Source organism: Electrophorus electricus, chromosome 13 (assembly GCF_013358815.1).
Source record: "Electrophorus electricus isolate fEleEle1 chromosome 13, fEleEle1.pri, whole genome shotgun sequence".
Lineage (NCBI taxonomy): Eukaryota > Metazoa > Chordata > Actinopteri > Gymnotiformes > Gymnotidae > Electrophorus > Electrophorus electricus.
Genome location: NC_049547.1, coordinates 18,929,681 through 18,998,579, shown reverse-complemented (window position 1 = coordinate 18,998,579; position 68,899 = coordinate 18,929,681). Strand labels below are relative to the sequence as shown.

The window sequence follows — 68,899 nt, the reverse complement described above, 5'->3', positions numbered from 1 at the left end:
AGACGGTATCTGCGGGAGAGTCCTCAATGCCTGTGCAGACCAGCTAGCCCTGGTATTCACCAACATCTTAAATCTCTCCCTGATGCTCGGTATCGTCCCATCCAGCTTCATGCGATCCACCATCGTCCCCGTCCCAAAGAAACCTCGACCCTCCAGCCTCAATGACTACCGCCCTGTTGCCCTCACATCAGTCATGACGAAGTGCTTTGAAAAGCTAGTCAGAGACTTCATCACCTCTTCACTGCCAGCCTCCATGGATCCACTGCAATTTGCATACGCCACTGATGATGCAATTGCACATCTGCTCCACACCACACTGAGCCACCTGAACAAAGGGAGGGGTAATTATGTTAAAATGCTGTTTGTCGACTACAGTTCAGCATTTAACGCTATCATCCCCTCCCTACTCACTACTAGGTTGGAAGATCAAGGACTACATACATCCCTGTGCGACTGGATCTCCAACTTCCTAACAGACAGACCACAATCAGTACGGGTGGGCAACTGTGTCTCCTCCACCCTCACCCTCAGCACTGGAGCTCCTCAGGGTTGTGTCCTAAGCCCCCTGCTCTACTCACTGTACACCTATGACTGCGGAGCCACTTCCAGCTCCACCATCATTATCAAGTTTGCTGACGATACCGTCGTCATGGGCCTGATCTCGGACAACAATGAGAGGGCCTACCTGGAGGAGATTAAACACCTGGAAAACTGGTGCCAGGGAAATAATCTCCTCCTAAACATCAGCAAGACAAAGAAGCTGATTGTGGACTGCAGCAAGAAGCAGGAGCGGCACTACCCACCTCTGAGGATCAATGGAACCACGGTGGAGAGAGTAGGCAGTTTCAGGTACCTTGGAGTTCACATCTTGCAGGACCTGTCCTGGTCCCGCCACACCAACTCCCTGGCACAGAAGGCTCGTCAGCATCTTTACCAACTCAGACGCCTAAGAGACTGCCATCCAAGGTACTGCGGAACTTCTACACCTGCACTATCGAGAGCATCCTCACGGGGAACATCACAGTCTGGTTTGGGAACAGCAAGACAGACAAGCACTCCAGAGGCTGGTGCATTCAGCAGAGCGCATCACTCATACAGAACTTCCTGATCTGCAGACCATCTATTACAAGCGGTGCCAGACCAAGGCCAGAAGGATTGTGAAGGACCCCACCCATCCCAACAATAGGCTCTTCTCTCTGTTGAGGTCAGGTAAGCGCTTTCGCTCCCTGAAGACCAATACAGAGAGACTAAAGAGGAGCTTCTTCCCACAGGCCATTCAGGCCCTGAATCAGTTTATCAGCAACTGATAAACTGTGGGGACCACCACCACCATGTGACTGTAAATCTGTAAATTTGTAAACTGGTATTGTACATTGTGTAGGGTTAGGGTTAGGGTTAGGGTGGCAGCCATCCTTTCAGTGTTCCTCTGACCCCATCTAGAGCACCCTTTCCATGACCTGCTTCAAAGATGCCCCATGTTGTGCTGTGTAAACATTTTTTTTTGCATAGCTCTGTACAGATCAAGTAAACATTCTTTTTGTCTATATTGGGTTATTATACACATCAGGATACTGGACCTTCACCATATTCAAGATGGGGTTTCAGTGTGCTCAAAATTCTGCAGAATCAAGTCTTCACTTTGCAGTTCAGTAATGCTCATTTTTTGGGGGACTGGAATGATGGTAGATATTTTGAAGCATGTGGGTACCAGTGATTTGGTGATAATGTTTGTGAAAATTGGTGATAGCTGGTGGATAGTGAGATTAAATCAAGCCCAGGGCCTTTGCTTTCCTTCTGTCTGCTGAAAAGCCTATTAACATCCTGCTCCTTGATCGTGAGATAAGAAGAGGTGGCAGAGAAAAACTGACTGTCCTTTGAACATCTGAATCTTCAGTAGACAGTCATTGGTGAGCTGGCAGTCAATCTAGCCATGGTGTTTCGCCCCACCAAGGCTGCTCAGCTTCATCCTAACTGCAACTTTGCCATCAACCTGGAAGAAGGAGTTGTCGTCCCCCACCCCCCGCCCTGAAGGCGATAGCTGTCCCACCGTACTACCTAAAGGAGATAGATGTCCTCCCACACTGCCTGAAGGAAATAGTTGTCCCCCTGTATTGCCTAAAGGAGATAGCCATCATCCTGCTCTCCCTGAAGGAGTGACCTGTCCCCATTACTGCCTGAAAAACCTTAGGGATTAAGATTGGGATGTCAATGAAGTTCAACTGTATAGCGAGGCATTTTTTTAACTACTTCCCATCTTAGGTAAAGGTGTAGATCTGGTAGTCCATGGGCATTGAGAGCCTAATAGAAAATTTATAGTTAATTAACACCTTGAACAATTTGTGCAGTAAGCTAAGATGTTACACTCGCTTCTACGTGCCCATGAGCTTGCCTACTATCTAACCCAGCCAGGTTTTTGACACTGCTGCTGGGAAGACAGGTGCAGCAGGAAAAAACTCCTAGTAGGGAGTTGGTCCTTTTTCTCACTGCTTTGGATGAACAGTTTAAAGGTGTGCTGAGAGACGGGGGAAGTTGCCCTCTCCCTTCCAGATGCTGGTGTGTGTAAATGAGACTCAGGCTGATTCTATGAATAAACCTTTTTTTTTTTACCCTTGCCTCTGAGTCATTTCATAGCACAATTGCTGCAATCAATATTTTGTTATTGTTATTGTTACTTATTGAACTGACTTAAATTCGGACGACTCTGTAATCAACATCTGGAGAAGGCTGTGTTGTGCTCTCAATCAGTTTATCTACATCTCATCTACTGGACCTGACAAACTCATCTGTATCTTCTCATATTATCTCAATCTTTCATCTCATACATCCACAAATCAAGCATCTGAAATGTGTTTCACAAATCCTGTCCACATATCCCACAGATCTCCTTGGCGCTATCATCATAGATGTCCCAATCTCCGTAACCTCACTTACTCACAACGTTTGGCACCATCACAGATCCTGGTGGCAGGAGCGCTCTGGAATTGCCAATGTGCTGTCCAGAAGACTGACTTCATCTCAGCACTTGCATCCCTACACTTCCTGGCTCTAACAGAAACATGGATTACCCCTGAGAACTCAGCGACTCCAGCTGCCCTGTCCTCTGCCTTTTCATTCACACATTCTCCGGGGTGTTTCGGCAGGGGTGGTGGCACAGGTTTACTATTGTTTTGAGAGTGGCGTTTCACACCACTTTCCTTCTCTACTCTTTCCATCTCCTCTTTTGAATTTCATGCCATTACAGTGTCTTTCCTCACCAAACTTCTAATAATTGTCATCTACCGCCCTCCAGGTTCCCTAGATCACTTTCTTGATGAGCTCGACACCCTCCTGAGTCAATCCCCAATTGAAGGAAATCCACTCATTCTCCTTGGAGACTTCAACTTTCCATCAGACAAGCTGCACTCCTCCTGCATCCTTCCGCTGTTGACAGCATTCGACCTCTCCCTCAACCACTTTCCTTCACCTCACAAAGCGGGAAATGTTTTAGACCTGATCGTCACCAGTACCAACACAACATCGGACATCGCAGTCACCCCCTCTACCTCTCGGACCATCACTTTCAATCCTTCTCTCTCTCCCTTCCTTCTCTTTCCATCCAGTCCTCCCCAACGTCTTCCTCTTCCTCCATCACAGTCTGCACTCCATAACTCCCTCTTCTCTTACTTTTACTATTTTGTCTACCCTTCCTCACCCTGACTCTCCGTCTTCTCTCTCTTTGGATACAGTTACAAATTCTTTCATTTCTACACTCTCCTCATTAATGAATCTTCTGTGCCCTCTCTCCTCTAGACCTGCTAACACCTCCCCACCTGCCCCCTGGCTAACAGAAACACTTTGCTGCCACAGGAGAGAACTAAGGACTTCAGAGAGGTGGTGGAGGAAATCTCACCAAGATTCAGACCTCAGCTCATACCAATCTTTCCTTTCCAAGTTCTCACAGGAAGTAACATCTGCAAAGTCATCCTACTACAGAGAAAAATTGGAATCATCAGCATCCGATCCACGCAAGGTCTTCACTATTTTTTCTCCTCTCCTTAATCCTCCCCCTCCCCCTCCTTCCTCATCTCTTACTCCTGAGGATTTCACCACCTTCTTTGAGAAGGTTGCAGCAATCTGCCAGTCCTTTTCTGCTGTTCCCACTCCTCCAACCAATGTGCATTCCCCAACATCCAACTCTGACTTCTTTTTCTCCTCTCTCCTCAGACAAAATTGTTCAACTCCTGACTTCCAACAATCTGAGTACATGTCCACTGGATTCAATTCATTCCACTCTGTTAAGGACAATCGCAAGAGATCTGCTTCCTTTCATCTCTGTCATCCTCAACAACTTCTTATCTTCTGGATACATGCCAACTGCATTCAAAACTGCCAGAGTGGTACCAATCCTCAAGAAGGCCACACTTGACAGCTCCAATGTTACCAACTACAGACTGGTATCACTTCTCTCTTTCCTCTCAAAAGCCCTTGAACAAGCAGTTTATATTCAATTGTCTCTTTTTTTCACCCAGAACCAGTTGCATGATCTCAATCAGTCTGGCTACAAACCAACACATTCTACAGAAACAGCCTTCATAGCGGTGACTGAGAAATGTCATGCCGCTAAAGCTGCCAAACTGTCATCTCTTCTAGACCTTTCAGCAGCCTTTGACACAGTGAACCACAACATTCTTCTCTCTGTTCTTTTCAGGCTCTGTTCTTTACTGGCTGTGCTTGGAGATGGTTTCAGTTCTATCTGGATCGATGGTCCTATCAGGTGACATGGAGAGGATCCACATCCAAACCGTGTAGACTCTCCACTGTTGTTCCACAAGGCTCAGTATTGGGCCCCCTTCTCTTCTCTTTGTATACTCGTTCTCTTGGTGATGTAATATCTTCTCATGGTTTCTCCTACCACTGCTATGCCGATGATACTCAATTATTTCTTTCTTTTCCACCCTCTGACACGCAGGTCTCCAGATTTATCTTGGCATGCTTGACTGACATCGCGTCATGGATGACAACCCACCACTTGAAGCGTAACCCCAATAAAACTGAGCTTCTGTTCATCCCAGGTACTCCCAACCCTTACCATGACCTCATTGTTTCCTTTGAGAACTCCCTGGTATCACCATCCAAAGCTATCCGTAGCCTGGACGTAACTTTGGACAACCAGTTGTCGTTCTCAACTCATGTTTCTAATCTAACCTGGTCTTGCAGATTCCTCCTTTGTAACATTGGATTTGGCCCTATCTCTCACAGGAAGCTACCCGGGTGCTTGTGCAGTCTCTTGTGATCTCAGTGCTAGACTACTGCAACTTGTTACTTGCTGGTCTTCCTCTAAGAACCATCAAACTTCTACAACTTGTCCAGAATGCAGCAGTAAGACTGGTCTTCAATCTTTCGAAGATCACACGTTACTCCTCTGCTGCACTCCCTTCATTGGTTCCCAGTAGCTGCATGCATCAGATTTAAAACCTTGATGCTTGCTTACAAAGCCAAAAATGGACCAGCCCCTTCATACATGAGCTCAATGTTCAAAGCCCGATCTGTACCTCGAGTACTTCCAACCTCGAATACGGCTCGGCTTGAAATACTTTGCTTCAGGACGACAAGCATTGATACTATTTTCTGTCCTGGCTCCAAGATGTTGGAATGAATTCCTACTTGCTGTCCGGACAGCAGAGTCCCTTGCAGTCTTCAAACGCAGACTGAAAACCCATCTATTTGCAAAATATTTATAGGACAACTGACCCTGCTCCTATATTGACTGACTAAATTAGTACTTATTGTAGGGTACTGTTTATGTTGTTTAACAAACTCTAGCACTTAATGTTTATTGCACTTATCATTGTTTAAGATAGACCTTATATATTTTGTACTTCTAGGTATCAGCATTGATCCCTGTATTTTACATTAATCTAGTTCATTGGTATGTTGGACAATGAGATAAGTGAGGAAAAAAGAAAGAAAAAGCAACCTGGACATTTCCTGCACAATCTAATCAGAGGTATAATGGATAACAAGAAAAAAAAATCTCCTTAGAACAATGCCATCATCCAAATATAATACTTGTTTAAGAATTACAGACAGGAATTGTTAGACCAGTTTAATTTATGGGTAAAAAGATGTGGCTTTCCAGCTAAGAGTAGTTTTTCAATGAGACAGAAGTATTGAAGTAGAAGTTGGCTGACCATGTTGGAAAAAGAAAGAAAAAAATTAACTGGAAAGTTTATGACATGTAGGCCACTCAGGCAATGGCATGTGAAACACGATCGCAATCAAGGGCAGGACTACAGACAGGCATAGGAGTTGGGGCAGACCAAGGGTCAGAAGCAAAGACAGAGGTAAGTATTTTCAGTACAACAGAGACAGGCACAGGCGCAAAAGACACCACAGGCATGGGTACGGGTAATGGAACAGGTAACGGAACACTGATGCCACAAGGCGGGGTAACATCTCACGATGGTAACAAAAACAGGTATGGATTTATGGACAGGAACATGGACAAAACCAGGAACAGGCAATCACGGAAACACAGGAGGCATACGGGGAACAGAAGACACAGGACAAAGGGGGACGGGCAAGGAACATGAAGCTTTTGAAACAGGAAGCAGGTCTGCAGATGCATAGGAGACTGGCGAAGAAAGGGCAGTGGCAGCCTTTTGAGGCACAGGAGAGCTTCGAGGAGCGACCACTGGGACAGGCCTGGCATGAGGCATGGGGACATGTGGAGTGGCTTCTTCCACTCCAGGAACAGGAGCTGGTGGATCCGGGGGCACGGCTGAGGTGGTCAACGCCAGGTCCGAGAGGTCCGGTGGCGCGACTAAGGCGCTCATTTGCAATCAGGATGGGTGGCGTCTCTCATGCAGGGAACAGGAACTGGATCAGGACGGGTGGCATCTCTCATGCTGGGAACAGGATCAGACTGGATGGCTTTTCCGGAGCATTTCCATAGCAATCGAGTAACTTCCATGTTTTCATCTTTTTCCATGGTTCCGTGTTTCCCCCCTTTTGTATCCAGCTGTTCCAAGTTTGTCCCTAATTGCATTTCTATGTAAACCCCATTCCTGCATCTCTTGTTTGTCGGTCATTCGTCAATCTTTGTCATTCATTGTCTCTGGTAAGATCTCGTTCGTCCACGTGCCGCGCTTTTACTTTTGTGCTAGCCCCTAGCTCCTGTTTGTCTCTTATTAGATGTCATTTGTTCTGGCTCGTATGTATTTTGTATATTCCTGTTTAATCTTGCATCTCGTTCCTCGCCCCTTGTTATATGTTTTCTCCCCATGCTCCCTGTTTAGTTACCCTCACTGTCCATCTTGCTTTCCTTGTTTAGTTCTCTGCTGTTTCCTCATCTGTAGTACTTTCTTTTTGTGTTTTTGTCTATTTTACTTCCCCGTGAGTATTCATGTCTTATTCCGCTTTCTTTTCTCATTCGGTTTTCTCCTGTTGCTTCATTTCAGTTTAGGATACTCCTCCCCTGTTGAGATATGCAAGCATTGTCTGGTGTTCCTTTCATGTTCTGTTACCTGTGTTTTCATCTTGGATATTGTTTGTTAATCATTCTGTGTATTCCCCATTAGTTCTAATTATAGTCCTCATCGTTATTCTTCGTTAGTCTTCCCTAAGTGTTCATATGTTAACCTGTCTGTTCTTTGTTTTGTTCTTTGCTGTTCTGTTTCTGTTATTAAACCTATTAGTTATTTATTCTATTTGATCAGTCCTGTTTATAATGACATCCTCAGTTAATTCCATTCCTCATCACATCCAAGGCACTGGAATTTTGAAAGTGTGTTCGCCCCTCACCTCTCCCACGTCACATCCTGTGTGTCTGTGACAGAACAGTTTTCAACCCCAATATAGCTGTATAGCTGATAATGGGTATAAAGCTATGTTTATGGACTTTAACCAAAAGATCTTAAAATCTGTACTCCCTAAATTTTATAAATATGTGCTACGACCTATTGGAACACACTGAATCATGTCTACGGTAACATCATAGAAGGATATAGAGTCTCATATACATACATATACATACATGTGTGTGTGTGTGTGTGTGTGTGTGTGTGTGTGCGTTCTTCTTGTTCTTCAATGGTCAGGACCACCACAGAGGCGGTATTATTTGGGAGGGAGCTCATTCTCAGCACTGACACCGACGTGGTGATGGTGTTAGTGTATGTTGTGCTTGTGAGAGTCGATCAAACAGCAGTACTGCTGAGTTTTTACACACTGTGTTCACTCACTGTCCACTCTGTTAGACACTCCTGGCTTGTTGGTCCACATTGTATTGTCAGAGACAATAATTCATCCATCACTGAACAGTTTGTATCGGTCATCCTGTTATTATTCATCAGTGGTCATGTGACACTGCCCACAGGACACTATTGGCTGGATATATAGCAGTGACACTGAGGTGTTTAAAAATTCCAGCAGCAGTGCTGTGTTTCATCTATAAAAACATGTAGAAATAAAAACCAAACAATATACTACATCATTAACACATAACTTTCCATTTGTGTCTGTTATTATATTTATCCTTTAGTTAGCTACGTCAATGAAATATGAGTATGGTGTTACGGTGCCTGCAGAGACAAGAGACTGCAACTCACGATCAGATTCTGGGTCAACAAGCTTGTAAGATATCTCTCGAAAAGAGCATGGTTTCTCACCCAAGACAGAAGAGAATGCAAACCTGTTGTCTTTGAGGTCCCAGCTCATTCCAAGACTAAGTTGCATGGGAAGGGAGTCTGCATCTAAGTCAAGGTCCTTCAAGTTTCTTGCAAAGTAGATAGAAGGAAATGCTTGCATGCCAGCTGTACAGTTTGATGCAATTTTGTGGAGTCTCAGATTAGAAGTGAAGAGCATACTTGAGCTCTTTCAAGTAAAGGCAGAGATGTGAGTCCATCATCAACATAGAAATCACTTTGTATGAAGTACATTGCATCTGTGCTAAACTCGTCTTGACATGCCGTAGATTTAAGTCCATATATTACAACAGCAGGAGAAGGGCAATTGCTAAATATATGGACATTCATCTTGTATTCGACAATGTCATTAGTACTGACATTATCTTGGAACAAAAGGAATCTGAGGAAGTTCCACTTGCTCACATCTGAAATGCATTAAGACTTCTAGTAAGCTGTTGTTTAAGTCCAGTCCTGTCAACAACACATCATTTAGGGAGATACCAAAATGTTTGGCACCGGAGTCAAGCACCTTTAATCTGATCTGGTTTGCATGGGTGATATACCCCAAATGTGGGTAGATACCAGCATTCTTCCCCATCCATCAAAGGAGGTGCTAAATCAGCATGATCCTGATCGAAGATTTTTTGCATGAATGCCACAAAGTGTTACCTCATCTCAGGCTTCCTTTTGAGTGTACGGCAGAGAGGTAAAGCAAATTACTCTCTTTTACTGGGGAGCCGTGGTATCAGTTTGTACAAAAGGGAAGAGGAGCTACCCAGTTGTTAGAATCATCTATGAACATCTCTTTGTCCATTAACTGAATGAACTGTCTATCCTCAATAGAGGCTGCAATCTTATGGTCATCATTTGTTTTCTCAAATTGAGCTTCCGAGTGAACACCCTTTATAGCTGTCTTTTGTGGTGAAATTCACTTTTAAACAGAGAATTTGAGCAAGGGTGGAAATTAGGATGGCCATTGATCAAAATGTTTGAGTTGTACATGTTAATAACTGCTGGCTTGTGGGTGGCACCTATTACAGCCCTGCCAAGATCAAGATTCTGATCATAAGAGGTGTTGTTTGGACCATTGTACTGGTCTCTTACCTTATGAACTTCAAGAATGTTACGCCATAAGAGAAGGAGAATCTGGGCATCAAGATCAAGTGGGGGAATGAGATGTGCAATGTATTCGAGGTGAGGATGGTGCATTGTGACCTCAGGAGATGGTATCTTAGATCTATCATCTAGAATGTGATCACATTCTATGAGTGTAAGCATGCTTATACTTCCATCTAAAGGCTGAGCAATAAAGTTCATAGCTCTTCTTTCGGCCATCTCTGTGATCCCAGCACATGTACGTAAAGTATAGGATGAGATGGTACTCTTGAGATCAAACCGGTCAAAGAACTCTGGCTTAGCAAGCGATCTATTCCTCTGATAATTGAGTATGATGTACTGAATAAAGAATTAAAATAATGGATACGGCACTTGTTTTTCTAATTTGTACTGGGTGCCATGATCTTGCAGCGCATATGGCAGTTTTTCAACTATAGGATTGATCCTCCTTGCAGTGTCCAAATAGGCAAGTGCAGATAAGTAACCCTCTAATTTTGCTGACTCTATTTCTATTAACAGGTCTCCTAACTCTCAAAGTCTCAAAGGATCCTTGTTTCTGGTTATGGGGAACTCCTCAAGCCTTTTGAAGAAGGATCTCACAATAATTTCTGGTGAACTATAACACTCTTCTAAATGCTGCCACGCCATGCTGAGTCCAGCAGTAGGAACACTAACATGAACAGCTCTCATCCTTCTAATATGCTTTGAAGACTGAGGACCTAGCCATTTGTTCAAAAGGTCAAGTTCCTGAGTGGAAGTCAGGTTTAGTCCTTCTAGAGTATTCAGAAATGATCATTTCCATGCCCAGTAGTTTTCGGGGTGATCATCAAACTTAATGAGACCAGATGTGACAAGCTCCCGGCGGACTAGTTATCTTGCAATATCACTAAACCCTATATGGTCTGGTGTTTACATATGATGCATGGCTATGACAGGTGTCTGTGGATGGTGTTGACCTACCTGGGTGGGAAAAGGATCGTATGATTAAGTAAATGGTTGGCGTGACACGGTGGGTTGGTAGGATCTGTTTGCCTTTGTATGGCTCTCTTTAAGTAGACTAGAGGCTGGAGTGGCTTTTGGGATGACTTTCAACAGCAGATATTTTGTCTGTGTTAAGTGGTACACAGTATCCACTTAACGTATTTAGTGGTACGTGATCTTTGTCTTCCGATGAAATTACAATGTGGAGTGACACTCAACATAGACACTTGTTCAAGTTCAAGTTCAAGTTCAAGTTCAAGTTTGGCTTATTTGTCACATACAGTCATACACAGTACAACTCGCAGTGAAATGATTGAGAGTGCTCTGTCCAAACTGAGGAAAAACAAAACAGGGGTGCATAGAGAAATATATATTCTATATATGTACAAAAATATATTAACAATGTATGTACAATATAAGTATATTATGTTTATATACACAATGTACAATGTATGTGGTTGTGTATGTATATGTACACAATGTACAGAATGTACAGATCTATTTGTAAAATGACATATTTACAGTTTTTACAGTTTTTATGTTACATGGTGGAATAGAATATCTATATATATACAGTTATGTTACATAGTGGTGGTGGTCCCCACAATTTCCCTGATTCAGGGCCTGAATGGCCTGTGGGAAGAAGCTCCTCTTCAGTCTCTCTGTCTTGGTCTTCAGGGAGCGAAAGCGCCTCCCTGACCTCAACAGAGAGAAGAGCCTATTGTTGGGATGGGTGGAGTCCTTCACAATCCTCATGGCCTTGGTCTGGCACCGCTTGTAGTAGATGGTCTGCAGGTCAGGAAGTTCCGTGTGAGTGATGCGCTCTGCTGAACGCACTACCCTTTGGAGTGCTTGTCTGTCCTGCTTGGTGCTATTCCCAAACCAGTCTGTGATGTTCCCCGTGAGGATGCTCTCAATAGTGCAGGTGTAGAAGTTCCGCAGTACCTTGGAGGGCAGTCTGAAGTCCCTTAGGTGTCTAAGGTGGTAAAGATGCTGACGAGCCTTCGTTGCCAGGGAGTTGGTATGGAGGGACCAGGATAGGTCCTGCGAGATGTGAACACCAAGGTACCTGAAACTACCTACTCTCTCCACCGTGGTTCCACTGATCCTCACAGGTTGGTAGTGCCGCTCCTGCTTCTTGCTGCAATCCACGATCAGATCCTTTGTCTTACTGATGTTTAGGAGGAGATTATTTTCCTGGCACCAGTTTTCCAGGTGTTTAATCTCCTCCAGGTAGACCCTCTCATCGTTATCCGAGATCAGGCCCATGACAATGGTGTCGTCAGCAAACTTGACAATGATGGTGGAGCTGGAAGTGGCTGTTTACTCGTAAGTGTACAGTGAGTAGAGCAGGGGGCTTAGGACACAACCCTGAGGAGCTCCAGTGCTGAGGGTGAGGGTGGATGAGGCACAGTTGCCCACCCGTACCGATTGTGGTCTGTCTGTTAGGAAGTTGGAGATCCAGTCGCACAGGGATGTATGCAGTCCTAGATCCTCCAACTTAGTAGTGAGTAGGGAGGGGATGATGGTGTTAAATGCTGAACTGTAGGCGACAAACAGCATTTTAATGTAATTTCCCCTCGCTTCATCCAGGTGGGTCAGTGTGGTGTGGAGTAGATGTGCAATTGCATCATCAGTGGAGCGGTTGTGGCGGTATGCAAACTGCAGTGGGTCCATGGAGGCTGGCAGTGAAGATGTGATGAAATCTCTGACAAGCTTCTCAAAGCACTTCATCACGACTGATGTGAGGGCAACAGGGTGGTAGTCATTGTGGTCGGAGGGTCGAGGTTTCTTCGGGACGGGGACGATGGTGGATCGTTTGAAGCTGGATGGGACGATACCGAGCGTCATGGAGAGAATGAAGATCTGCGCAGGCTTTGAGGACCCTCCCGCAGATACCATCTGGTCCCACTGCCTTCCTGGTGTTCACCCTTTTAAAGACTCTCTTCACGTCACTTTCCGTGATGATGAGAGGGCGCTGTTCAGGCTCTGCGCATGTACCGTTGGTTGCACCAATAATACCATTACCATTAGCACTAGCACTAGCATTAGCATTAGCACTAGCATTGGCGCTGCTAGCATTAACACTATTAGCATTAGCGTGGCTAGCATTAACCCTGCTAGATGTAGCCTCGAAGCGAGCAAAGAATGTATTCAGCTCGTTCGCCAGAGACTCATCCGCACTCATCAGTCCAGAGGGTGGGCTCCTGTAGTCCGTGATCGTCCGTAGTCCCTGCCACAGGGATCTAGAGCCACTCTGCTGGAACTTGTTCTCCTCTCTTTAGAATCATGACTGATGCCTGAGACATCTAGTCTTACTACTCTCACCTAAATCCAGCTCAGCCACAGCAGATTCAAGAATCTCAGCCTTTTCCAAGGCAGCGACAACTTTGTAGAGTAGTCAGTGCAGCTTCCATCTGTGCTTCCTGCACTTTCAACTAGGCCCTTTCTATCATGAGCTCTCTCTCTTAACATAAGTAGAACGAGCACGTGCTGCCTATGCACTGGCAGGAGCTTCGGCAGCTACCATACTTACTGACGACCTGCTGGAGCTCTTAGAAAGGCTTGTTATATCAAATCTAGTCTCAAAGGGTTTTTCTGTCGAATCATTAGGTTGAGTAACTTGCTGCATCTTCGTATTCTCACCACCGTCCCTCTCTGAGCAGCTATAACCTCTCACAGGTAGAAGCTGTGTAGGTCAATGATTAATTCTTGAAAGGACTACTGAGTTGACCTCGCTGTGATGATGCTTTTCACTATTCTGCCCCCTCCAGGTGTGCTGGCACGAATTGACAGATAGCGAAACAGTAAGATCTGGAAGGCTTGAATGAAGACAAGCACCGAACTAAAGTTTAACGTTCTTTACTACAGGTCTTGACCAACATGAGCTTGCAGTGTTTCTCTTTTTCTTTTGTGAAACTGAAATAACAAATATAAATGTATCCTTTACATCTCATACTACCATATGCAATACAATACACATTGATTGGTTTAAACAATACTAACTGACAAATGTCCACTGCATATATAGACACTGGACTGACAAGAAACTTTAACAAGGGATGACATAACAGTGTAAATGGGGAATGGTAAGCAGTTTGCAAGTACAATGTAATCACAAAATAATTATACAAAATATTAGTAGATAACACAGACAACATATCTCACAACAAAGTCTCTCCAAGGATCAATACAAAGGGATTGTAATGGATAAGGAACTGCTCTGATGCATGAGTTGCTTCCTATATGCTGTCTGGCTGTATTGAATTATGACTTCTAATCATATGGAATCACCCAATCACCCACCACTGCCAAGTTGCCACTATTGGGCCCCTGAGCAAGGCCCTTAACCCTCAATTGCTCAAGTTGTACTGTTATAATTGTAAGTTGCTTTGGATAAAAGTGTCATCTAAATGCTGTAAATGTAAAAAAATTAATGAAGCCTTCCTTCAGCTGTTAATGAATGCCACATGAGGCTGCCAACAATTATGAAGTACATGATCATGAGTCTAAATGTATGTATTTTGGGGAAATGGGTGTTGGCTTTTGAGAACAGTGACTACTGCACCAACGTAACAAATAAGACAATCTTGTCTTATCGCCATATTTATCAATCTAGCAATGCAACAAGAAGGAATATCAGCTGATAACAAATGTTAGCGAGCTAACCAACTGGCTAATGTTACTTCCCTAATCACTGTAAAAAATTGTTATTAACTTGAACATATGATCTTCTGTCAATTCAATTTAAATTGTTGTTTATATAAAATAATAATATCCAAAGATAGCGAGTGAGGCAAAATAACTCTTTTTTAAAGCCATATCCCTTGACTTTGTAGAAAAATGTTTTCCAACTATTGATAAACACAAGTTAGTACCTCAGCTTTTGATGTATTTATTTGTTTAACACTTTAATATTAGCTGGTCCTTTAATAGATCAGCTCTTTCACACAGGCTGCTTGAACAGAGCAGGAGACTGGGACCTTTACCTAAAGGAAAAGGCTTGCCATTTTTTTTCATTGACACTATATTTCAGTATTGACAAGTGTAATTTACATCTACACAAATATAACATAAAAGCAGGCTGTATAAAATCAGAGAATGAAAAGGTAAACTAACTTTAGAGCTCATTCTCAGAACTTAAGTGGCTTTAAAATGGCATTTGGTAGCCCCACATGAAAGACATTTAGACTCTGCTCCAGTAATGACACAGCTACTATGTGATTTATGCAATTTTTGTGAAACAGATTTGCCCTTTTAAAGACCTTCAGATCAATTGTATATAACACTTTTAAAGCTCACAAGAGCAGATATCATCCTGCCTCTTGTACAAAATTTAAGACCTCAGGTCATTTGTTGTGAGCAAGACAACACCAACCCTGTAGCAGAAGCTGAACATACTGAAATTGATTTTGATCTACTTTGTGATGGAGAGTGAATTCCCAGAACGTGATGCTGAGGATTTGATCAAGTGCCATCTAGCTTCATTGTTCCTCCACATGCAAACATGTTTCTAAAACATGTTTCTTAGACAGCTATTCAAGAGACTGGAAGAACTTGGTCAAATTAATCTTTTAGTTGAATATTCTTTAAATGTTCAATAGAAACATTTTACAACAGTTGCATTTCTGATATCTCTGTGCTTTGTGTCCAGAGACTAGGAGAAAGTGGAACTGGGACAATAAGTTTTGTATCCTCAGACAACCATGGAGAACATTCTTTAGGAGGGTTCTAGGAAAGTTTTAATACAGAGAAATGCTGTAGGTGTTGCTTAGCCAGTCGAGGGGACATACAAGGTCTTGAAGTAAAAAGTGATCATTTTCCTCTCAGGACTCAAGCGTATCTTGATAGATAACTGACTGAACTGAAAAATAATGCAAACCTAGCAAGTTTTGATGGTGTAAAGACTGACTGTGTGTTGAAAACCTGTCTAATTTTCAAACAGCAACAAGATTCTCTCCAGATTTTTTTACACTATCTGTTGGAGGGTGCAGTTGCACTGGAACTCAGTATTTGTTTGAATTCTTTGATTTCTAGCAAGTTCTTTGCTCTAGATGAACTGATCAGTGTCATTCAGACATCCCTTTCTAAATTTGTTGACAAACTCAACTGACCTCAGAAAATACCAAAATTATTTTCTGCCAGTGTGACAGTTGGAGGTGGGTCAATGGGCATGAAAACTGGACACTGCTTCAGTTGCTTCCCCTAATGATTGGCCATTTAGTGTCTGAACATGTATGGGGTATGTGGTATTTTCATGGAATTAAAGGACATAGATGAAATTTTATCCAGCTCAAAATTCACATATGAATCTGTTTTACCTGGAATGTAAAATTTCTAAACATAGGTACTTGCTTCAAGAAGTATTTCTACATTTCAAACTGAAACCCAAACACCATTTTTTGGAACATTATCCCAACCTTGTTCTGTGCTTTGGTCCCTTGCTAGATTTTTGAACCATCGCATTTAAAGGCAGGCAAAACTTTTTAAAAAGGTGGTATGAGATGCAAACACTTTCAAAAATATACCTCCAACTTTGGCCAGACAACATCAGCTTCTGCTTGCTACCAGCTTGAAATGTCAAGTATCTTCAAACCAGCTTTGGAAGTTATGAATATAGCAAATGTTTCTGTAAACGTTTTGGAGTTATTCATAAGATCAGCTGTTGAGAGGAAATACAAGAATGTATTTCCTATTGAAAGCCTCCCAGACACAGTGGTGGAGCTGATCAATGTACTAGCCAAAGAGCTGAACTTGGAAGGCATTTTGATTCTTCAGTTTGAAGGCCCAGATTTCCAAAATGAACTTTGCAATTTGACCAGTATATCTGACTTACCTGAAGGAAGAGCAACCCTAGAAGTAATACAGAAGAGAACTCCTGAGGCTTAATTTGATAGCCAGCTGTCTGACTGTTCTGGTGACGCAGCTAATGTGCACACCTCCTCAGAAAACCCATTACATAGCCATGTTCAAAAGTGGCTGCATCAATTTGTCATTCCCACTTTTTCTTCTAATATTGAACTGAAACTCAAGCAAGGCAATGAAGCATATTGAAATGGCTCCTTCTTGAACATCTCTAAGTATATGAAAGTTGACACTCTTGATAAGCTGGGCAGAATCTATTTATGCCATCAAATCATATCAGAATGCTAAGAATACAATATTGTGGCAAAAACACTAATAGAGATGCGCCCTTGCTTGAAAGAGCTTGGGTCTTCACGTGGATGGTATGGCTGGAAATTCAGCCTGAAGTTTAAAATGAGAACTTTTAGACAGAAGTTGCACATTGCTGGTTGTGCTCACAGTATACAGCCAGAAGAAGTCAGCATCAGGGAATAAAGTGAGACAGTGAAGAAAACCAATAAGTCAGAGGTACATTTTCTGCCAGACTTCCCTCAAGGAAAGTTCTGTCAGCCTTGATGTGGAGAGAAGTACTTTGGAGTGCAAGATAAAGAAAAGGACTGTGTACTTTCCATTGTCAATGCTCTTATGGACAGCTCATTTTTGTTGAGAAGGAAAGAATCGATTGAGGGTGAGCCTTTGGTCACAGATGAAAAGAGGAGATGGCCTGCTTTGTTTACAGAGCAACAGGCAATTTTTTTTTTCCTGTGGCAATATCAAATTGAAAATAGAAGTGCATTACAGAATAGATTAAGATTGCTGCATCATTTTGTTGAAAAACAAAAACTGACCCTGTTATTTCTAAAATATTCCCATTTTGTGCTTGATATTTTATTAGATTGCAGCAGAATTTCACTGTGTAGTATCCACAGACCTGAAGAAGACCTTTTTTTAAAGGGCTTGATGAACATGTCCAACGATTCTTGCAGTTATACTGTACAAAAGACCCTGGCATTAAAGCAATCAGTATCCTTTTGTAAGTTTCCTTTGTATAAGAATTTGCTGTTTGACATCTGTTTGAAATTAAATTCGTATGCAGAAAAAATTTCAGAAAAGAGGATAGTACACTGAATTGTTTGTTACAGAACTCAAACCAGTGTAGAAAAGTTGTTGTTATTGTTGTTCTTGGCCTTCCCTACAGTTTCAGAGAGCAGTGCTCCAAGTTCTTCGAGGTCTTTCAGGTATGTGTCCTCTTTGCTATTCTTTGTCTTAGTTAATGGCATTTTATTTTATTAGGTATTTACCTTGAGTATTAGTGTTTCCAGTGTAGTGGAAACAGGAGCGAAATCTACCATTGTTCTTACCAGGGAAATTATTGAAGTGATGGTGATTTTGGAAGAAGTTGTGCTTCAGGATCTGAGCTCATTAACGTACAGCCAAGTTGCTCTGCTCTTCAAACCTAGCACCATTTTAGTTTGGTTTTTCTCCATACAACCAAGATGGTAACCCTGTTGTCTTCTTACATTATGCAAACACGGTTACGGAAGTGTGCACAGATCTACGCACAAGCATTCAGTCTCCTCCAGTTACACAAATCTGCACTAAGTAGCCATTTAGTAGGTTTCAATGTAAATATTGATTTGTTGATGATGTTGTTTGTCTTAAAGCAGTTGTTAATAAATGTATAATTTGTTCTCACCAATTATTTATTCTCACTTGTATACACAACAATATAGTAGTGTTACATAGTTTATAGCACTTTTTATAAACTATAGCACCATTGTCACAAAGCAGCTTTACGTATGCCTTGGTCCAAGCCTCTAGAGAGCAAGCAAGAGGCAACAGTGGTGAGGGAAAAACTACCTGAGGCTGTGAGGAAGAAACCTCAAGAGGAACCAAGAGTCAGAAAGGGGAAGCCATCCTCCTGTGGTGGACAATGGAGAAGCATAATGATGTGAACGATATGAACAGGAAAAAAATAAATAAATAAAGAACATAGAAACACGATATAAGGAAAAGACAAAAGTGGATGAATGATTCTGACATTCAAATATCTGTCTGAAGGTAGCATGTAACATTAAAATGATATGGCTAGCATATGATGAGAGATGGTAGATAAGTCATTATTGATTACCCAGATGATTGGGAAGATAGGAAGTTGTCCAGTCTGGATCTGATGAGAGAGTCTGCCAGTGCCACTGGACCAACTCAGGTATTTTGAAAGTTTCTTTTATCAGGCATGCTGTAAGTAAGAGGATTACTCCTGGTTTAAGTTAAACCCTGTCTAGGGAACCACCTCAATATGCTAGCTGAAGACCTGTGCAAATGAATAAGCCTTGTTTTAAATATTGATTGCATGTCTGAATCATATACTGAAGCAGACAGGGCATTCCAAAGGAGGGGTGCCTTATGTGAGAATGCTTGTCTGCCTGCTGTGATGTTTCTAATTCGAGGAACAGACCAGTCAGCAGACCAGTACCCTGTAAATGAAAAAAAGTTGATTAGGTTCCATAAGTTCACTAAGATACAGAGGGGCCAAACTAGATAGGGATATATACATTAGAAGGAGTATATAGACAATACAGAATTTAACTGGTAGTAAGTGCAGAGCTGAAAGATTGGGAGTAATGTGATCAAGTTTTCTGGTTCTAATGAGAACTCTAGCTGCTGCAGTCCGAAACAGTTGAAGCTTATTTAATGATTTACTAGAACAGCCAGCTACATTACAGTAGTCCAGCCTAGAGGTTATGAAGGCATGGATAAGCATCTCAGCATCTCTTAGGGAGCGTATATTTTGCAGTTTGGCAATGCTGCAATGTTTGACAATGCATTTCTAACTATGTGACATATCTGTGCATCAAATGAGAGATCTGAATAAATGGTGACACATTTATTACATTTGTGAATGGACTAACTGAAACACTACCCAGATTGTTATTTGTGAACTTATTTTTTGATGCCTTAGGCTAAAGTAACAGGAGTAAAGTAATCAGTTTTGTTCAGATTAAGTAGGAGAAAGTTGTGTGTCATCCAGCACTTACCTTCTTTTATACATTCTTCTATTTTGTTGCGATTGGGGGTATTATTTGGATTGAACCGATACATAAAGCTGGTTATCATCAGTGTAGGAATGAAAACTAACGATATGTTTGTGAATTATGGTGCCAAGCGGTAGCATGTAAAGGGAGAAGCACAGAGGGCCATGATCTGACCCTTGTGAGACACCAAATTTAACCTTAGTAAGATCAGAGGATTCATTATTCACATCAACAAATTGAAAGTGGTCAGTCAGTTGTACTGAGATCACTTTTTCTAGGAATTTTTGCAATGAATGGGAGGTTTGATATAGGCCTATGGTTAAAAAATTAATTGGGATCGAGATTTGGTTTCTTGATCATAGGTTTAATGACTGCAAGTTTTGATCTAGGAACATATAAATATGTATGTGTGTGTGTGTGTGTGTGTGTGTGTGTGTGTGTGCAGGTGTGCGCACTTTGCTTGTGCAGCTGATGAATGACCTCTGAAACGTTTCTCTGGAAACTGTACTTTACTAATCTTTCTCTCTCTCTCTCTCTCTCTCTCTCTCTCTCTCTCTCTCTCTCTCTCTCTATATATATATATATATATATATATATATATATATATATATACATATATATATATATATATGCACATAGTTTGTATATTGTTTGATTTTCTTCTCTAGATATTATCCAGAATCATTTTAGTGTCATTTTGAGCTATTACGCAGTTGTCTGGCTTTTTTTTTTTTTTACACCAAATACACTTTGAATAAAGTATCACAATAAAAAGCACTGACTTTTTTTTCACTCCATAGAAAGTGAATAATTTGGTCTTGCATCACTCTTTGTAGACACGGCCAAATTTTAATGCCACACTATTCTTATCTCCTCCACATCCTCTCAAAATGTTGAGATTATTCTTCCCTTTTGTGATGCCTGTGCACAAACTAATTGAGAAGCAGTGAGGAACACCTCCTGGTAAAGTTTTCTGAAGGTTTTGCTGAATATGGCTGGTAAAAAACCCAGTCATGTATAAAATATTTACTTTATAATTATAGAGCCAATGAATGTTTTAATCCTCATAGTTAATATTTCCAATATCTATTTTTTTAACCTAAGACACTTAATAAAATGCAGCAAGTTAATAAAGCTAATTTAGTTCCAAAGGTAAGATGTCCTATATACTATCAAAGAGGCTACACTGCCTGCAATAGCTGCAAAATTTTAATTAATAACTTAATCCTGACACTACAATTGAAGCCTACCACAGAATATACTGATGCTTTTCTTTTGATAAGAGTTCCAGTGTCTTATCAATACTAGATAAGGCTGTTCCAGTGTCTTATCAATACTAGATAAGGCTGTTCCAGTGTCTTATCAATACTAGATAAGGCTGTTCCAGTGTCTTTTTTCAATGAACACAGAACTCCTGTTGTCACATAATTAGCATTCATATTTATTTATACATTTGACATTCATCCCTGTACACACAATTCACTTTGAGTTAACCACCAGCAGCTTCTGCATGTATGAATTCAGCCATTTCTGTCTCTCCATAGCTGTGAGAAGCTTACTTTTCTCCCTGAATGCTGCGTCATCCGCGACTACGATGTTTCTTTTTGCCTGGTTGTCCACTCTCTGAGTCCAGGCACCAGGCCATTCCTTCACCAGGTCCATTTCCGTCTGTGACTGGCTCAAGGGTGTCCACTCACCCAAGCCCAGCTGCCCATGTCCTGGGCCTAGCTCCGTCAAAATTCTGGAGCAGACAACATTTGAATACTCCAGTCACGAAGAGAGATGGACGGATAGAGCACCTCCCATCGTTCCTGTGGAGAGTCATCTTCACCAACCGGAGAGGTGTTTCTGTGGCCATGATCAAAGACATCATGGTTTTTTCTTCTTTCCATTTTTATAAGAATATGTTCTGGAGATGTTAGGGGAAGGCAAAGTGTGCTCACCTCTGCAGGGGCTGGGAGTGAGGCTGAGGGAGGGCAGAAGTCCCTACGGTTGTAAACATCAACACGACGAACAACAGTGCAGGGCGGGAACACAAGGTGAGCACCACCATCTGCAGAAAATGTGCATGCATGCCCACACACACCACACAACGCACACACACACACACACACACACACACACACCACAACACACATGCACATAAGAGAGAATAGACAGACACAATATGGATAGTAATAATATTGGACTAATCCAACAAATCTGAATTTGGCAGACATTAATATCCCCTAAAACAGCATCCACTATCACATAAAAATTCCTGTTATATTCAAGAGTGTATGAGTATACAAGAAAAATGTACTGGTAAATTACAAATGCTGGTTTAAATATGGTTTAAACATGGTTTAAATATGACTGACCACCAACACATTTATGATGTGATATAAAGAGATGAGTCAGTAAACATGCCCCGTATTTCCCAAAAGAATACAGACTTTAACTTAAAAAAGTTACTTTTATTTTCGATGACTGTGCTACTCCAGCCTGCTTCTACATATAGAACCCACTGCTTTCTTCAAACCACCTATAAAAATAATTTTTAAAATAGCTGTTGTGCATATGTAGCAAGTAAAACAAGTATCACACTCACCTTTCTGGTGCAGGTTCTCAGTCTGCTGATGTCTGCTGATGTGATGCCGCTTGCCACCTCCAGACGTTGGTGTTGAAGAAAAACCTGAACCTGGTTTGTGGAGTCCAAGTTGGTAAGCAGCTCTTCCATGCAATACGATGGCAGGTACAGATGCTTGTCTGATTGCAGTTCGTTGTCCGCTTGTTTGATCAACCGAGCTGTTGCAGACCTTCGGGTCTTAACCTTAGGTGCAGGTACAAGGAGGGCTGTAGTTTACTTTCCAGGTGCTGCAGTGAATGTGCTGGGTCTTACGGTACAAGGATCTATATATACAGCTTTCGTCTCTCTGAATGTGCATAAGATGGAGGAACGATGAAAGGCCATGTTTCACACGCCCCTAGATGTCCTGCTTGGCTGGATTCTTAAAATACATAGCAGAATCAGAGAAAAGAGGCCCTGTTTTGACGTCACAGAACTTAATGATGTCTCCAAAAAAAAAAAAAAAAAAAAGTAGTGGAAGTGGAAACGCGCCCACATGAAAGTCAGATGATCAAAACTAGATGATCCTACCTGCTGCTGCTATGCAGAACTGATGTTCATCAGCCCAGACTAACTCAATCCTACAACTTTCCAATGATCGTTGAAAGGGTGTAACCTGTAACTTCATGTATGATCTGAATAGGAGGTTGGTAACAAGGAACAAGGATCCAGTTTGGATTGGGGTTTTATTGTGTCTTCTAGCAGCCTACAAACACTGGGATTCCAGGCCATGGAAGATGTTAGTCTCGTTAAATTATTAGGTCTTTTCAGGCTCCTGTTAGATGCACTGAATCACTCACAAAACATTTGTGTTAAACTCACGTAGCTTTAGGCATGTATTTACATGGCAGAGTCAGTGGTGGCTCATACATAGATGCCTAATAGAAATTATATGTTTTTCACATATGGATTTTATCATGTTGTGTTAAAACGTAGGAAAGCTGCCAAGTTCAGCCAAGCTGGAGCACTGTGCTCCTCCCCACCCCCCAAAAACCCACTAACACTTGTTTGATTGTCGAGGTTTACTCTGTAGTGTGATTGGATGCTCATGATGTGTGTTAAAAATCACACTGATTAAGCACCACTGTAAGGAGCAGAAAAGTGTGACAGTGGGACTCATTGTTTTCTTGTTATATGCAGGATCCTTCCCCTTAAGCACAGGACACGAAGTCACAGCCCAGGATGGTCTCATTAGTGCATGCCAACTTCAGTTGGCCCTCATTTAAAATAATGGGCAGCGGTAGAATGCACAGGCATCAGGCATCAGGCAAGTGGGTCCGAACACTCATTAAGGGGCAAGGCAGAGGTGACGTGGTCCAACCAAGCCAGACACACACACGCCCGCACGGGATGGCTGGAACAAGGGAAAGGTGGGGAAAAAGGGCTATGAGACAGATGGTCACAGCCTACAAAGAGGCTGTGCGTTTGGTGCCCAAATGCCAGTTGTGATCTCTCAGAATTACCCTTTGCACAATCACGGCACTCATGCACAACTGTCCTACACATTCCTATGCAAGCATTCTCACTTCTTTTTTTCTCCATTTATCTCATATCCTTGTTTCTAGTTCAATAAATATTGCTGATGTAGAAATAATGAAAAACGTTGCCAAAGCCCAGCTTTAAGAGGTTAAGTACAGCCTCACTTTTATAAGAATGCATGGATTTTACTCATTAAAGTAGTGTGAAGCTTGAGGATAGGAAATCACACTATGCCGCTAAAGTCTGTATAAAAAAGCATTTGTTAACGGAGGTATGCAAGTTTCACTTTCTTTCATCGTATTAATGTGTACAGTTAACAGGAATATGCTTATGCTCCTCCAACTGCATAGCGGAGGCATTTCCCATAATTGCTTCATTCAGTACACAGGAAAATAAATGTGAGCCCATTGCATTCTGTAAGTTAGACACTCAGACATTCAGTCCTGTTCAGGGACAGAGAAAAATACTGTCTTCCATTCATATATCTCTCATTGTCCCAGCAATAGAAATATTTTGTCTTGAAACCCAATAGTCATCACAAATCATAGATTTTACATCATGGATTTTACTGATTAGGAGGTGACTGGGTGTGTGGGGGCAGCGCAGTTGTGTGTGCTATTAGCATAGAGCGTAAAGCCGATATGGAATTGGTGACACTCAGCATGTGGTGTCTGTGGGTCTGGGTATGGCTTTATTCACCAGGGAGGCCAGTTTGGGTTTACATTTAAAGAGGTGCATCATGGAGGGGTTGTGTGGCTTGGGCATCAGACCTCACTGTTGGGCCTTTTGGAGGTGTCTTGGGCTTAATTCAGTGAAACACTGATGAATGGAGGTGCCAACCTGATGACTCCTGAGAAGAGTTCATGATGTTCTGGTTGCTGGTATGTGGGCTGGGCCCTATGTAAAGCTCTAATGGATCAGCACAGGATATTTCATACCTTATCCTGTGTGTAATTAATTACAATTAGTTACAATACAATACAATACAATAGTTCTATCAAACGACAGAATTATAACTGGAACGTTTAACTTACATACCCTCAGACTGACCTGATTTATTCAAGAATTTTTGTATTGGACAAGATCTTACATTTTGGTTTCTCATTGGTCAGTGTTGTACACAGAATTCTTCGTAAGCTAGCATTGATTCTTGTCTTTGAGCAAAATGCTTAACTGCAGGTTGCTCCTGGAATATAATAACATGGGACCCATGTCTCTGGTCCTCCACTGAAAGAAGTGGTCACCAGTTGCTCCAGGGGAGAAATAGAGGTAAAAAGTTAATTAATAGTAATAAATTCATTATAAAATAATTACATCAAATTAAATTCATTTCCAATAATCGGCTTGTTCCTTGCATGGAAATGTATTTTGACTCTTCTTCTGTGGTGACATTACAATATTAGTTGGAATGGTGGTTACACTGAAAATTCTGTTTGAATCTCTGGAGAATAAAAAATCAAAAGGCAAAGAACATTTTACCTCTTAAAACTACAATTACACAAGAACTTGTGTTTAACATTTTTTAACAAAATAAATAATTGACAGCATATTAAGAAATGATACTTTAATTGTATGCAACTTAAAGGCAATGGCTTTGGTTAAATTTACATTGTGACTATTACACTTCCTATTTTCCGAGTCACAGATACAAAAAATTCTGGTGATTTCAGTCACACATGCAAACATATTCATGTAATGTGTCAATTGCATGTATAACCCGGAATGTAATCCAAAAATCTTTGTTTAAGATATAAAAGATATAAAACAGTAGCAGACACAAAATGTATGTATATAATCTCCCTCCAGATATAGCCTTGTGGTGGTCTTAAAAGGATTTTCACTGAAGAATTATTATTCCATACCTGTGCTTAACCCTCCCCTTACAAAAAGCCTTACATAAGGTATGTCATAAAAACATTCAATATAAAAATGAGTATCAGAATATTATAAAGGTTATATTATCATTCAAGACTTATTAATCTTAGAGTTTTTATTAACTCTTCATTGCATAATTTGATCTCAAATATCTCACAAAAAATCAACCTATTGGAATCCAAAAGTCACGAGTCACGAGACAAGTATCAACTGTATTTATGATTTTGGATGAGCTGAAGAGTTAGAATATTAGAATATTTCTGTTTGAGGAAGCAGCTCCTTATGAGAGGAAGTTCTGTTAGTTGGAAGTAGTTGTTCATCAAAGAGAATGAGTGTGTTTACAAAGTCAAATATTTATGAGATTATGATTCTGCTCCTAGTGACAGTAAATTTGCTATGATTCTTAATCTCTAGAGTGGAAGGCCTTCAAGACTCCTATCCTCAATGGCAATGTGAGGATATTTTATAATGGTTTGCTAAGTTTGTTCCAGCTGGCTGTAGACCTTTGTGCAAACCATTTTCCCTTGCTGATCACAAATCCATCAGAACAAACCATCCTCCAAGGCAGCAGTTGGTTCAGGGGTAGACAATATCTGGCTGTCAGGTTCCTGTCCTGGCCAACGCCCATGGTGGTATACAAAGTAATATTCTTTGCGTGGCTCACTGTGGTGCAGACTGGATTTTATAGCAAGTGGGAATTCCTCAGGGGTCAGGGGTTGGTATTGTCCATCCACTAGCACACTCAGACAGAAGGAATCGGGGTCCAGCACCTCAAACTTCTCAGCACATTGTGTGCAAAAGTCCTGAGCAGTGGTACTGGAATGAATACCCAGTGTCTTGGTATTGGAACAAGCTTCCAGGAAAGAGACATTGATAAAATCCTGGAAAGAGTAGAGTGGTGTTCTGTGAAATCTGTGTCATTATCACATTTACTTTTATTTGTATTAGTGCAAATTATGTTGAAGTGACAAATAATGTTTGCTGCTTTATGTTTAATGTTTTAATAGGACCGAATCTATGTATGGCCAAGAACACACCGCGAACAGCCACTGTATAGAGCGTAATGATCTGTTTATTTGAACTTACTACGTTCTGCCAATTGTCATTTTTGCCTTGGTTGCTGCTTATACATACCACCTAATTCATACTTGTGTTGTACCTGGTGTCACTCCATCTGCTTTCCTCTAGCATTCTAAGTGTTTGGCACTGGCCTGACTTCTTTTGCAGAGTATGAAGGTGTAATGGGGGGTGTGTTCGGTGTTGGCTACTGCTGCACCCAAAATTATACATATGACACAAATGTTAGTTCTCTCTATGTAGACATATATTTCGGTATAGGGCATAGAGGTAAATGTGCTACTGCAGCCTACCTGTACAGAAGAGCGTGAGGCACGAGCCTTATTGAGGGTGCGGCGTCGCTCCCACCGGTGAATGGAGTCCTGGATTTCCAGACTCAGCTGCCTAGTAATGGCCTGCTTGTCATAGTTCTTTATGTGTTCCAGAGCTCCATACGTGGTGGTGAGGTAGTATGAGCCTGAGAACACATACAACACGCTGTTGAGAGTGTGCTAAAATACAACAGCGATGATGTTCCATGCTAAAATCTCCTGTTCAGTGAACACCAATAGGCTACTGTGGGCCAGGGTTCTAAAGATAAATTAAATACTTTTATGTATGTAAGCTAAATTAACCCAGGTACTTTTATGTATGTATGCAATTTGCATCACATTACATATATATATATATATATATATATATATATATATATATATATATATATATATATATATATATATATATATATATATATATGTGTGTGTGTGTGTGTGTGTGTGTGTGTGTGTGTGTGTGTGTGTGTGTGTGTGTGTGTGTGTGTATGTATGTGTGTGTGTGTATGATTGTGTGCTTACCCTCTCGCAGCTGTAGCCACGTGTGTGTGTGTGTATGTGTGTGTGTTTGTGTGTATGTATGTGTGTGTGTGTGTGTGTGTGCTTACCCTCTCCCAGCTGTAGCCGCGTGTGTGTGTGTGTATGTGTGTGTGTGTGTGTGTGTGTGTGTGTGTGTGTGTGTGTGTGTGTGTGTATGCTTACCCTCTCCTAGCTGTAGAGCAGGGTCCATCAGTTCCATCATATACTCCACATCCAGCACCAGGCTGATCATGTTGCACCGTGCCAGCACATACATCAGCACAGGCAGGAAGTCGTCTGCACCATGGGCCTTCCCTGCAGAGCACATCACATTACATATTACATTATGTCTTCTTTATGTATCACATATATTAACAATAAAAACACAGTACAGTAATATACGATATATGACTGTGTCTTTATAAACAGTATTAAACAGCACTAGAGGTGTCATTCAGTGCTGCTTCCCACATTTCCACTCCACACTTGATCTCTTCACTTACACACAAACAGAAAAACAGGGGAAAAAACTATTTGTGCAAGAAAATCACCTTATATCAAAGAAATAAGAACAGCATTGCTAACTCACAATAAGTCTAGCTAGAATCATTTTGCTATTCTCTTACCTGTAATTAAAGTTCATAACTAGGTCATAGATAAAGGCGCCCCTCCCCTTACCTGGGCAACCCACAGACATAGACTCATAGATCATCTTGCAGGTCTTGAGGAGCAGGTTGATCTTCTTCTGAGGTGAGTATTCCTGATGCAGGTTCCCCAGCTTCACCTGAATCTTCTCCATGACTGGTGTCTCTGGAACACTGGTGGTCACCCCCAAATCTGTGGTGGTGGTGCCTAAAACAACTTGTTGGTTCTCCTTCAGCCTCTTCAGAGTGCCCGCCCGGGAGTGGATGTCCTTCAGCCCGTTATATATCTGCTCCCTCAAAGGCTTCAGAACACACTTGCACAGTGCTGCCTCAATGATTATCTCTAAACAGGTTAGATATATATTCATTTTAACAACCAAATCAAATGATCTGACAGCAAAATCATCAAACTCCACTAAACCAAACCATGACAAACCAGCATTATTTCTTAACCAATTTATGAGGTAGCAGATTGGATTGTCAACACATCGGACTGTCAACTTTTTTTTCAGAAGCAAACTTACTGTTGACCAGTTTTATTTATTATTTAAAAATGTTTTCCATAAAGTGCAGCTCACGTGAGCTTACACACACATACTGCACCCACCCCACTCCCAATCACCTGATTATTCATTCCCTGCACCTGTGCCTATTTATTTTCCTTTGATCTCTCCCCTTTATAAAGCCCAGAGGTGCCTACATCCTGTGCTGCAGACTGCTTGCCTGTACTGGGTGAAGAAGCTCTTGTGCTTACTATGCCAAGTGACTTCATAGCCAGTGTTTTATTCTTGTTTAAATTTCTTTCAAGTTCGCCCACCGCTGTGTGGGTAAAGATCCTCTGCAATCACACTCGTGTCTTGCTCCCTCATTGTCGCCATCACAAGTATTACTACATACACTCAACCAAACTCGCATCTCGCTCCCTCACCTCCCCATGTACTCAGTAGCCCTGTATTACATATGCCTATCTTGTAGTGAACAACTACAGTGTACAGAATATATTCTGGTATGCACAATTTGTCATCCACTATCTTAACAACTGGTCTGTTTCTGACCACTGGAACATTTACATTTATAGCATTTAGCAGACAAAAAAAAAATTATTTCTGTCTTTCATATCTAAGTTTAATACAACCATACTTGTAAGATAGAGATGATACAGGATACTTTATACAAATGTATGGTGTAAAGGAACTGTAGACATAAATTACCCAGCTTCTCCTCTGAGTAGATTGTTGGCTCCTGTAAATTCTGTAGCTCTGTGCTCTGGATCAGGTAACTCTTGAGCTGGGTCATCATTTGTCTGATTTCTTGGAGCATCTCTGTACTAGAGGAGTGTCTTTGCATGGTTTCCAAAGTAAAGGCACGGTAATCCTGCACCAGGTTCCCAAAGTATGTGTTCCCATCACGAGCCAGCTCCACGATCCGTTTCTGCAGCTTGCAGTCTGCGCTCATGAAGCTTGTGAAGACAGTGGAGAAGCTGACCATAGAGAGACGCTGTTTGGCACGGTCCAGCATGATGGTGGGTGACCTCTTCACTAGGGCACCTGCTGTGGTAGTATCCATCTCCTCCTCTGTGCTACTGGTAGAATAGGAGTCATGGTCTGGCTGGGGAGCACCTCCCTCAGGGGAGAAGAGTGAGACATCTGGAACTCTGGCATGGCCTGCAGTGGTGCAGACGTAGGGGTGCGTAGACGTGGTGGTGCTGGCTTTCTGTGGAATCAGGGACGTGAGCTCTTGAGAAGTTCCCCCAAGGGTGCCGTTATCTTGCCTAAATGTGGATACAGCTTGAGAGAGTCGTTTCCTCCTAGGCGGTGGCACAGGAACACTAGGTTTCTCAACTTCAGTTCCTGGAGTCACAGTGGAACCTCCATTTGACATCTTGGAGGTATGTGCCGGTGCTTCTTCATCTACTCCCCTTGGCTGTTTAGGGGAATCTACAGGTCTTTCTGACTGTGCCATGCTGTTGTCGTCGAAGCAGATAAGAAATGCTCCAGACTCCTCCCCGTCTGCCTGTGCGAGTGCAGAGACACTGGCCCTGCTGTTGGGAGGCTCCTGCTGGGTTTCTTCTCCTGAGGCCTGGGTCTCTGAAAGCTTGCGTCGGAGTGGCACCGGGGGAATTCTGTGTGAAGGGACACGGCTAGCCTGCTTCCTAACTACGCTTGGGGGTGGTTGTGCTTCGGCTGGCTTGGCTGTCCCTGGCTCGACACTGGTCGCAGGAGTTTCCTCTGTCTCTGTGCACAGGCGCTGACTTCCTTCCTTATTTGTAATCATACAGAGTGAGCTCAGTGAGAGAATTGCAGGCTCCTTTGATGTAAGCTCCTCTTTGGTTGGTTTATGAGAAGCCTGCACCAGTGCTCCTTCAGACACATTGAGTGGCCGAGGAGGGAGTGGCGGTGGTCTCCTGTACTTGGGAGGAGTCTGAATAGGTGTGTTAAGGCTCTGGGTCCTGAGGATGGGTGCTGGGGGGCTGGATGGAAGAGTTTTGCAGTATTCCTCAATGAAGATAGGGTTGACATACCAAAGGCGGTCACTGCCAGCAGAAAGCTGAATCTCACAGGAGCTACTGTGGTCTGGTGCATCCTGAGTGCCTCTGCTGGCCACTGCTTTACTTGAGAAATCTGCAAAGTGACTGTTCAGCATTGAGCTCCAGAATTCTGTGGCAACAAACAAGCAACATCACCACTTAAGTTTACAAGGCACATGTCTGCCTCTCACACACTTTGCAGCTGCTAGCATGGCCTGAGGTATTTAATTTAATTTAATTTGATGTCCACAAATCTACATTATTACTCCTATTCAGTGTCTGTTTGTGGGAGTGTACACTTTCAGTGCAGTGCTGAGCAAGGTTTTACTGAGTGATGTCATGTGGCTATTTAAGGCGGAAGCCACAGACTTATATATGCATGTTTCCTAGCAATTGCCTAACTTAAACAGCTTGCATTTGCAGAAAATAACATAAACAGGAAAGTGTATGAGAACTAAAATGTAATTTAACACATGATGACATTCAAAGAAGTAAAATAAGTGCTCGCAAATGTAGAGCCAAGTTCATATATCAGCTATTACCTAAGCCAAGTGTGGAGATCACCTCCATGTCTTCATATTTAGTTGCCTGAATGATGGCCTCAGGTAACTTCAAGGTGAAGGGGAGAATGTCCCTGGATGAGATAAATATTACTGTGTATATGAAATATACTGTGACAACCATACAGTTAATACAGTGGACGGTAAGCTTACCGGCTAACACAGTAGAATGCAATGAGTTTAAAAATGTTGTCAAAGACCAGGACAGAGCCTTCCAGATACAGCACTGTGAAAAAAGGAGACAGGATTGTTTATGGTTAGGCACAGGATTCCTTGTCCCTGCTTCGTAGCAAGATTATTTCAGGTAACATTAACAGCAGAATACTACTACTAATAATTGTATATATATACACACACAGGATAGGATGTTGAATATCCTATGCTAATAGAACACCACTAGAGCTTCACATAGGAACCTGCTTATTCTCTTCAGTCCAACCACAACATCATGAGCTCCTCTCAGGGATCATCAGGTAGGCATTTCTCTTCGTCAGAGTTTCACTGAATTAAGCCCATGACAGGCTCAACAGTGAGGTCTGATGACCCAGCCTCACTTTAAACCAAGCTGCACCTCTTAAACACTATGCCACTAGCATACATTTACAGCATTTAGCTGATTTAGGTGACACTTTTATACAAAGCGAATTACAATTACGACTGAGTACAACTTGAGCAATTGAGGGTTAAGGGTCTTGCTCAGGGGCCCAGCAGTGGCAACCTGGCAGTGGTGGGACTTGAACTGCAAACCTTCTGATTATTAGTCAAGTGCCTTAACCAGTGAGGTACTGCCCACACCTGCACCTCTTAAGCACTATGTCACTAGAGAACATAGCCACACCTCTTAAACATGATGCCACTACCAAACACAACCATAACATTCATGGCCTTCCTAGAAACTAAGGCTGTACCCAGCCCCACTGGCACCCTTAACGCATGCTCAGTGCTACCAGTTCCACATAAATATTACTTAGTAATAATACATAATAATAAGTTGGATCTTTATAATGCCTTTCACAAAACCCAAGGTCGCTTTACAAAATGTAAATGTGACAAAATATACCAAAAAACAAAATGGACCAGACTAAGAATTAATCATACCAGACTAAGAATTAACCATAAAGAGCTAAGATTTAAAGGTGGAAAGAGAGGAGCAGGAATGAATAGATGTAGGAAGACTACTAATACTGCCTGTGAAAAATCTAAGTAAACTCAGTGAGAACTGAAGATTCACCCTTCAATGACTACAAAATGATTACAGTGAAAATATAGTTTATGTGTCTATGTAATGCTTTTTTTTTACTTAGACATTAGACTGACTATATTTAGGTAAAGTGTAACAAATTCCTGGATACAAACGTCACTAAATATGTACCATGTGCAAAATGGAGATAACCCTTGTCTCTCCAACACCTACACATGGAGACACACACAAACACATGCACGCATGCACACACAGTCGTGGTGGCTGGGGGCAGGAAGTCCAGTACTGAGCATCAGGAAACCTGTGGTCCCCTGCACCAAACGTATAACCCACCTCAGTCTTGTGCAGGCAGTATGCTCTATTGCTGTCTTTATGTACACATGCAACAGAATCATATTGGAAGTTGAACTCCTTTAATAGCATAACTTTCTTAATCACAGAGCTAAACTCACAGGCTTTTTCCTCTTTCACATGTAACTCCTGCACCTGTGGCTCCCCCTGCTGGTCTGGGATACGCACTGACAAAACCATCAGCTTCTGGTCAATGTTCCTCCTTACTATGAATATCTGTGTAAACATATTGAGGTCATCAGGCCTGTTTTATGCATGAATGTACATATTGTAAATTGAAGTTAGCTGTGCATGCACACAGTGCCTGCAAGTCTGTCCCACAGATCTGCTGGGTTGTTATGTATTCCTAAATTATAACATTTATAAATTATCATAATTATAATTATGATTAAAACTGATGAAAGTCTCACCCCTGGCATCTCCTTGTTGAGTATACGAATGGCTCTTTCCTGTGATATTCCAAGCTGCAGCCACACTGGACAAGTCTTGATTAGCTTCTCCAGGATGCTTATACTGGGAGGGGTAGGCTTCTCCTTGTGGTCAGCTGGGGCTGGTGTGATGATAGCACCTTTGGAGGCAAGTGGTGCTGGGGGTCTGGGAAGAGGTGGTGAGGAGGGTTTGGAGCTTGGACGTACAGGAGGCTTGTGCATACCTTGAGAGGAGCCCTTGGGGATGGCTGACGGCTGCTGTGCGGGGAGAGGTGGGTAGAAGGGTTTGGGTGGAGACATGGGTGGCGATCTGGAGTAGAGAGTTGGTAGAGAACCGGGCGCTGGAGTGATGCCTTTCCAGTCAGTAAAGAGAGGTGAATGGGGATGACGAGGGGAAGCAGAGTCACCTGAGATGTCAACCAATGGGAGCAAAGATGGAGAATTGGGTGGAGGAGAACAACTGAGGAGCAGGGGACTTGGGGAGGTGGCTGAGGTGTGTTTGGGGAGGACAGGAGATGCTGTGGTAGGATGTGAAGAGAGCATGGTGCATACTGAATAAAAGATACTGCAGATGAAACAGAAAGAGCTTAGGTGTGAAGATTTAGTGGAGCACAGAAGTCAACCTATACAGAGAAAAAAGATCATACATTATTTATAATCCATGAGTAAAGAGCACTAATGTAGGATGAGACTGAAAATAAACTGTGAGGTACTTGCAAAGACATCAAGAAGAGAAGCAGAAATTAAAACTTGAGATAATCAACATCACGTGTGGAAAATAAAGTCAATAAGATTTTCATGTTAATGGAAAATAAAGTTAATGGAAGCAGATTTCCTGGTCCTCTAATGTGTAAAAACTGCTGGTATTATTATTGTGGAAAAATAGTGTGTCACTGATCTGCTATGCCTTGATTATTCCCAGTGCATTGTGCAATACTAGAATGTTTCTGATACTGTTAGCCTGCTAACCAAGCTAAAGTACTCTCTCTAGTTTTACTTTCTTGGCATGCAAAACCTTTTCCTCCCTCGTCTGAATACACAACTATGGCTCCCAAGAATATCGTGTTGTACTATGTTGAAACACTTAAAGTGTTATTATATAGTGCAGGAAGGTAAGAGTAAATAAATCATGTGAATAATGAATAGCTAATACTTGTATCGAAGTGGTAGATGAACAATGTGAGACAGGTTATGCTCCTCTCAACAAAGGGAGAGAGCTGTGAAATATAAAAATAAAAAGGTTTTTTGGAGAACCATTATATTACATTACATCTGTATGTGTGTTTGTATAAGTGTCTGGAAACTTACCTGATAGATGCCCAAGAGTCCTTAGTTGCAACAGCTGTTTTCTTCATCGTTCTACTTTTCACATACCAAACATGTATTTTTGGGAGCCCTAGATTCTTTGTGTCTCAATTAATCCTTCACACAAAAATCCTGTGTGGGGCAAGAGAACCTGTCCATGGCCTCCCCTTGTGTACCCTGGTTTCTCTTAACAGATATCTCTCTTTTCCCATCAGAGAAATGGGATATGAAATGTCCAGAAGTAGTAGAAATGTCCAAGAACAAAATTTTAGAGAAAAGTCTTTCGACCTTCTCTCCGTCTTGACTTCCTGTCTCTCTATGAACAGCGGGGTTGTCAGGAAGGGGTTGTCCAGGGTGGTCAGCCAACTCTTAACATACACAGAGACATGCCCACACACACTTAAACTTCAGTCTCTCACTCATGTCTATCTCACTGTCTCAGTAAAATAAAGAGGAGCTTTTCAAGCACAAAAGCAGTGCAGAACTGAGTAAATATGTGAAACCATCAAAAGTATTTCTGAACAGAAACCTCCCCCACATTCGCCTAACATCTCAACCTAAGTAACACCAGATGCCAAGAAGACCCTGAAATGCTCTGTAAGGAATGCAGGACAACATATGGTTAGTCTTACTGCAAGAGCCCAACCCCAGTCTGTCCTTTTGTGCTCCAGCTCACTGCATTCATAATATTTACAAAGTGTGTCTGAACAGAGCACAGCCAGAGACAGCTGCATCACTGCTGATTCGATGACTAGGAGATGTGTTAGACCAGCAGGAACCATCTTGATGGTTCATTATTGTTTTTTACACTTTACACAGCTGTAACACAGCTGAATTTGTATTTGATGGCTCTTTTGCATGGGCTTTATACACATAACCTAAAGTGTGTATGCTTCCAACACAAAAGCTGTATATTTTTAGACAAACAAGGATAAAGTGTAAAGTCCATGATGTAAATATTTGACTTTACTTGGTGTGTACTTTTCCTTTTTAAGTTACTTTTTGGCATGTGAGCTTTCTTGTCCTTTTTGCTATGGACCTGTCTAAATTTTGTTAGAGTTGTGACTTTATTGTCTATAGAAATGCAGTTTTAGACACATTATGGAATATATATAAAGAGCATACAGGTTTATGTCACTTTAGTGAGGCAACACTCACTAGCAACTACACCCTGCCTGCAGATGTTTCCTGTTAGCAAGGTGTGACCTCCACACTCTACTGACTGTGAGGGGCAAATACGAAAACGACAAGCTTACTGATACACGGAAAACCCAATTATTAGTTGCTATAATCTGCTGCAAATTTAGCACAAAGTTATAGAGCCTAAAGCATTGACTGAATGTGGTAAAAAAATAAATAAATAAATAAATCAAAACCTTCCAGCTCCGTTTCATTACACATAGAAGGAAGTCCATATCTGGTCACAGTAGAAGTTTGAGAGCCAAGTGATGACTATCATGGAATCTGATAGGAAGGAAAGGAGGAGGGAGAGAGAGGGAGCATGACTCATTCTCCTCATACAGCATGGCTAGTCACACTCTCCCCCAGCAAAGACCATGACCAATCACACTCTCCACTCCCCCAGCAAAAACTGGCCACGTCAGCTGAACTCCACCCTAAATCGTTGCTATCCTCCCAACCAAAGGGAATCCATGTTGTGAATTGTCAGAGGAAAAAAGGGAAACATTTCTCAAGATGCCACTTCATCCACCCTCTATAGGCAGTGACAGCTCTCTGGATAAGCTATTAATGACAAGGTAGAGGCCAGATTCATAGAGCTCATTAATGACACAAAATGAATGTCATTGTAGATAACTGCTGTTCTGAACAGGTCCACTAGTCACAGACATGCAGATGAAAATTCTGGAGGAGTAAAATGATCTAAAATTAGTTTTCAGTGTTGAATCATCACAGGTGCCACATTGATCACAAGTTCAATTCACATCTCATTTTTTCTCTTTTTGGACTTGCATTACCAACTAAACTTTTTTAACAATTAGTCTTATTATTAGTCTTTTCTACATCTGATTGTAATGCAATTTCTTGTACCCAAGTTTAACAATAATTCACTTAAAGCTTCCTGTGAATGCAGTACAAGTCAAAGTTTAGACAGTCAGGACTCACATGGTCCCAATTAAAAGTAAAAGAAGGCACATCATCTCAATTTAAAGTAATTATATTGGCTTTATTAGAAACAAAATGGACATTTTATAGTTCTACACCTACTATTATGAACTATTCATTTTACATGAGAATAACCAAGAATTCTCCATATTTTATATTACATAAGCAAACATTTTGTTCACATCATACAAAACTTTTACTAATCAACATAGCTCATTTTTATAATGCAAACTGATTGCAATGGGGGAGAGAACAATACACTATTAATATATAATTATGGAAATCTTCTTCACAAGACATGGTTCCTTACCCTTTTATAAATATGAATACAGTCAACAGATGTAGGAAGATATTTTGAAAAAAAAAAAAAAAAGACCTATTATAAACTTTCTTAGAGGGGGTTAGAATAGACTTTTAACAGGCTATCAGGGTCAACACCCACAGACATGTGGAGATGCCATTGGTTCCTTTATGGAAAAAGAAGAGTAAGGGAACAACCAGCCATGAACCCAGGTGGAGAGAGCCTGTTAAAAATCACATCTCTATGTGTACAATATGCACAGACAAGACAACAGTAACAAGAGCTTCTCACACAACTAAACTACGTTATGTATCTCATTCATATTTCACATATAGAGGCAAAGTCCTGATTGTACAAGAGGTGTGTGTGTGTTCTATTTACAAAATAGCATCTAAACTAAGAAAAAGGCACAGCTGGCACACAGTATTTCTGAAGGTGGAATTGTTTAATCTTCAGAAGAGAGAGAGAGAGAGAGAGAGAGAGAGAGAGAGAGAGAGAGAGAGAGAGAGAGAGAGAGAGAAACTGCTCATCCATATCTGTAGAAGTTAACTCTCTACAGAAGCTTGTTGGCTCTCTGGTTGGCTTCATCAATACGAACTTTATTCATATCAGCCTGTGCACAAAAAAGGGAAAATGTTGGAAATTTTGGATTTTTTTTATGCAATTAATTTTAAATAGATCAAAGGAATGCCAAAGGGCTGTATTAACAAATGTCAAGTGCATGTGAAAAGGTCATACTTTTTCATTAATGCGGTCGATGGTCTTGTTCTGCTTGTCAATCTCATTGCCCATGTCCAGAGCCATGTTCTTCAAGTTCCCGATGACGCTTCCCACCTGGTCCAAGTTCTCCTCCATTTCTACCTCCCGATCGTCATTTGTTATCCTGACCAAACAAACAAATACAAACAAAACTACATAAAACTAAATAAAAGTTACACTGTGTAGCTGTTGAGAGAAAATAAACCTCAGTCTTATTATTTAGTAATACATCTGTTGAACCCTGATGAGCTGGTTAGACTAAATATGATGTCACCTCTGTGATACAATAGCCCTATTCAGACTGGATTAGTTTGACAGGGGATAAATGTAATGAAACATTTTACATGTCTCCTCAGTGATGAAACTAAAGCATGCAAACTACAATAAAACTGCTAGTACATTAGTTTAACATCTTTAAGGAACTCAACTTTATATCTTTAAGGAGCCATAAGTGGATTTCCTGAAATCCTATAAAGAGGTAGATTTCAGCTCAGTAATCAGATTAACACCAGACTCCTGTAGATGGGGAGTAGTCCCATTACTTGATTACTTGAAGTACACATGCATTAACTGCATTACTGACAAAATCTGCTTTCCCGCTGTTACTGGATTGGTGAGTGCATGCAAACACAGTTGTAGATCCTAGTTTTTCTCAAGATAAATGCTCTCCGAGGCAGTGTATGGAGTGGAAGATACCGTCCAGACATTAAATGCTTGACCATTTAATGATTCGGGATGGTCTGTGATGGATCCATGTGCTAGGAGACGAAATCCAGATAGTAGCAGTGGCCAAAAAAAGTTTTTTCCAACATAAGCAGACAATGTCGAAAATAATGGAGATTTGTACCTGGTAATAAAATCACAAAGAAGCACCTATAAAAGACTAAATGACCCGAGAACCTCATGAAAACTCGTCTGAATAGGTCTTAATACCACCTCCGAGCTCCTGTAGCTCACCTAGTACAGCTGACAGAGCATAGTGCTACTAACTCCAAGGTCACTAGTTTGATTCCCAGGGAGCACATGTACCATCATACTGATAAATATGTAAGCTTCTCTGGATAAGAGAGTCTGCAAAACAATGCAGGTACTTCTGCTTGTGTTACACTTTGCTGTAATAACTAATATTTAACAGTTATGCAACTTCTCCCAGTAAGTTCATGATGTAGCGCTATAAATTCTTATGCAAGTGTAAGTGCTAGGAAAAAAGGATGCATTAGGAAAAAAGCATGCATTAAGATACCAATGATAGAGAAGCACACCAATTGGGACTCTCTCACTTCAGCAGCTTTACAGCAGGCTCTTTACTTCTGAATGGCAGGAGGAGTAGTTGAGTAGCCAAAACAACCAAACAAGTGAACAACCAGGGTGTGCAAGACAATGGCTAAATCATTTGTACTACACAATAAAGTATGAAGTCCTATAAAGCAAAAAAAAAAAAAAAAGCATGTTACACACGTGCTGAGAACAATATGTCCCTCCCTAGTGACCTGCTGTCCTGCTAATCTGCTGCACAGAATATTAGCCAAAATATTAGTCCAGTAGGTCAGGAATGAGCTATAAAGTCAGTGATGCAAACAGATAAGCAGTAAAGTTGGTGAGAACATTGTGTGGACGGAGAAAACCTGACAACTAGAGGGTCCAAGGGCATAGGCTTCCCGGGATATTGTTACATGCTCATTTCTAGTTACTGTAGGTAGTGTTGTCTAACTGCAACCATGCCGGTTTCTAACTACACATGCGTCCTCCATCCACCTGATTCACCTGCAAGACTTCATGTGCCCTTAATTCACTCTGAAAATAACACACAATATCTAACACTGCTCAAGCTATCAAATGTACAACTGACTTGCCAAATTACAAAGCCACGTTAAAGAGTTTGTATTTATAAATTGCAGATCATTTAAGGTCAGAAACATTCACAGGAAGCTTTTAAAAATCCAGTTAGAGGATCTTGGTGTGCGAGTGGATGATATGAGAGTTCAGAAAAGACAGACAGGAATCAGATCATATAGAGCTTTGAAGGTTAGAGGAATAATTTTGTACTTTATCCAAGAGATGAGGGAGAGTCAGTGTAATTGCTGAAGGACACTTGGTAGATGTAAGAATTCTAGGTACTGCGTTTTGGATGAACTGGAGATGGTTGACAAATCTGACAGGGATGCCATAGAAGAATCACTACTACATTAATCAATATTCTAGAGTGATCATCACTGAGCAAGGGGCATACGCATGTAATATTACACAGATGATAAAATGCAGCGTCCTGACTTGCAGACCACAGGAGGTACTGGACCAACGCCAGCCATCCCAAAAATGGGTTATTCTCTCTGTTGAGGTCAGGGAAGCGCTTCTGCTCCCTGAAGGCAAACAAAGGATAAACAAGTCTTTCTGTTTTAACCTGTCTTCAGTGTTAGGGCTGTAGTGAACAGCACTGACAGCGCAAAGGGAAAGTCCAGAGAACCACAACATTCCAAGAGAAGATTTTATACTTCAATTATTCAGTTCGCTCAATGGCTTGGTTCAGATGTTAGGAAGTGAGACACAGACAAAGTGGGCTATTTGCACTATACATCTATATCACCTCTTGATGTAGGGACCAGAGGATGACACTGGAGCACCAGCCTGGCCATTGCGCTTGCTGGCTGGCTGGCTGGACACCACATGCCCCTCTCCTCCCTCTGTGCTGGCATTATCACTTCCAGTCCCCCATGTCCGCTTATACCGCCCATCATGCTCAATGGACCTCACTCTGAAAGGAAGGGAAAGGATTCTTTATCAATTTACTTTTGATTTTAAAAGTTTTTTTTTATTTTTATTTTGCTGTGCATGCTTATTATATTGTGTATTTTACTTCCGTCTTGAATTGACATCCTTTATTCACTTTTTTTAAATTTTCTTTTATTTCACATCACACACAATAAGAGTACCACATAGAAAGAACAGGCTACTTCTGGAACAGATTCTCTTCACTTCAGCCCAGTAATGTGTGGTATAAAAAGTGCACATGTGAGGTCCAGTTCTTACCTATCACAGGGACACACACATAAGCCACAACACTTCGACAGGTCAGTAAGGTTTTTGTCTGCCTGTTTCATGTCCTCATTGATCTGGTCCATTCCCCGTTCCACTTCCCGCAGTTGCTCTGAGCAAAAGATAACGATGAAGAAGGCAAGCATACCCAGAAAAGTGTAGTTCTCAACACATCTGCTTAAAAGATTTAAAGTTCTTAGAAAAGTGATTTGATAAAAGATACAAGCCACTCACCTCCAACACATCTGCTTAAAAGATTTAAAGTTCTTAGAAAAGTGATTTGATAAAAGATACAAGCCACTCACCTCCTTGCTGGTTGAGCATGTTCATGGTTTTGGCCCCCGTTTGCTCACTCTGAAAATGGAATTTGTGGGACACTTGTGAAAACATGACTACTTCCAATTCACTCTCATGATTTCAAACATAGGTAGATGATTACACTCATGTGTGTGCATGTCATGTTGATTACACTGCCCTTGGGCCACCAAGCCAACGAGTCTTGTGGCCACATTTAAGAGCGTGTGGCCAAAATGGTAAAAATATGTTTATATTTATGTTGTACTTACAATTAACATGCCTCAGCACCCAAAATAAATAAATAATAATAAAAAAAAATAGATAGATAGATAGATAGATAAATAAATCACGTTCCTTTGAAAAAGGAAATATTTATTTGAATACCTCACATTAATAAGAACATTGCCAGTGTCAAAACTGACAGCTAGCCAAGCTTGTGAGGTCATTATCTGAATCAACTGGCCATATGTTTGTTTGTTTTTTTTATTAGGCTCGCTGAAAGCACCAGCCACATTCCTGAATATTGTGTTTCCTGAACAAGTTACTCCCAGTAATGGCTGAGCTTGAGGTCTCTGACTCTTGTGAAAACTAATGACATATTCAACAGAACATCACATGCTTTTCAAAATCATACTCGGGCCACACAATTTATTTCTTCCACTCGACCTTCAAATTTTATTTATTTTTTGGAGACCAAAATACATTTATCATCATCATCATCAGCAGCAGCAGCACAGCCTATAAAGCTATATTTTTAATAATCTAGCCAACACAGTAGGCTACAAAAAAAGAAGTTATAGAAGTTGTCACTTAGCTAACACCACCCAGTGGAAAGTATTTGTTCGTTATAATTGTGTATATTTGTGAAGAAGTGAAAAGCAAAGTGGTCTGATGACGCTTTTCTTTTTTTTCTCCATTTGAAGAAGTTAAGCAGACACTCGGGCCAGAGGTTTTGAATGTTTAGTGGTCAAAATGTGAAATAACATGAACACATGCACCAGGCAATAGGAAATGTTGACCCCTGGTTACATCCAATTTTAAGTTACTGAGTAAAGAGAAAATCCAGGGATACAGTGACCAAGGCATCTGAATAATTTAGGTGCAATTTGTATCACCAGATTTTAGTGTTGCAAATGAACCTATGCTGCGCAAAGTTCTCACCTCCTCTGCCAGCTGCAGCATTCGTCTCGTGCTCTCCAGAGACTGTAAAAAACAACAACAAAAAAAAACATATGCCTCTGAACCATCATACAAGGACAAATATGCAGTTTTATAAACTCTAGCCTTAATAAAATAGCTGTTTCCCCATCACTTACAACTATGCAGAGCACAACCTTACTGATAAGTGGCACTAAAACTACCACTCATCTACAGCTTCTCACTGTGCTTAAACTCACACCAAAGTGACAATCATGTAGGCCTTCAAAACCAGAGTACAGTTATTTCTTCACAGTATAGTTCCTTCTTCAAAATCAGAGAAGAAACTAAATATAGTCCCTTGTTGGACTGTGCCCTTGTCGATCTATGCAATGAGCTGTTACACTGGTTATCAATATTTTTGATAACATGACTTATAATGTTATGTATTTTGTAAGGCATGATGGGTGCATTTTTATTAGTTTGTGGGGCAAAAAAAGTTAAACTAAAAACTAGCAATGCAACAATTAGCCCTACTCTGAGCAGCCTATTCATTTTACCTTCACTGAAACTAAGGTTGGGCAGTAAAGGCTTAAGTAGGTAGGATCTGTTTATGCAGCATCCCACAATGTAGCTCCTGTCGCTACCACTATACAAGTTGTTAATAAAGCTGAAACACACACACAATTAATTAATTATGCACTAAATAAATAATGGAAGTGACAACGTAAAAATAAAAGCTTGGTTTCACCAAACATACACTCAGTGTGTGGCCCCCAATAATATTGGTTAACTGTTAAAATGATTGAATTAAGAGTTAATTCATTTCAGGTCACTGCCGAATGACACAGATGTGTTCGCCAAAGATGTGCGCCTCATTTTTCAGACACATGTTGCAACATAACTCAGTAGTTACGGATATGTAACCAAACATATTTCATGAACAACGCTTACAAAATCACTAAGCTTAAAATGTTTTTAATATTGTGGCTCCAAGACATGACTGGTGTCATCACTCTTCCCCTATCAGGACAGTTACCATTGAATGACCACAACTATGGAAATAATAGAAAAACAGAGGAAGAGAACATTTTGCAAACTTTGAAGTGAATGACAGATTTAGGATAAAATCCAACCTCAAACTTGGCTGGCAGAGTTGCACAGGTAGCTATTGCTACTTCACAGGAGGTGAAAAGATATCACATTTCAATTCTGGTTTTAAATAAGCCCAGAGTAATGGAAAACCACAGTATTGAAAAAGACCACAGAATTGAAAAACTAAAGTGCCTGTGTTAGATGCTAAACAAGTGGTATGGATTTTGTTGAAATCTAGCTAATTTTCATTAGAAGTGGTTACATTATTAGTTTACCCCATGTTGCCTGAGCCGTTCTTCATGGGCTGAGGTCTTTCATGCTGTTAGTAGTACCCGACATGGTTTATTCACAGCAGAAAAAGCTCATCTCAGTCTTTCCAAAGGCACAGAAAGAGAGAAAAATGCAGGAAAGGGGAAAGCAGAAGGATAAGGTTAGAAAACCTCAGAATAGGCGCACTGTGAGATATATAATTCAACACCGGTAATGATTATGTAAGTACCAAATATCAACTACTGATCAACAGAATTCTTTTCTCCAGGAAGGAAGGAAGGAAGGAAGGAAGGAAACAACAAGGCTATGGTAGTAAGTAAGCATTCTCACAGGAAACTAAACAAGTATCCAGAGCTGACCATGAAACAGACAGATCAGTTCTAAACATCCTTTACAACATAGTAAGAGAGGAAAACCATACCTCATCAGTCAACTGGTTTGCCCTCATTGTCATATCTTCCACCGACATGTCTGCCATCTTGCTGCTGTCAGAACTGGCACTAAGCTCTACACTCTGGGGTCTGAGGATCAGAGCAGAGAAATCAAAGTTGATTGGATACACATGAGAAATAAATCAATTTAAATTAAAAAAAAAAAAGAACATAACATTCTTTTATAATCCAAGTACAAGTGTTAGATAACATTTTATATTTTAAATTATGATTAGTCCCCAGGTCTTCACAATTAGCCAAAAGGTTAGGGTTAAAGGTAGTGAGGAGGGATTCCTCCTATGGAATGTGACAGGAAAGAAACTAGGAGACAACAATCTTTCTGATACACTCCAAACACTTCAACACATTTGTGATTAGTATTATTTAGCCAAATTTCCTTCACTGTACACAGCAAAATAGGCTGATAAAGCATGTAATGAGAATTTTCTGAGGTGTCAGAGTGTGAAAGAGAGAGTGCGAATTTCACAGGCTTACCAATAAAGCCATGATTTACAATACTCAGTAAACACCTGAACTAATACAAGTAACAGTTTCATCATGAATTTCCAGAGCTATAGTACAACAGACGTACCCAAGTAAACCAAAAGAGCCGAAGAAAAAAGGATGACTAAGACTACAGTAGACATTTTGAGGGTCAGAAAACTGAATTCACTTGCTTTTAATATTTCTGTAGTAAAAACAACTTGCCTTAAATTTCATTAGATTTTCATTTTGGGCTCAATCAATTAGCTCTTTTTGGCACAGCTGTCTTTATGTGTGTTACAGAGCTAGCTCGTGATGGGCCATGCCATCTCAGAATGGGAACTACTGTGAAATTAAAGTGACGTACAACAGGGTTGAAAAATGGCTTACAAAGAACAATAGGAATAAACAGGAGGAAAAAAGATTAAAAATGTCCCAAATCAATAAAGTTACTATTTTTATATCTTCGCATTAACATTATGGCCTATACAACACTGCAAAAGAATGGAATACAATGGTTGTCCTTTAAGATAACTCCTTGCACAAAAAAGCATCAGTAGTGTTGCAACTGATAAAATGTGTACTTGATTAAATTTTTATTATGAGCTGTGCGAGCACATTGACCACACTCGAAAAAGTCAAATCAATTATTAAAATATCAATTGTCCATTGTTTTGGCACAAGGAAGGGCCTAAATTTATACATGTAAATAACAATAAATAAATAAAAAATAATAATAATAAAAATAAAAAATATTATGTATTATGCACCTCAAGTCAAAGGAAGTCTTCACTTTTCCTGTTGTTCAGCTAAATTCTGTTACTCTACCATTTTATATGCCCTACAGATGAAATGTATTTTATACATACAAATTGAGAATATTGCATTTATACTTTTGTTGAACACCAACTCAGTATTTTGCTAAAGCTTGAGTAAACATCATTTCAGAGGGAAAGTCAATAAAACCCACTTATGAAGCCTAGACACAACATCAATTCTCTCTGGATTTTGATGGCCTCAGTGGTATCGTCTCTGATCTACATTCCATCTCAAAATGCATCACAATTTACTCATTTCTTTATTACATCCACCTTCGTGCACACTAGCCTGTAGGGCATTTCACTGGACGTGACGACTCATAAGTAAGGAAATGCATTTCCAGTTTTTCTCAATAAACTGGTTTTCCAGCATCTTGTTTCTCTTCCACTCACACTGTCTAAGATTCTCTCACAAGAACACTGATTCATCAACACAGTGTAATGTCCTCTAAATGTAAAGGTTAATACAGATCAGTCAAATTAAGCAACTTGAAATCTGTAAAAGGTAACTATCGTAACATGACAGTCAAAAGTAGCTGCCAGTAAAATTACCCATTATGAAGTAGATTTTACAAATGCCTATAACAGCTCCTTAATGCTTTATCCTATCGAAATTTCATCCGTCGGAATGTCAAAAATAAAGCGAAAACAAAGGGTAACCTTTCAAAAGGAGCTACGTGCCTGACGCAGACAAGCACGTGACATGAAATGAGGACCATACAATAAATGTACTGCGTGACGTAGCTGCTCAGCTTAGCTAACCCACACCCAACACCACGAAAACTGCGGAAGGACTTGTTAGTCGACAAATATTATCGCATATTATCCAGTACGTGGATCCCATCACCCTGCTTTCTCGTACCCACTCTTCATACTCACTGATTACTCATCGTGTTCGCCGTCTTCTTTTTTTCTGACAAAAACAGTTGTTTATTGACAGTGTCAAATCAAATCAGGAACTTAACCTAGATAGGTGAGCTTATGTTAAACTTTTATGTGTGCATGCTAGCTAGCAACATAGCGTTGGCTAACGAATTCGTCAACTAGCTAGCTAGCTAGCTAGCCCACCAAGTTATCTAACCAAAGCTCCTCTTTATTTAGGGAAGCAACAGAATATAAACATTATTTCGTATTTTAGATGAAGATTGTCCGAGGTACTACACAGGCGTTCACAGACTCTGGATACTTACTTGGGAATGTTCAAACAAGATTTCCCTTTAGTCCCCAAGTTAAGTTTGCTATCTGCCGTGAACTATTTCCGAAATTCCTTCAGAGAAATGTCAGCTGTGTCTAATCACGTGACACGTGTTACTAAATGCGCATGCGTAAACAATCATTTCAACAGTTTTTTTTTTGTTTTGTTTTGTTTTTTTTAAACTGATGCGGGACGGAACGGTTAAAAAATTCAACAGACCGTGTATATTACACTATCAAATATTAATGGCAAAACACTAATTTTGACAAATGCCAACATTTAACAAATTAAGTCTTACACAGATTCATTATTTTGTGTTACCGTTATCTGCATAAACATATAAGGGTCTCGCTTGATGAGGCAAAACAGCGTACATTTTTCTTTACCCATGGCATATTTAAAGTAAATTTCGTGATTTTTAAACCAACAAAGTACAGATTGATGGTCAGTATTATTAAAAAAATAATTTAAAAATAATAATTAAACTATAGCACACCATTATTCAAATTAGTAATCTAGCCAATTTTAGTACACTTCAATAATAATAATAATAATAATAATAATAATAATAATAATAAAGTGCAATGCAAATAAATTTGAGTAATTTCATTTAGTGAAAATCTTTATGAAAATGTCGTGATGACGACACCTTACACGACAAAGCAGGAAGTCTATGGTTTGTAAACTTTCTGATCAGTGGCCTTAATATATGAGATAATTTCATACTTACCAGCAATGTTCACACACGATAGGCCCTTCGTTTAACAGAAGACCCTGTTAAACTTCGCTAAAGTTTAACAGGTAAATATGAACATGTCTCTATTGATGGTATGAACTGTTTGCTAACTAGCTAGGTATTTTAGCTAGCTGACGATTGACTACACACGACAGTTGCAATATTAGAGTAGTTAGTTATCTTAATATAAATTAGCCAGCTAGCTAACTACGTAGCATTCAGTCAATTAGCTATTATCAGCACAACTGGTATTTTAGCATTAGGAAATATTTGAATTGTGGCTAATATGTTTTCCCTGGGTTCAGGTCCTCAAGATGCGTGCCACTTCAGATCCTGCAACAATCACGAATTATTAGCTAAATAAGACGAAATTGTCAGCGTCGATTAACCGTTACAAAGGTAAACTATTTATGTATAAAACTAACTTAGCAACGATCTGTATCTTTATCTAGTTCTGTAGCTACATAAGTGAATTCTGCCTGTTATTCTGCTTTTGTTGTAGAGTTAGGAACGAGATTTTTTTTTGTTACAATGGAGGAGAGGAAGATTAAACGAAAAAATACAAGACCGTCGAGTAACCAGGGTGCTGCTGTCGTCACTCGAAAAAATGTCACCACCAGCAGCAGCAGCAGGACATTCGGATTGACCGGGATGGGCACTTGCTCAAATCAGAAGTCACGATATCGCAGGTGGGGCATGAGTCAAGAACACAAGGTAAAAGGAGTTTTGATAATGTGTTCAGTCATCAAATTTTCCAGCCAGTGGGAAAGTTGGTTCCCATCTAGGCCTGCATGAACCCAAGGCCGAGCTGAATGCAGATAGCTTTTTTTTTTTTTTTTTTTTTTTTTTTTTTTTTTTTTTTTTTTTTTTTTTTATTATTTTATTTATTATTGAGACCTTCAAGGAGCAGGCTGGACAGGCTATGTCTGGGAGAAAAGGGGAAATGTACAAAATAATTTAACATCTTTAAGAGACATAACCTGGATTATTCCCTTGTTGTTTTAATTGTCTTATAGAGGCGTGAAGGATAAGCCAAAGCCCCAGGGTAAGTCAAATAAGACTAACCAGTCTGCGCCTATCCAGCACTCCTTCCTCACGGATGTGTCGGATGTGCAGGAGATGGAGAAAGGTCTGCTTGGCCTTCTCAATGACTTCCACTCTGGAAAACTTCAGGCTTTTGGTGAGCTGAAACTTTTCCCATAACTATCCTGGTAGGGTCTTTTCATCTTGAGGCTTTTTTACATTGCAAGTAAACAGATCCAATTGTTTTGTTCAGTCGTATTATTCTCGTGTATCTGCATTGCTCATCATTGTAGTGATGCAAATTTGCATATGCCGACTAGGACAGAGCTGGGATTATGTTCTTGGCTGGCTACCTACAAATGTAGATTTTGTCATAGATTATATTTTACATAAGGGCATCGGCATGGTTCTGAAAATATTTGGCATGGGCATGTTTTTCCTTTATTACCAGGTCAGTGGTTCTTCCTTTTTGTATCCCAGGTAATGAGTGCTCCATTGACCAAATGGAGCATGTGCGAGAGATGCAGGAGAAGCTGGCTCGATTGCACTTTGATCTCTATGGAGAAGTAGATGAAATGCCAGAGAACCAGCGCAAGCTTGCTTGTGACACCAACATGGACAAACTTCTATTGAATGTAAGTGTTGTGTGGATGAAATGTTGTGTGCTTGTACAAATCCAGTGTGTTTGATCTTTTATAATTTCTCATGTTTTTCCCCAGCTGGAAGAGTTGAGTTCTTCAATGTATCCTTGCACAAAATTTAGTCTGCATTTAAGAAGACTTAAGACAAATCTTTATTACCTGAATTATATGCAAAATGTTGTTTTGTTTTGTTTTTGTAAATGCACCCCTCAAAATAGAAGAGAATGAGGTTTGAGTGTGAGAGAAGAGATTGTGCTTAAAATAGTTGAAGTTGACAAATGCAGGTATAACTATGGGTATAAAGCTTTCATTTCTGGACTCATTTTGGAGGCGTCATCCTGCTGAAAGACAACCCAGAGACACACAAATATGAATTATAAACTGGATGCAGGATATCATTGAGTATATGTATGTCATTGTGTATATGTAGGGCAAGTGGTTTTTTTTTGTATTTTTCTCTTTTTCCTTCAAGCTCAGGTCCTCTACCAGGAGAGTCCTGAGTAGAATCTTGGCTGTTCCCAGGAATGCACTATTTTGGATTGAGATCTCATATGCTGTTCCTGGGATCTGTTGGAGCCATTCTCCCAGTTTAGGGGGCCCATAGTGCTCCGATTACCACGGGAACCACTGCTGCTTTCAAATTTCACATCTTTTCTAGCTCTTCTCCTAGCCTTGGCATTTTTTTAGCTTTTCCTATTCCTTGGCCCTGTTGTTGCTATCACTTTGGATTGCTATATATATCACTACAGCCCTCTTTTGCTGTTTGTCCATCACTACTATGTCTGTTTGGTTAGCCATTACCATTTTGTCAGTCTGTATCTGGAAGTCCCAAAGGATCTTAGCTTGGTCATTCTTCACCTTTGGGGGTGTATCCCACTTTGACCTCGGAGCTTCTAGCCTGTACTTGGCACAGATGTTTCTGTATACAATGCCTGCCCCTTGGTTATGGTGTTCCATGTACTCTCTGCTTGCTAGTATTTTGCATCCTGCTATTATGTGCTGGATTGTCTCAGGGGCACCTTTGCACATCCTGTATCTGAGGTCCTGCCTGGTGTGGTAGATCCCAGCATCTGTTGATCTTGCATTCAGAGCTTGTTCCTGTGCTGCCATGATTAATGTCTCTGTGCTGTCTTACAGTACAGCCTTTTCCAGCCATTGTTAGAATTTCTCTATCATCCACGTCCACTATTTGCCACTGGTATATATTGTGCAGGGTTTTTTCCTCCCATGATTTACCCTGTTCCTCCTCATTTCCATCCTCCGTGGGTGTCTGCTGTCTGTCACTTAAGCCCTTTGTCACTTGGGGCCATTTTCTTGGCATACCCCTGGATCTGAGTTTTCATCCTGAATAGTGGCCCTGATGCTCACTAAACCTTGGCCGCCCTCCTTCCACGTAGTGTACAGTCTCAGAGTGCTGGATTTGGGATCAAACCCAATTCAAACCTCGTTTTAAAAGCACATTTCATACACAAGACAATTCAAGGTTCTTTACAAATAAAAGAAAAATAAAGATTTGAATTAAGCAGAAAAGTTAAATAAAATATTTTAAAGGATGCATTAAAATTGCATTGCTAAAAATAAGTTAGTTGTTAAGTTACTTTTGTATTCCTGAATGTTCTGTATGTTTTTAAGTGCTCTTTCAGTGATGTCCTTTTAAAAAATGCTTACTGCCCTTTTTTTTTATTCTTAACAATGACTGTCAAGACAAAAGCTGAACCTTGCTGATAGCCAAGATGCCTCCAGAACATCCACCATGTGAAGTGCTGGAGTTCAGATAGTGATCTGCCCACTACAAAGCTGTGTGTGTGTGTGTGTGTGTGTGTGTGTGTGTGTGTGTGTGTGTGTGTGTGTGTGTGTGTGTATACGTACGTACGTCACAGAGAAAGCTGTGAGTGAGAATGTACATCACAGAGAGAGAGAGAGCATGTCACATGGCATTACTGTTAAACATCAGTAGCACTGTGAAATTGTAGACCTATAGGATTGGCCCACTTGCACAATTTAGTCTTTATTAGCATATCCAAGAATAAACCCGAGCAGTTATAACAATGTCCTTCTTACTCATCACTAGATTTGAGGTAATGAAGTAATGTGCATTTGTATATATTGAAATATAATGCTAGATCTAAATAGTATATTTAATCTATTAAAAGTTGCCTTTGAGGTGTGCAATACATAAACATTGGAAATGGTACCACAAATTCACTTTATTGTACTAGCAGTGGGGGGAGGGGGGTGGTGGTGTAGAATTTCTGTCATTTATAAGCCTGATTTATTTATTTTTTTTTTCCCTCTAATTGACCATTGTATTTTAAGATGTAATAGCAAGGCACCAAGTTTATAGGGAGCAGGGATTTTTTTTTGTTTTTGTTTTACACATTATTTCCTGAACTTTGTACCCCACAAATATTTGCCTTATTGTTACCTTTGACAGTATGCAGAGGAAAGTAACTTTTACATAAATATTATTTTATATAGTCTGTGTATATTACAGATGTACTTGTTTTATTTTTTTGAGTAAATTATTTTCGATTCAGATATAACTGGTTGAATGTTTGTGGCTTGATTTAAGAATTTCATCAATAAAGATTAACTGCTTGTGCCAGAACATTGAAACTTTATCACGTGTACCAAACAAGTGTTTTACGGTGCTCTCTAGTGCTGCATTTTGTTTTTACTGACCTTTTAAGAGTTGAAATCTAGAGGAAGGAAAAATAATTAGTACAGGGGGAGGCAATGGTTTAGATTCGCAGTAATGGTGCCAAACAGCATTGCAAACCGAGTAAAAGTTAATACCGTTGTTTCTTTACCGAGATAAATTCTGTTCGCGGTTTGCAGCTTTGAATCAGAACTAAGGAATTCCTGTTTTGCGTTTTGTTGTTTTGTTTCCAAGGAAACGTTTGTAGTGTGCGCCACTGCCCTATAACGCTAAATGACAATAAGTTCCGAAATCGATGTTTGCCGTAAACCTACCTTCATTAAACATTTTAGGTAAAATCGTAATATAATTTTTAAACCATTTGTGGAAATAAATCACTTGATTTTTGTTAGGAAAAAATAAGTACGCCTAAGTGGAAACTTGATTGACAAAATGACGTCCGGCGAATCCAGCACTCTTAAGTCAAAGAATTGTCCGAGTCAGTACATAGCTACGCAATTGCAATTTAACGCAAACGAGTACCGACCCGATGAATCCTGCTCTAAAACCGCGGCTACCCGGTTTAGTGCCTGGACACCTGTAACAAACAAAGCGTCCAACCAGCAGGTAAGTGGTGAATATTTGGATGTTTAAAGACTATTACAGATGCTAAAATTAAGAAAATGACCAGAAAGTGTACAGCTTTTTCAGGATAGAACAACTCTTATTCTCCACTGGTTCGACCTATGGACGGACCAGCAACGCAAACACTTTCTTCATCTGGTTTTAAGAAGATGCTCCAAGTCACAAATCAAGTAAATCAGTCAACTTAATCTCTATATAATTTGTCTCTAATGATGATAAGGCCAGAAAAAAATCATACCAACTTTAAACCTTTAGATTCATCAGTGCCTATTTTATGGAAACAGTCCCTGTCTCCCGGGTGGACTTTACCACTGTACTGCCACGCTTCCTCTCTCTGTACATCCTGTCCTTCCTGAGTCCGATGGATCTGTGTGCTGCAGCCCAGGTCTCCTGGTACTGGAGGTTCCTATCAGAGCAGGTGAACAGGGACACAGCACTTGTCCTGCACTTGAATAAAAATCATCTGCGATATAAGTGCTAAATTATACAGCTATGAGTAATTCCCTACTAAGTAATAATAATAGGCATAAATCACAGCCAGTTTCTCTCACTGAATGTATCTTCAGGATTGCTTGTGGTCTCTAAAGTGTGTTCGACGAGGCTGGTTCCTTCCACATAGCCCAGCAAACAATGAGTTTGGGGCCTGGAAGAAACATTACATAGCCTGTGCTGCTAGCCTGGATTTTCTGTCTCCACGGGAAGCAGCAGGCATTTATGGTACTATGAATGAGGCTTTGACTGAGCCAGAGGAGCAGGAAGAGAGACGCACAGAACATATGATTAGAAACACAATCCGCAAGAAGCTAGCACAACATAAAGGTGAGCTCAAGGTTTTGCTTACAGTGATTTACCCATATTATATTTACATGTATTTCAGTACATTAAATACAGTAAGAAAATTCAGTAAGAAAATGTTTGAGTGGCCCTTAAAATAATCCTGTAGGGGATTTCAACATTCAACAGGGACAGCTCTGAAGACCAGGACTGCATGGCTAACTAACTCCTTATCAGGAGGAACGTATACTAGCAGTATCAAACAGAAGTCCAGCATGCAGCCTTGGAGTCTGACCACTGCTCTGGTCCAACTTGGGGTGAGCCTGTCAGATCGGACATCAGCAAATACACAATACAGAGTAAATATTACAATAGTGATAGAGCTAATTTGGGTCAATGTATTTATGGGGTCACACTGTTTAATGTATGGTTTTCCCAATGTATGTACACACAGTGCACAGATCAATGCTAGTGAATATAGCTGCTGCTGTGTGTATGTTTAGGATAAATGTCGACATGACACTTTGCCCAGCAGTAACATGCACAGAGCTGAACTGAATTCCACTCTAAATTCAACCTGTCAGAATACAATGGCTTCCAGCTCAGTGGAAAGGTTACCAATAAGGTTAGTTACATTTTCAACTCCTACAGGTGTCCATTTGAGGTAGGTGTCTTGTTATTACTGATGTAGGACTGGATTTCTCTACCAAAAAATATAATTTTAAGCATTCGGAAAAAAATTGCACAGCTGTCTAAAATGTACCTTCCACCAAAAACACTTAAATATCTGTAAATTAATGCCCAAAAAGATATTTTGTAACAGGCTGAATATAAGTGTATTTTCTTGCAGTTTTCACTCAAAATTAACAGTCAAGTGCCACACTCAATCCCCAGTTCGCGTGTTACTTGTGTCTTCTAGACTTCCTGCATATGAGGTAAAAAAAAAAAAAGTCCATAAAGTCTGACTTTTTAAGTATCTTCAAACTTCAGAGTAACATTCTCTTATTTTCTCCTAGCTGGTGCTGTGTGGCACTCGGGCCTGTGTGGTACCTCTGTTGTTTGACTACAGCGGAATGACCTTGGAGGCTCTTCTCTCTCTGGTTCAGAGTGCTGTCCAGGGCAGGCCAATCCAGAGTGTTGGCATAATGGCTGATGGAAGTACTGAGGAGATCTACTTTATAGAGGGTATAGTATTGAGGAGATCCACCTTATAGAGGGTGACCTTATTCCCAGTACTGAGGAGATCCACCTTATAGAGGGTGACCTTATTCCCAGTACTGAGGAGATCCACCTTATAGAGGGTGACCTCATTCCCAGTACTGAGGAGAGCCACCTTATAGAGGGTGACCTTATTCCCAGTACTGAGGAGATCCACCTTATAGAGGGTGACCTTATTCCCAGTACTGAGGAGATCCACCTTATAGAGGGTGACCTCATTCCCAGTACTGAGAGCCACCTTATAGAGGGTGACCTTATTCCCAGTACTGAGGAGATCCACCTTATAGAGGGTGACCTTATTCCCAGTACTGAGGAGAGCCACCTTATAGAGGGTGACCTTATTCCCAGTACTGAGGAGAGCCACCTTATAGAGGGTGACCTTATTCCCAGTACTGAGGAGATCCACCTTATAGAGAGTGACATATGCCCCAGTAGTGAGGATATCCACCTTATAGAGATTGACCATATGCACAGTATTAAGGAGATCAACCTTATAGAGAGTGACCAAATGCCCAGTACCGAGGAGATCCACCTTATAGAAGGTGACCAAATTCCCAGTACTGAAGAGATCCACCTTAAAGAGGGTGACCAGTTAACCTGATGTTTAGTGCTGAATCATAAGTTAATAATGCAGTAATTTGATGCTATATTAAAAGATGTATGTTATTATTTATAATCAAACAATTTTTAAAGCCATATTTCTTGTTCCACTGAAACGAAATTACTTTGCTTGATCACAGGCCTGAGCATTGGTGAGAGGTCTGTGCTGAAGCCACGTGTGAGGGCATTTTGGGAAGAGATGTGTGGCTGGGTGGTGCCTGCCTCACAAGCAGGAAGTCTGGACTTCTTTCTTCCTTTGGCTGCTTCTGGTCAGTCTACAACTTTCAGATTGTGTTGTACCAACAGTAATCACTGATCACTGATGTATGTATTGTGACATTTAAGTATTGAATTAGAGCAAGGAAAAATAATTGGTACAGAGGCAGTGATTTGGATTCCCAGTAATGGTGGTGAACAGCTACCTGAGTTAATACTGTTGTGTCTTTAATGAGTTAATATTGCAGAATAGTACTTGAATGTGTGTCGTCCCAGCTGCAGGGCAGGAGCTCCTGAGCAAATTTTCCACTTTGAGTGGATTAAATGTCAGAGCACCCACAGGAATCTGCACTGGCTCCTACAAACACAGTGCGTTTCAGCCAATTTAACTGATACACATAAAGGATTCTGTTTCAATATAACATCCCAAAATATTTTTTATTAGCTCTATGATTTAAATGGGTGAGTGGTCCACTGTGAGTGAGTAGAACATGACTTATGAGACAGACACAGCTGAATAATGTACTAAGTGCTAAATTATTTTAAATCAGAAACATGTTTGTGAGAAATCTCTTCTTTGAATAAATAAATAGACATTCATAAGTACCTATTTAAACAACTCATGCTAGGTTGAACAATTGCAGCCTGTGTTATGACTGCATTTGTTCACATAAACATTCATAAAAGAACATTTTTAAAAGTGAAAACATTTTCTTTTTTATGTGGGTGAGTCTTGAGTGAGTGGTCAGGCCAGGGAGAATATCCCCCACTGCTGTACCTGGGAGAAGGGCCTTTGCTGAGCTGGTGCAGGCAGGCAGAATGGATGGAGCAGATCCTGGGGACCCTGAGGAGCCAGCTTGCATCTCAGCTTCCTTTGCTGAGCCAGGAGACCAGGGGACGCATGCTGGGTAAGCGTGATTAACTATGAGAGTATGACTACACATGCTGGGTAAGCGTGATTAACTATGAGAGTATGACTAGACATGCTGGGTAAGCGTGATTAACTATGAGAGTATGACTACACATGCTGGGTAAGCGTGATTAACTACGTAAGGGTTTGACTACAAATAAATACACAGAACAGAAATGACCATATAAACAGGGCTGTATCCTATTTGTAAACTAGTATCTTTTTAAAAACAATACTTTTTTAAAACAAGTATTTTAAAGTTATTTTTAATGCACAATAGATTAACATTTGTTAGGAATGTAGTTTAGAATATAGGATAACACTTTTTTGGTCTGGCAGGTGTGTTTCTTTGGGATCACATAAACTTACCGGTTATCACTATCAAATCAGAAGTTATACAAGTGCTAACAGAGGGTCTTGTGGAAGTTATACAAGAAATACCCGTAAGTTATCCTAATCAACTAATCTAATGCCATTTTTGGATATGTCAGTGTATTTATCAGACTTTTATCAGACTGACTGGTTATTTTCTGTATTTTACTGTAGGATAATCCACTGGAGTTCTTGGGAAACATCCTACTGAAGAAATGTGCTGAGGACTGCATGAAAAAATCTGACCTGGTGCCTGTAAATGCATCTTACAGGTTCCAAAGTTCTATCCCAGAGGTCAGTACACATGTAGAAGAGGCCAGGTGTATGTGTACGTGTGTTTGTGTATGTTCAGTGTGTGTGTGTGTGTGTGTGTGTGTGTGTGTGTGTGTGTGTGTGTGTGTGTGTGTGTGTGCAAAAGAGCAAGAGAAAGACTGTGGTATCTGTTTCAATAGTACTTATTTTGATGGTATATACCTGATATACCTGCTGTACCACCAAACTAGATTTCTCTTTTATTTAGGGTCTGTGTGATGCAGACTGGCGCAGTTCCATCTGCAAAGAATTGCTGAGGAGTGAGAAGGCTCATGTGCGCCTCCTGCAGGCTGTCCACACAGTGTATTACACTCCACTCAGAGCAGCTCTGGACTCAAACAGAGCCATTATCAGCTCTGCCAATCTTGTTCTTCTCTTTAGCCCTCTGCTGGACATCTTGGAGACCAACAAGTAAAAATATTTTAACAGCAAAACATATTTATATTTATATCTTTTCCAGAGCAACTTACATATATTTATCAGTGTAACAGTGTTTGTGACCCACAACTCTAACAGCTGAGCTAAAGGATAATATACTATAAACACAAAAGCACAATTAAATATATTTGATCTAAAATGACAATTTCATGACTTATAACAGCAGTAAGGATGTTTATAGAGCCTGATGTAGTCCATCTGAAGTGACAATGTTTGCGCTATGGATGTTCATAAGGTATGATGCTATTTAAGACTAAATTCTATAATTTATAGTAAATATTAAGAACATTCTCAGTGTAGATAATGTGGCATGCATCTCAGTGTAGATAATGTGGCATGTTAGCAGTACAGTAGAATGTTATTAATTAAAATTTAGCAAAGTATGTTAAATGTTGAAAGGATCTCAGCTGTCACTAAACTGAGATGCCTACAACAGTGCTTGAGACCAGCAAACAAAATAGAGTAAGGCTAGATACATTTAATTTATCTTTCTCAGTAAACAAATAAGAGACATCAAAGTCAGAAATTATGTCTTGTCATCAGGGCTTTGTTTTTCCTGCAGCCTTTAACTGAGAAAGCTGCAATATCTGTGATGCTTTTGTAGAGTTTTCCTGCAGGACCTTACAGAGAGACTGGAAGAATGGAGTCCTCTGCAGTGTGTGGGTGATGTGTTTGTGAGGTTCTGCACCAAGCTGCCAGCCTACACTAATTTTTTCAACAACTACCCCAACGCTCTCAGGACCATAGACAAGGTACACGAGGGCTGTGTGACCCTCAAATAGGTGTTATTCCCCTTAGCAGAGATCTTCCAAACGTCTAAGAATATAAATAAAATCAAACTGGATACTCATCAAAAGCATTGCTGTTTTGCTTGCTTATAGTGCCGAGAGATGCTTCCTGTGTTCCAGGCCTTTTTAAAAAGATACAACAGGACTCTCACTACTAGGATGTTAAGGTAATGCTCAAATGTGTGTAATTAGGTCATCTTTTAAACAAGAGACCTCAACCACTGACTTTTTTTTGTATTCAGTCTTCAGGAGTTGTTTCTTTGTCCGTTCTCACGAGTGGAGGAGTATGTGACTTTGCTTCAGGCTTTAATGCTTTACACACCACCTGAACACCCTGATCACACTCACTTATCGTCTGCCCTCAACACACTGCTGAACTACAGGGGCTTCATCAATAAGGTGACAATTGTACACTAGCTGCATCGTTTTATCAAGCTCTGTGCAGCTGCATATAACTATTAAAGACCTTAACGATCTTAATGGCTATTAATGACCTTGATGTCTATTCATTAATGGCTATTAATAACCTTAATGACCTTAATGACTGTTAATGACCTTTGTGATCTTAAAGACTATTAATTATCTCAGTGAATATTGATGAACTTAATGATCTTAATGACTGTTGCTATTAATTACCATAATGACCTTAATGCCTATTAATGACTAATGACTAATAATGATCTTAATGACTTTAATCGATTTCAAGATTATGAACAAAATACCAGATTACTCACAATCTCTGTTGCTTGCAGATACCATGTAAGACTGCAAATATCATTTTTGTACATATTTTTAGATAATCTATATTTTGGACATTTTGAAAAGTTTTTTTTTAATAAATAATGAATAATGTGCAGCATATGGCCAGTAGCAAGCCTAAATTAAATAATTTACTTTGATTACTTGGAATTAAGATTTGAATCATAATTTTTTAAAACTTGTTTCAAAAGTAGAGTTGTGCATGTTATGGCAGCACATACATACCCCTCAGTATTGATATACTATAAGATTCCTATAACTTGGGATAATCCTAAATTATAGGAATCTTATAGTATGAGCAGAAGGAGGGATAAATTATTATCCCAAGTTATAGGAATCTTATAGTATATCAATACTGAGGGGTATGTATATTGGATTATAGTCTGAAAAACCTTTCTACTAGATAAAAAAAAGACTTTTGCTGTTCTCCTGTCAGTTGAAAGGAGATTTTAAACAGGACCTGAAGTTGGTGGAAGTACAGAGAAGCATCCAGGGCTGTCCGGTGAGTCTCACTGTCCCAATTATTCATGAAGGATATCAGGTACTGCTGGGCCATTCAAAATCAAATGCATTCGAAATGTTCTGTAATTCAAACCACACGATCAACAACAACAACAAAAAAAAAACCAGGACAATTAACTAAAGATCTTGATACTGAAGCAAATATGCTGCAATAAAACTATATAAGATGCTGATGTATGTATTGTGATAGAATTTACAAGAAGGAGGCCGATACCTGATCACAACACAGGATGTGACATTACTGAGCTGCCTTAATGAAGACATTGCTCCATCCTTCAGGTACTACTGCCAACTTCAATGTACAGATAAGGTAACTTCAAGACACTAATGCGTCAAGACAGCAGGTGGTGTTTTTGAGATAGTCTTTTCACCATAAGTATACCTACAAGCAAAATGACTTGTATTGTCATCAATACTATATAAAAGAGAAAAAGTCAGTAAAGATGCAAAATCAAAAACCGTGCAAGTCACTGGTGTGAACTGTATCTGTCAGGATGTATGAGTGTTTGAGTGAGCTGGGCCTGTTCCTGTTTAATGATGCACTGGTGCTGAGTGAGAGGAAGGAGTGGCATGTGCCGTTCAGTTTGGCTGTGAACACCTCGTATGTGTTCCTGGCCTCTGTAGCCCTTCATAGCCTTACTGTCTCTGAGATCACCAACACAAAGTGTGAGTACAGCCTTCACAATACAAACGTGTCCCTGTGTTTATCTTTCTGTTTAGTTTGATGTGTTTTAGATAATTCTGTCATTTTTAAAAAATATATATAAACCAGTACTATAATATTCAAAAATTATTTTAGTATTTAGTAGTAGTAGTAGTAGTAGTAGTAGTAGTATTTAGTATATAGCTTTGTACAAAAGCTGTTTATGCAAAACCAATTTTCATGTTTCATGAACTTCAATTTTTAAATTTTATATTTTCCTCCCACAGATGTGCAGAATGCCTTCCGCCTGGAAAGCCCAAAGCGGCAGTGGATCTGTTCCACAGACAGAGAGCTGGACAAGGTCAAGTGGTTGCAGGCTTTACGGAGAGCTATACGTGCAGACAGGCACACATAATGCAGCTGTGGATCAATAAAATTATTCAAAGTGGGTGATATGTTGTGTCACACTGACATGGATATAATAGATTTTAATAGCTTAGAGATTGCTTTAATGTCTAATGACATAATAAAGCTATTTTTGTTATTATATTCAGATTCAGATCAGTATTATATGTCTCACTTTCCCAAATTATTAGAAGTGGAACAAGGGTTGGTTTGTCTGAATCTTTTAAAACTTGGATTACATGCCTTTTTGAATAAATTAATAAAAATAATTATGATAGTCAACATGAAATCATTGTAGCATGTCTTAAGACTGGCAAAGATAAGCCTATATCAACATCTATGTAAAGAATTTACATTAGCTTCAGAAGGAAAATATATTGAATTCCTTTCTGTTATACTGCAAAATGTTCTTACATACCATAAACCACAAATATTACATGAAGCCATTTACTTCAACATTTAGCATATATACTCAACACAGAGTAGCAGCATTTTATTGAATTTCTCTACAAGAAAAAAATTCATAGGAACATCTTATGTTTACAGTCAAAACTTAATCACCATATTGTTTTGGTCTCAGGGCCAAAGCCCGGTTAGCCCAGGTCTTCTAACAAATCACAATAATAACCAACTCCAAATTCATAGGAACATCTTATGTTTACACAGTCAAAACTTAATCACCATATTGTTTTGGTCTCAGGGCCAAAGCCCGGTTAGCCCAGGTCTTCTAACAAATCACAATAATAACCAACTCCAAATTCCAACTCCCATCCCTACAGTTGCACATGCACAAAAACACAAACTGGATTCTTTTTTTTTCTGTAGGCCTGCTTAGTCTTGCTATGCACAACTTAATCAGTCAGAGCCATATGCCTTCATACATACAATAAATTCACCTAATCATACATATAGCTTATATGCATCAAGGCCTTGATTACACAACAGCTTTCCAACTAACTTTATCAAAACATAATTTTAAGGATAGTGAAAATGAATATTTCTAAAAGGCAGTAGTTGCACATTACATGAAAACCCCTCTCAAGTATTCAGGTTACTGAAAGTTACGTCCTGATGTTAAGCGATGTGACCAGCACTTAGCCAGTAACATGGGACATACAAACACAAAACAAAACTGCAGTAAACAGTAAAGCTGCAAACTTTGATTTTTAAAGTCATTTTATTATACAACGTTTTTTAAAAGTCTCTAGCTCTAGGACACTTCCTTGCCCTATCTTAAGTCAAGTTTTTTAGGTTCCACTTTAAACAATCAATCATATTGTTAAAATATATTTGAGAAGTGAAAGATAAATGAGAACCCCTATCCTCCAAATGTACAAATCAACTGTACATTTAGGTTAATATTCTAGTGCACCAAAAATATAAATACATTTTCATTATAAACTATTTGTGTAAGCATATACAATATATGGATATTTATTATAATTGTAGCTAACTTTAGGTTGACAAATGAGAAAGACAATTTAAACACATATCCTCTTGTATCATCATTTTTCATTCAGAAACTCTTAAAGATCCAAATGGTCTAGTAACATGTAAAACAGGAATAACTGCAATAAACTTCAGTGCAGGGCAGCGTGTTTCAGTATAATTAGGTGCCTTTGGCCATTCAGCTTTTTCAGAGAATGAACTAAACAATTTTAAAGTCAATTTATCCAATGCAGGTTTTAGCCAATTAATAAATCACAAGCTGCAATACTTTCTATACTTTATTCTTTGCTTCATTAATTAGTTTTAATATTTAATTTATTTTTCTTAAATGCTTACTGAGTACACAACAGTTAAGTCCACTCATAATTACCAGCATCGTTCATTGAACAATATTACTCGATACTACTAGATATTACTGATTACTGAAGGATATTTCTGATGATTTGCAGTGCATAAAGAGGCTAGTGTTAAGATATGCATAGGTGTTGTTTCAAAATGGAATAAAACATTTGAAGCAGGATTAATTTATCCTTCAGTAAACGGAGCTCCTAGACCTGTGTCTCACCCTCTTTTTATCAAAAATAAAAGGATTTTGAATTGGTTTCCCACTACACTTCAGTGTTGGGTTACCCAAGTTAAAACTCTCTGTATGCTCTTTTAGAACTCGTATTTACTGCAACATTTTGCTCTGAGCAAAACAAGACCAATACCAGATCAGAAGTTTTGTGCAAGAATTTAGCACTCAGGTTTTGTGAGAATAGGTGTCTCTGAGTCTATCTGGTGTAGTAAACTCTGTAATACACAACCTTTGACCTCCAGAGCGAATATGAATTGTCAAATTTGAGCAGGTAAACTCCTTGTCCAGGGTACTGGTGACTGCCTGCATACACTTCTTCATGGCTGTCTCTCCGATAGACAGGAACCACCTCGCTCAGCTGAGGCAGCCTGCTTTCGGTTTGGCTCTCGGAATTTACTTTTTCACTCTGGCCTACATTAGACAAAGTCAACATAACTGACATTAGATTTTAATGGATTATGCTGCATACAGAGGAAAAAAAAACCTTAACCACTTAGAAAAACATAAAAATATTTCATTAAGATGTAATCGAACACTTTACATCCTTTATAAGAACCTGAATTTTATAATGCAGTCATAGAACTACAGACTGCAGTAAATGTAAATCATGTAAATTACTTCAGTATGACCAATGTGAATTTATTGTATATACATCTCTGTCATGACTCATTAGGGCTTCCAAACAAATTACAAAGCTTAAAGCAGTAAACTAAATCTAGAAAATCCAGTTCTAATCATAAAAAAACTCTTTCCTTACCCGTCATCTGGCCGTCTACAGAAGGTTCTACGGTCCTTGTCCCATCTGCCTCGTTTGCCCACTCAAAGTACAAGCCAAAACCAATGTCATAGTGATCAGTAGCAAATTCCCAGAAGAGGTAAGAGCCATCCTCATGAGTAGAGACTCGCACAGTCAACACTTCACCTCTTCCAACAATGATCACCGACTCCATGTCCTGCACCATCTTCTCTTTAAATTCTTTTATCTGAGGTCTTGTCCACATGGAGGCAGCCATGATAGCCACCTCTGCACGGGACAGGAAGAATGAAGGGGTTAAAAAGTACTTCACTTCAGAAAGCTTTTATGCCGCTAAGAGTGAATGAATGTAAGGGAGGATTAGTGAGCATGATCTCATTTACATAACGTGCAGTAGGCCCTCCCTGTTTAATTAAAATGTTTTTTTTTTTTTAGCAATATTTGAATTTTTGCATGAGGAATACCATTAAATAAACTTTACATAGTACAACTGTATTAGTAGACTATTATCTATTCAGTGACAATATTAATATTGATTTAAATGTTTTAAGGATTATAAGAACAGATAATAAGGATAATAAAAACAAACTGATCATGCATGTGCATTTCTCTGTTTTCTGAAAACAGCTTACATATTTAAATAACACTTACCTCCTGGTTTGCCTTCTATGACTAAATGACCTTTTTTGGAGTTCACCTTACACTCTGGACTCTGTGAGGACTTTGAATGGGTGCCTGGATTTAATGATGAATCACGTAAATCAGGACATGGTGGAGTTATCAGAGTCTCAGATGAGTCCTGCTGCTTCTGCAAAGCCATCTGTGTGCACACATATGCACATGCATGCATGTCAAAAATAAGCTGAAAAGGTCACAGTGACTGTTTACATTTACTTTGGTGAATGATTGGTTTAGAACAGACTAGTATGAGGTAGAAACTCCTATCCAGAAACACTGTACAATAACATGCAAACAGTGTAAAGCAACATGATGAAAATATTATGTATTTATAATCTGAAAGTCCAGAGAACTATCCTTTCAAGGGCAAGCATAACTAAAGTCAAAGACACATTTCAAAGTGTAATACTAGCCTACATCAGCAGTAGCAGCCTCATTTACAATGGGCTACTGAGCAGCTGAATAGATTAGTAAGGGCTTAAACATTCATCTGTCCTTTACAATGAGCTACCAAGCAGGTGAACAGACTAGACTGGAAAATCCCTGCAAGTAAATGCAGCCTGGCTACTTTGTTAGGAATAACTGCACAACTGATAATTCACGTGGGTCCAACTGTCCAATCAGCTAATCATACGGCAGTAATGCATAAAATCATAGAGTCAAGGCTGCCTGAGAAAACACATCTTTAGTTGTTAGCTCTCCTTGCTTCATGTCCAGTGTGTCATGAAGCACAGCCCTTGGCCATGAAGTATAGCCCTTGGCTAAGACTGAAAGGTATTTACCTTTCTTTGAAACAAAGCAAAACGCAAAACTTTTCTGGGGGATATTCTGGGGGAACACATGAAAACAATCCGAGTAACACTAAATCTGATTAAACTAAATATTAAATTATCCTGAAAAACAAACTATTGGCCTATGAATTTAGAATGGTTTTGTTTTGTAATAGAATATACAATTTGTAAAATAATTTGTGAATACATTTAAATAAATTCACATAATTTAATAGTTTGAGTGACTCCAAATTTTGTATTAAGTTGTTCTGATGTAATTATTTTATTAAGATGGTGCTACAGTGCAAGTAAGTAACCTTTATTTAAAGAGCACATTATCCCAATTGCTCTTGATCCAAACTGCTGTACAACATTGAAAGAAGGTTCAGAAGGTTGCTGGTTCAAACCCCACCACTGCCAAGTTGCTACTGTTGAGCTCCTGAGCAAGGCCCTTAACCCTCAATTGCTCAAGTTGTACTCAGTGATAATTGTAAGTTGCTTTGTATAAAAGTGTCAGCTAAATGCCATAAATGAAAGACACAAAATAATAAGATAATACATAGATAATAATAATAAGAATCTATTAATTCTACCTGAGATATGAGGTAAACCATTTCAATGCTGTCTCTTTAACACCGACATAGTGCTCCAGGTGCTCAATAAATAGGGTATGATCCACAGTATTGAAGGCAGCCCTTAAACCCAGTAAAACAAGAATAGCCCCACCCCAGCATTAACTGCAAGTAATACATTGTAAAAGTGCATATTCAGTGCTCTCAACATTCTAAAACCAAACTAAAAATGTCAAAAACACGATTAACACATAAAAACGATACCAGCTGAGAGAAAACTACTTCTTCCAGTATTTCAGGAAAAGGATATTTTGAAGACAGGCCTATAATTAGAGTACTCTAGGATTGCTCAGAGTGCTCAGCCTTTCTGTATCCCTGCCTCAGTACGTAGACAGAATCATTTAACCATGGACAGACTAGAATAAAACTAGACCTTTGATGAGCGACAGAACCTCAGGCAGTCGAGCATACAGAATAAACTGCGTTGCATGCAGAGGTGAATCATGCAGACCCAGCATGGCTATCTATCGAGGGCGGCTGTGGGCACTTCAGTGGGAGAGTCCAGAGAGTATACATTTCTGATATTTGTTTGGAACTGAGACAACATATACAATATTTCTGATTGTTGTTTGGAAGTGTGTCTACATATACATTTTTTATACTACACGATCTATGCTAACTTTCTGTGCTATGTGATTAAGGTTGGGTGCATTTTATGTTTAGATAATAATTGTTTCATGTTTAATTATCCTGTTTTATGTTAATAAAATTCGCTTTAACAGTCGGTATGGCAACAATTTGAAATACAGAGGTGTGAGTGCTGATACATGCAGTATGCTGTGCTGAGTCACACTAATGTGAGGTAGATTTAAATGCACATGCAGTAAACAGCTTATGTAATCCATTTCACTGATATGTTTTTTTTTTTCACGAAAACCCTGCACACAATAACAGTGGATTATTGTCCCTTATAAGCACAGCCTTGCTGACTCCATGGAAAGCAAGTTTTCTTTCATCCTTACTGCCACAGCGGGGGCGAAAACACAATAATCCAAATGGCTTCTCACACCACATTCGTCTGACGATTCTTTATTATCTTCTTTAAAATGTCAGCCCTTCACATCATTCTTTTTACCTCACTCTTGACTGTTTGTCACGTGGTCTGTGTAGTTACATTTTAAATGCAATTAAAACCATTTTAAATTTGGATCCCAGAGCCTCAGACAGCATGCAAAAGTTAAATAGCTCCCTTTTGGAAGAACTAGACCAGTCCCAGTGTAGATAAGAGCTGATCTCAAACCTGCTGCACCTGGTAGAGTTGTTGGATGTACTGTTGGTAGTGCTGTTCCTGGAGCTGTTTGATGAGCAGTTGTTGCTGTTCTGGGCCGTTGGGGAACTGGCGCTGAGCATACTGCAGGAACTGAACTTCTGTCTGTGCACTCAGAGCTGCCATGATCTGTGTCCTGCACACACGCACGCACGCACGCACGCTACAAATTACTTAGCTTAAACTGCCATTTTCACAAAGCTAAAACGAGTCACTGTTAGTGTACTGGTATGAGCACACAGATCTAATTTAATTTGTTTTGTATACAACCTGACAACATTTTATCTTCAAGAGCAAGAGTACAAATGTGATGGAGCACCATATAAAAGACCTTTATCAACACAATGTATGGCACTGAGTAAAACACTCACTTTTATATAAGTATGACCTGCCAGTCATAGGGTCAGTACAATTTGTTTGGGTTTCCCACAAAGGCTAAATTGTATAAGAATGCTTATGAGATTAAATTACATATAAGATGACATACAGACTGAAAAACTGTAAACTATACTCTTCCAGTGATAAACATCTGATGAATAAAAGGAATCAAACCACTTTCTATATATTCTTAATAGGGATGCAATGAAAAAGATAAGTAAAACAAAGGGATGGGAAATGAGCAGCAGAACAGGGAAGAGGAGTGAGTCTTTAAAAACAAAATGCAAATGTACAGTTATGCCCCATGACTGACTAAAAAACAAAGGGGTTGGGTTACTCCTCCTCAGGGTGTGCCCCAGTACAACAAGTAGTATAGAAAAAGCCTCTGGCTATTGCTACTGTCCATATTCAGTGGTACTACAAATCCCCCTTTAAGTCGGACCTTTGCAAGCAGCAGATGGTACGTTTATGACAGCATCACATTTCTGATGGTACGTTTATGACAGCATCACATTTCTGATGGTACGTTTATGACAGCATCACATTTATGATGTCACTCACTTCTGCAGCTCCATTACTGAGCACTCAGCCTCCTCTCTCCTCTGCCCCTCCTCTTTCTTCTTCCTCTCCTCTTCCTCTCGTCGATGCCGTTCTTCTTCCCACTGCTGTCGTTCTTGCTCTTCTCTTTCTGCCCTGAGACGTTCCACCTCTTCTCTTCTGCACATGCACACATCCATATGCTCACTTGGAACACATATTGGTCTTCCTCAAGTTCTTATTAAAAAGCAAAAGCACAGGGCAGTAGGTAGCTGGTAGGTAGCTTTCCCAAATCTCTTCACCAGAGGGCATATTTGTAATCTTAATGCACTCTATCAAGCTTAAGCATGATGAATATAATTTTACATTTACAGTATTTGACAGTAGCAGTGTGCATGCTCATTGAGAACTAAACCCCTGACCTTGATGCTAACTACAGATCAAACTTACGCTCTTTTCTCTTGCTCCTCTTTCTCAATCTTATGAGATGTGACATATGGTGCAAACAGATTACAGCAGGAGTTCAGAAGCTTCACAAAATCTTCCATTGCATCCTCTTTGGCCATGCTGCCCAGGCGTGCCCATTCTTTTCTATAAAGACAAGGTGTATCCACACATTTCACTGTAACCCTGTAGTTATATTATCAGCAAGTTAATGCAATGTGTTATAATTAGGAAGACTCCACAAATATTATTCTCAAAATGTCAAACATGCTTTTGAGTTCAAAACTACATCTTTCTCATCCCTTAAAAAGGTTACCTTCTGTCATTTCCCAGTACATCAAAGAACCCAACCTCTGGGCAAACCTTCGCGTTATACGGGCCCAGTGAGATGTGCTTCTGAAGTGCCACCAAGCGCAGGTTTTCTTCATATGTTGGACTGAAGGCCTTCCCATTCATTTCTGGAGAGATACATACAGTCATTTTCATTATGCTTATTCTTTCCATAACAGCTTTAAAATCTAAAATCTAAAATCTACTAAATTACAGTCCTGGAGAAAATATATTAGTTGCGCGATTCAGAAGATATACACAGCGAACTGCACCTTTAAAAAATCTTAACGCCAGCCCGAATATTTCCTCTAAAGAAAAGCCCCAGGTCCTTTCCATGTTCCACTTTCTCTGTTGATTTGTTTCAGGTAGTTTTTCATTTTCACTTTCTTCAGCGATGTTCGAAGCACCGGATTCTGTGGTGTTGCCATGCTCAGAGCCATTCCCGAGTGCGTCGTTAGCAAGAACTTCAAGATTTTGCGAAGCCATCACGGTTAGCTGTCAATACCTTATAACTAGTACAGGTGGCCACGTCGCAAACTGGAAAAAAATGAGCCGGAGCTCTTCCGTATTATCCTACCGGAAATTCCGTGATATTTAAAAATACTTTACTGGATAACCAGTTGATATTTGAATAAGTAAAACACGATTGTCATGACTTGAATATCTTTTATTAGCAATAGCTTATTATTTGTCTGTCCCTGAGTTCACATTTCAAACAATCGTCAGACAACTCTGTTAACTTTCTGAGCCACATTTTACTCGCTTCTGCGCTAATGACTGCATGTGAACTAACGAAGAAACTAGTAGGCTGTTATACTAATGTTTGGGTTGGCCACAGGCCTTCAAAAGGTACAGTTCTACAATAAAAAAATATATACTAATGATGGTGACTTTTTCTTGCAAGTCCGTAATTTTTTGAGTCTACTCCTCAAGCACATGGTTTTATTTATGCATCTCGGAGATTTAATACATCCTA

At 40.0% G+C, this 68,899-nt stretch overlaps 6 protein-coding genes across 11 annotated transcripts; 2 read left to right on the top strand and 4 right to left on the bottom strand.

Moving 5' to 3' along the window:
- Positions 1 to 21,109: 21,109 nt before the first annotated feature.
- Positions 21,110 to 22,486, bottom strand: pth2 (parathyroid hormone 2). The gene is given in 4 exon segments (XM_027029543.2): positions 21,110 to 21,373; positions 21,376 to 21,487; positions 21,583 to 21,692; positions 22,230 to 22,486. Coding segments are annotated over 4 exon segments (606 nt in total). The 5' UTR covers positions 22,359 to 22,486; the 3' UTR covers positions 21,110 to 21,118.
- Positions 22,487 to 25,275: 2,789 nt separating this feature from the next.
- On the bottom strand, positions 25,276 to 35,110 carry rin3 (Ras and Rab interactor 3). The gene is made up of 10 exons (XM_035532948.1): positions 34,528 to 35,110; positions 33,202 to 33,842; positions 32,893 to 33,007; positions 31,393 to 31,465; positions 31,222 to 31,313; positions 29,364 to 30,809; positions 28,187 to 28,495; positions 27,692 to 27,823; positions 26,972 to 27,135; positions 25,276 to 26,482 (listed from the first exon to the last, which is right to left on the bottom strand). Exons 2-10 carry the CDS (start codon positions 33,760 to 33,762, stop codon positions 26,144 to 26,146), a joined length of 3,231 nt encoding a protein of 1,076 aa, XP_035388841.1. The 5' UTR covers positions 33,763 to 33,842; positions 34,528 to 35,110; the 3' UTR covers positions 25,276 to 26,143.
- A 1,578-nt stretch (positions 35,111 to 36,688) lies between these two features.
- LOC113583675 (synaptosomal-associated protein 23-like) lies at positions 36,689 to 46,571 on the bottom strand. Of its 2 annotated transcripts, none has more exons than XM_035533007.1 (8): positions 46,463 to 46,571; positions 43,962 to 44,061; positions 42,200 to 42,241; positions 41,047 to 41,095; positions 40,736 to 40,853; positions 40,293 to 40,460; positions 37,688 to 37,832; positions 36,689 to 37,562 (listed from the first exon to the last, which is right to left on the bottom strand). In XM_035533007.1, exons 2-8 carry the CDS (start codon positions 44,016 to 44,018, stop codon positions 37,503 to 37,505), a joined length of 639 nt encoding a protein of 212 aa, XP_035388900.1. In that variant the 5' UTR covers positions 44,019 to 44,061; positions 46,463 to 46,571; the 3' UTR covers positions 36,689 to 37,502. The 2 variants fall into 2 exon arrangements, with proteins under 2 accessions (XP_035388900.1, XP_035388899.1); XM_035533006.1 differs by lacking the exon at positions 46,463 to 46,571 and adding an exon at positions 46,152 to 46,221.
- A 539-nt stretch (positions 46,572 to 47,110) lies between these two features.
- On the top strand, positions 47,111 to 51,488 carry ccdc28a (coiled-coil domain containing 28A). Of its 4 annotated transcripts, none has more exons than XM_027020130.2 (7): positions 47,111 to 47,143; positions 47,509 to 47,602; positions 47,706 to 47,892; positions 48,220 to 48,383; positions 48,707 to 48,861; positions 48,946 to 48,968; positions 50,572 to 51,488. In XM_027020130.2, the coding sequence occupies exons 3-7, from the start codon at positions 47,735 to 47,737 to the stop codon at positions 50,624 to 50,626; spliced, it is 555 nt and encodes a 184-aa protein (XP_026875931.2). In that variant the 5' UTR covers positions 47,111 to 47,143; positions 47,509 to 47,602; positions 47,706 to 47,734; the 3' UTR covers positions 50,627 to 51,488. The 4 variants fall into 4 exon arrangements, with proteins under 4 accessions (XP_026875931.2, XP_026875928.2, XP_026875930.2 ...); XM_027020127.2 differs by lacking the exon at positions 47,111 to 47,143 and adding an exon at positions 47,150 to 47,268; XM_027020129.2 differs by lacking the exon at positions 47,111 to 47,143 and adding an exon at positions 47,150 to 47,295.
- Positions 51,489 to 51,722: 234 nt separating this feature from the next.
- On the top strand, positions 51,723 to 60,342 carry LOC113583673 (epithelial cell-transforming sequence 2 oncogene-like). Of its 2 annotated transcripts, XM_035532493.1 has the most exons (21): positions 51,724 to 52,132; positions 52,208 to 52,320; positions 52,406 to 52,568; positions 52,717 to 52,969; positions 53,114 to 53,241; positions 53,428 to 53,549; positions 53,775 to 53,859; positions 53,941 to 54,109; positions 54,883 to 55,011; positions 55,235 to 55,327; positions 55,690 to 55,866; positions 56,208 to 56,311; positions 56,415 to 56,534; positions 56,761 to 56,963; positions 57,595 to 57,742; positions 57,872 to 57,945; positions 58,021 to 58,177; positions 58,974 to 59,039; positions 59,250 to 59,338; positions 59,553 to 59,725; positions 59,990 to 60,342. In XM_035532493.1, exons 1-21 carry the CDS (start codon positions 51,959 to 51,961, stop codon positions 60,115 to 60,117), a joined length of 2,868 nt encoding a protein of 955 aa, XP_035388386.1. In that variant the 5' UTR covers positions 51,724 to 51,958; the 3' UTR covers positions 60,118 to 60,342. The 2 variants fall into 2 exon arrangements, with proteins under 2 accessions (XP_035388387.1, XP_035388386.1); XM_035532494.1 differs by lacking the exon at positions 59,990 to 60,342 and having other exon boundaries at positions 51,723 to 52,132; positions 59,250 to 59,369; positions 59,553 to 59,644.
- A 946-nt stretch (positions 60,343 to 61,288) lies between these two features.
- Positions 61,289 to 68,409, bottom strand: zgc:162964 (uncharacterized protein LOC560569 homolog). Its single transcript, XM_035532937.1, has 8 exons — positions 68,196 to 68,409; positions 67,910 to 68,051; positions 67,600 to 67,740; positions 67,174 to 67,329; positions 66,208 to 66,370; positions 63,539 to 63,707; positions 62,891 to 63,157; positions 61,289 to 62,544 (listed from the first exon to the last, which is right to left on the bottom strand). Exons 1-8 carry the CDS (start codon positions 68,407 to 68,409, stop codon positions 62,330 to 62,332), a joined length of 1,467 nt encoding a protein of 488 aa, XP_035388830.1. The 3' UTR covers positions 61,289 to 62,329.
- Positions 68,410 to 68,899: the final 490 nt, after the last annotated feature.

Coding starts and splice junctions, on each gene's coding strand:
- rin3 (XM_035532948.1), bottom strand. CDS start 33,762: ATGCTCTCTTCACATCCTACCACAGCATCTCCTGTCCTCCCCAAACAC. Junction 33,008..33,201: donor TCAACAAGGAGATGCCAGGG/GTGAGACTTTCA, acceptor ATGTTTACACAG/ATATTCATAGTAAGGAGGAA. Junction 27,136..27,691: donor TGCTCTACAGCTAGGAGAGG/GTAAGCATACAC, acceptor ATGTGTTCTCAG/GCTCATACTACCTCACCACC.
- LOC113583675 (XM_035533006.1), bottom strand. Junction 42,242..43,961: donor CAAACCAGTTGACTGATGAG/GTATGGTTTTCC, acceptor TGTTTTTTACAG/TCTCTGGAGAGCACGAGACG. Junction 41,096..42,199: donor TGCTGCAGCTGGCAGAGGAG/GTGAGAACTTTG, acceptor TTCCATTTTCAG/AGTGAGCAAACGGGGGCCAA.
- ccdc28a (XM_027020130.2), top strand. CDS start 47,735: ATGGAGGAGAGGAAGATTAAACGAAAAAATACAAGACCGTCGAGTAAC. Junction 48,862..48,945: donor TGGACAAACTTCTATTGAAT/GTAAGTGTTGTG, acceptor GTTTTTCCCCAG/CTGGAAGAGTTGAGTTCTTC. Junction 48,969..50,571: donor GAAGAGTTGAGTTCTTCAAT/GTATCCTTGCAC, acceptor ATGACTGTCAAG/ACAAAAGCTGAACCTTGCTG.
- LOC113583673 (XM_035532493.1), top strand. CDS start 51,959: ATGACGTCCGGCGAATCCAGCACTCTTAAGTCAAAGAATTGTCCGAGT. Junction 52,970..53,113: donor GAAGCTAGCACAACATAAAG/GTGAGCTCAAGG, acceptor AACATTCAACAG/GGACAGCTCTGAAGACCAGG. Junction 59,726..59,989: donor TGAGATCACCAACACAAAGT/GTGAGTACAGCC, acceptor TTCCTCCCACAG/ATGTGCAGAATGCCTTCCGC.
- zgc:162964 (XM_035532937.1), bottom strand. CDS start 68,409: ATGGCTTCGCAAAATCTTGAAGTTCTTGCTAACGACGCACTCGGGAAT. Junction 68,052..68,195: donor GGCGTTAAGATTTTTTAAAG/GTGCAGTTCGCT, acceptor GTATCTCTCCAG/AAATGAATGGGAAGGCCTTC. Junction 67,330..67,599: donor GAGGAGCAAGAGAAAAGAGC/GTAAGTTTGATC, acceptor GTGCATGTGCAG/AAGAGAAGAGGTGGAACGTC.